This window comes from Anopheles moucheti, chromosome 2 (genome assembly GCF_943734755.1).
Source record: "Anopheles moucheti chromosome 2, idAnoMoucSN_F20_07, whole genome shotgun sequence".
Classification (NCBI taxonomy): domain Eukaryota; kingdom Metazoa; phylum Arthropoda; class Insecta; order Diptera; family Culicidae; genus Anopheles; species Anopheles moucheti.
Genome location: NC_069140.1, coordinates 63,456,422 through 63,528,510, shown reverse-complemented (window position 1 = coordinate 63,528,510; position 72,089 = coordinate 63,456,422). Strand labels below are relative to the sequence as shown.

The following is a 72,089-nucleotide window of genomic DNA, read 5'->3' as shown; positions in this document are numbered from 1 at the left end:
GAAAAGGCCAACGGAGTGAGAAGAAATGATGGCTGCATTGGTGTGTGCGATAACCACGACAGTGTGAGCTCTACTGCTTCCGCAGTGAGTAGTGCAATGGTTCGGTTTTAATCGATAATACCGAAGCGCTGAACTGTACTATACTTTAGGATGAAGCTTATTTTATTCCATTTCCTTGTCTGCCGTTTGTGAGATGCAACATACTCATCGAGCTGCATGTTTTGAAGAAACATACACTTGTTCTGTTTTTTGATTAATTATTGTATGTGTGGTGGTGTAGGTGGGTGTCGGTGTTTTACCCACATGAGCCGACGGACGCAGGAGGATTATTGTAGGATGGATTATGGTTTGTGCGTTTCACGCCGGTAAATATTACTCGTGAGTATCATAATCCCATAAATTGAGTCTCGCGTTTTGCTAAGGCTTCATGGGTACACTTTATCCTCATGGCGTGAACCGGAAGTAGAATACCATTCCTTCCTCTCCTCTATGCTTCGTCCTTGAAGGGAAGCATTTGATTCCCCCATTAGGTCTAACCACTAATTGTAGCTTCATTGAATGAATGGTGTATACTAGGCATCTAGTTTCAGGGGGAGTAAAGTTCACTTCCGACACGCACCGTACCATGTTTGATCACCGTGTGGCTTGGTCTCTTTCTACTGTATGGACAGTGGAACCGTACGCACTTACACAATGATGTCAGTCCAATTGGCGTGACCCAAGCCAATCGATAATACTATGGAAACCATAGCAACGGCGTCAATTGAGGCGAACACTTCTCACCTTTCGGAATGTGAGTGTGGTGCTGCAAGAGGATACACGTGAAGCAACGCTATTGAGAAATGAGATGTATTGCCAGCTAACGGTATGAAAACAAGTTATAGCATTTGTTTCTTGACAGTTTGTTTTGGTGTTGTTAGTATAAGGATGTTTAAGTACTAAATTTCGCCACAATGCGTATTGGATCAGAGTTGGGTTTTCATTGCTTGTTCCATTCCATGTAATGGAGTCGAGTTAATCGCCCACCAATCTGACCACAGATGAATAATGCAACCAAAAATCTTGGGCAGTAAATTAATCGGGACTGCTCCGGCAACCTTTCAAAGATGCCATGGAAATATGGCGTTCTTCCTCGAATCCTTTCCGATCACAACGGAGACAACTGCGACAAGATCAAATGTCACAAATTAGCTTCATTTATGGGTGGGGAATAAAAAATCAAGATCATAAATTATACCATAAGAGTTATGGTGCGCGCATTTGGCTGTTAGTCGGATGGTGTTACGCCACGTACCTGTGGTGGACGCATTGTGAGAGCTTTTGTTTGTTTTCGTATTTTTTTGTTTCATGGAGGGAAAGATGGTAATCGCTGCCACTAGTTCGAGCAGCCCAATTTGCATACTAATCCGTTAGATGATGGTGAAGATTTGAGTCACCGTTTAGGTTTCATATCCGTCAAAGATAGGCGAATGATAAGTGAAAAACAAAAGTTGCTAAAGAATTTATGCAGTATGAATGTTTTAGCAACAGTTTCTCTTTACAAATTATAAAGATAGTTAAATGTATGGAAGAAAACACCATGAATCGCAGTTGTTAATATTATTGATTCTTTCTTTCACAAAGTAAATAAAGCTTCCAGGTTTTATAACCTTCGATAAGTTTCTGCTTTTTAGTTCTATACGTTATGTTTTATTGTTTTTTTTTGACATCTGAATTGCGTTCAAAAGTAGAGTGTGCTTGTACTGCATTTCATTGATTTCAGTCATGTACCGCAAATATTGAGTTGGTGGATGTTTTTGTGCATTTCACCTACCAACTTGCAAGCCTTAGTTATCCTGTGCCATCATTTGCCAGTCGATAAACCATTCAAAGATTCTTCATTGAACCATGTGTTTGTGCACGTTACAGTGCCGTTTCGAATTGACAATTTCCATATGAACCGAATCAGTCCCTGGTGAGAATGCAATAGTAATGTATTGCTATAGTGCGTTGTCGACTATTTGCATCGGGCTTAGTAAAGCATTGCAACTGACAAAAACCCGTCGCTTGTCCGTCGTACATGGGACATGGAACGACCACGGATGAAGTCATGCTTTGGGAGTTAAATTCTCTTCGAGGCAACATCAATTTACCATTATCCTGTGGCAATTGTGCTTGAATTTTGTGGTAACTGTTGCGTGTGCAGCAATGCGCATTCCGTGCACGATTGGAAAATCGAAGCAAAGATGCATTTATTTATCGCAGAACAAATATCTGCTTTGTAACGTTGAAAGATAATATTCTGCACATGCAACATGACCAGAATAGTCGATAAGTTTGAAGTGTAAATCTGCTATACACTAATACACCGTTGGTATTTGCCATCTTGCAATGCGACCAATAACTAAAGTGTTTAATATTATTTAACTAACTCAACCTAGAGAGGCAGGCAGCCGGGTGAACTCAAATATACCACTGTTTTTTATGACCCCAACAATCAAACCGTTCACCGCTTTTAGCGCATTGTCAAAACTATATTTAGACAATGGACACTTCTATCCTGTTTTGTTAGAAAGGAGGAATAAATCTTTCTACAGTCTTATAACAATGAATTGCCTCATTAAAATCAATAATCGAACCCCTTAATCGGAGTAATAATTTTGGTTCGTGGGTTGTTACAAAACGGAACAAAGTCAAATAAAAACCACACATTTAAACGCGGGTTCAGCAGCATGGTTTTTTTTGCCAAGATACACTGAGATAGAGTTTATTTGTCTTCATCCTACACATGGTTGCTGCGAAGATCACAATGAAATCTTTGCTTCAGCTCGAGTGGAGCTCGAGTGATGATGGACAGCTGGTACTGCAAAGACGGGTCATATGGCCTACGGTCGTACGCTGGTACGTGGTAGGTAGAGTTAAAGCTTAACGCGACTACAAAAGGTATTCACGAGAGGCTTAAAATCAGGCTGAACACGAACCATTCCTCGAGGCATGAAGGCGACGAAAGCTCAACGACGTTCCGGGGCAGCGAACGCAGTGAAGAAGAAAATTGGGAAAGATGGGTCCGAAATCTAAACAAGATAATTACATTATTAAAATAATTTCGTATGTTTAGCTAACGCATGTGTCTGGGAGGAAGAGCAGTTTCGGTAGTCAACGGCCAGTCAGCAAACTTGACCAAACAAGAGTGGTGGGTCCGGAAAGAGTGTAATAGGTGTAAATTAGGCATGGAAGGCATAATAGAAATCGAATGCAAGCAGGGACGACCGTACTGCGCCAAAACCGAACGTCCAGGGCTTCTGACAACCAGGCTTCGCATCTTTGGAGGATTCCGTGGGCTATTTCGGGCATTCCGTTTTCGGATTGTTCGGCAACTTTCTTCGCCTTCACAGCGGCTGGAAGGTTTTGACTTGTTGAAGGCTTTGCTTTGAATGAAAAACAAACAAACGAGCATAATCTACAGTTACGGGATTGGAGGAGAAAAAAAAACAAATTTGACTGTTCGTATAGCGCGTTGATGATCGATCAAGCATATGCCTGCAAACTTGCTAAGCAGTCCATCGAGAAGTAACTTCAGGATCGGTGGTTTGGAGACGAGGAGAGGGAAAGTTAAGGAAATTGATAATTATGATGATTAATTTTGAATAAACGTTTCGTAAATACAGCCAATTATGCTTGCCAATTCCAATAATTGCCGGCGTAGTGGACTACGGTACTTGTGCGTGGAGTGCCATCGGACCTGGTTTAAGCTACCGGCTGGTCATTTGGTCGGAATCTAACCAGAGTGTGGCTACTTCTGTTGGGTTGAGGCCATCTGTTTATTGGAGATCGAATATAATTTCAGCTTCACTTGTATTTAGAATACCCCAACTTGGTGCTTTCCATAGTCCCTTTATACAAAGGCAAGATAAGAAAGGGTCCATGATTGTAAATTATTTTTATAAGTTGTTGACAATGATAATACGACCGTTAGTTTGAACAAAAATGTTTTTTATTTGCTGTTTTCTGTTACTGATTGTAGTTAATAAAATTCAAATAAAGACAATCTCATTGAACAAGGGAATAAAGAATTGAGAAGAAAAGAAAATCTAATAAAAGAAAGGCATAATAATGCCACAATAGTCTACCAAAGTTTAAGCTAACTGCAAATACTATTTTATTTGCTTCGATTCTCATGCAGTTGAAATTTGACTCTTAATTGGAATCCTGACGAATGTGGTGGTGTATCGAAGAGGTAAACATATCGGAAATTGAAAAAAAAAACGAAATAAGAAACCTGTCCTACTATGACGCCGAACGATAGAAGCCTAAACGAAGACAATCAAATATTCCAATGGATATTCATAGCGTTAATCTTGAAAATCCTACCCGGTGTAGGTAATTGGTCACAAACACGATGTTCTGTGAGATCTTCGACGCGAGATAACCAAAACCTGGATTTGGTGGGACCGGTTACCAGTTTAGTTTACGAACTGGCCAACCTACCTGGTCACTATATCCGATGTCCTCCATACAAATTATGGATGGCTGGGAAACAAACAAACAAAACATTCAAATGCTTCGGTTGCACGTTTAGGCTGTTTTACATGTTTCGATTAGTTCATCGGAGGAACGTTTTCTTGCATTACGTTTTCGGGGTTAACAGTCTCGACAGATCTGTCGCGATGTTTGACAAGCTGTTTCACACTTCATCTGAGCCACTGTGTGAAGGTGTAAAGTATTGTCAATTGATGAAAGCAGCTATCAAGTGGCAGCACAGCTGCTGTGGAATGAACAGGATAGAATTTGGTTGAGCAGACGGAAGACCGCACGAAATTACATTTGAATTTTCGAACGTTTTTGCTGGCTGTAAACGGTTAATACAGTCTGCTTACCTTCATTTTATTAGAGGTGTTTGTGTTATTGGTTACCATTTGGCTCCAGTTTTGTTGCCTTAATTGCAATGAACAATTATTTCAAATTATCGTTATATCTTGATTAGTCACATCAACTATGCGGTTCTGATTTGAACAACCAGCAGCAATACGCTGAAAAACTTACCCATCAATTCCTGGTGTGTAGAATTGTGGAAGAGTAGGGTAGCACTGTTGTGACAAGCTTTTATAGCATCGTAAACCTCCACAATCTGATGGGATGGACGGGAACAGGCAGTGACCTGCAAATCATAAACGCCACTGATTCATATCAGCCTGTGCACCAGTTGCTTCAACCTTCCCGGGATGTGAAACGTGGAACGTAACGTGCATACTAGCCGTTGCCGATGTCCGAAGAATGGATATGGAAGCTCGGAGCGGTTCTTGACATTGACGCCCTAAACACAGGGGTGGACCACAATCGTAAAATTCAAAACCATAGCGTAAATTTACCACCCGCGATGCGCGTCGCATAATCGCCAAGTGCTCTTGATACAGTCGTCCCCCTGTTCAGTAGAATGTGCCTTTCGGCGCATGTACTCGGTAGACGTATTAATAATGACGATCGAGTTTTCCACCATATTCTTGTGCTGGGTTGGCACGGTGCAATTGTTAGTTTGAAGGGTCATTTGGGAATGATTTTTAACTACTGGTACCCATGGCGTGAACGGTATGCATAGAATGGATTCTGCATTTGGTTTTTCACACGAAGACGCTCTCCGGTAACTTAATCAACTCTCGCATGTAATCTTACGTTACCTATGGCATACGTAGACGTATAGCATTTTGTGTGACATTAATTTACATTGTTACGTTGAGTTTATTTAGTTTTGAGTTTCTTCTAGATTTGTTTTTTATACATTTGCTTATAATCGGAATATATTAAAAGAGTACTATATAAGATATGAATTGGAGGTATTTAAAGGAGTAGAAGAATTGTATTTTTATTCTGTAGTTAAACATGGAAGAGCATGGCAGCAAATTACTGTTTTATTGCACCATGAAATCACTTACCATTTTGCAGGGGTCGCGGGTTGTAAAGGGCGAAAAGTCGTAAAACGATGTTTATAGCCGATTGAACAAAGATTATCTAATAACGAGGGTTGGGTTTTGCCTAGTGTTAACAGGGCATGGCAAATTATTTATTAAGCTAGTAGCAGGCAAAAAATCCAACTGGGTCTATTTATATAGTCTATTTTCTGAATAAAACAGAGCAATGAAACATAACAAAAACAAGCATCAAATTAAGAAGAAAATCAGAGTAGATATCTGCTGTAATAAGTTTGCTAGATGCTTTGAGTAAAAATGTTTGTTAAAGATGCATTTAAATATCATCTCGATGTTCCTCTCAAAGCATCGGTGTCATCAAAATTTATGTTTATACAGAAACTAGCTCAAACGATACTTCATTTATTGAAGAAGTAATCAATGTGGGGAAATGCATGGTATCGGATGTGTTTTGGTACGGTTCAGCTGCTTTGTAATTTATGGCACATTCATTTTGTTTACCGTGTCATGGTTCTTGGTGTGAAAAACTTGGAACAGTGCATGTTTGGCGTTATTTCCAATGAAAGTCGCCCTTAATAACCCTGTGTGAAAACAGATGAAACCTCATCGAGGGATTGGTGAAAGTTCAGGTGGGATTAGGACAGAAAAAATGATGAGTCTCAGAAGCATAGACTTAAGCCAGTAATAGCTACTGGATGTCGCAGGATTTTGTGGTTGGAAATGAATTTCGTGCCATGTCAAAACAAGCACTGTCTATAAATTTTGTGCTCTGGTGTCTATTGTTGAGGTTATGTGGAGAACGTTGATAGCAACGCAAAGCGATTAAAATTAAATCCGACTTTAGCGAGGTATACTGGCATATAACTTTAAATGATTTACAATCGTTGTTTTTTTTAATTCAATTGCCGTATTAAGATAGTGATGGATTTTAATGTTATTTCACGGGTTATGAGCTGTTATAGAAAACATGTGTCACGTGTATTTCTCAATGATGGTCAAGCATGAGCAACCTTTGACTTGACATTTACATTGTCTGCGATGATTTTTACTAAAACGACAGATACATTCCAGGAAAAAAAAACATTTCTCAAATGTTCTTCCGTTTTTTTCTATTCTCAAACCTTCCAACGAACAGTGGCTGCAATCATAGTTTGAATCAAAGAGGAAGAGATAGAAATAAAGAGAAAGGAATATGTGTCGAAGTGTGCATAAACGTTTTTTGTCAGTTTAGTAAGTGGTGTTATAATTGCACATACTGTCAGTCACAAATTCTGAGCATTGGACCGGATTTTGCAATTAAAATCTAATTTGTTAAAGGCTACATAAATTATTCCGTCCTGTGTTCATGAAAAACATATAACTAAAAATATTTGTGGTGGTATTGGAGATCGAAACGAGAAGCATACAATTAAACAAGCAATATGATAGTAATATTATTAAACGACACACAGAGTCAAACTGGCGCAAATCTGTTGTGTAGAAACCAGTTTCTTAAGCACTTCATTAATAATGCGCCCCTCGTGCATAAAAACGTAATGTTACGCACACAGCTTCGGTAGAAAGGTGTTGGAAATGCGAATCAAATGAATTGAATGTTGTTTTAACGCACAGGTATGGAACATGTTTTCGTAATGACTTTGGGGACTCGTACGTAATTACTTCGACAGGTGAGGTTCAAAGTGAGTTTAAAGGTAAAAATAATAATAAAGCATGTTGGATAACAGAATGTTTGAATTTAAACAATCGAAATTTTACTTACTATAGTAGAAAAAGTATCAGGAAAAGTACTATGAAGGCATGAAGATATTACATTCACACTCTTTCAAAATATGTTTATCTCGACGAAAGGATGAAATACATTTTAAAGAAAGATATGTGCTAGGAATGTTACTGTACGAATACCTTTTACGTTATTTGTAATGTTGAAATAGATTCAGTGAAATGTGTAGTGCAGGATTCAGATACAGGTGATAAATGTTTCACACATTGTGCCATCGTTTTCTTCTAACTTTCCGACTACCAGGGATGTGAGAATGTTTTGAACATCTTTAGAAAAACGAATTCTTTCCCGGGAAAATGATTGCATTTCTTTGGAATGTAAAATGGAAGCATCCAGACATATACAAACGGAAGTTTAGAGAAACCTTGTATTTCTTGTTGCAATAGCGAACGTTAAAGAGATACGATTATACGGAGTAGGACATCGAATCCTGCTGTGACGGGCTGCCAATTTCCGTTAATTACACTGTGAATGAAAAATGTATGTTTCGTCTCAGAGGTTAACAACGGCAACAGAACAGAAGATTAACAGCAGGATCCGCTAGGCGTTTTCATGCGTTTTATTATAAACCAATTTATTTTAGATTCATACAATAATTATTGTTCGTGTAATGGATCAGAACTTTAGCAGAAGCAAAAGCATGTGATGGCATATCTGGATGGTGCTAAGCATTTTCCAATGGGTAAAGGGTAATCTTCTCTCCTTACGGCTAACAACAAAACTCACCCTGTAATACAACATATTGTTTAAGTTAGCTACAACTTATACAATGAGTTAAAATTATAACATAGATAGAAGTAGATGTACCGCTGGGAATATTTCCTTTGAAGGCTTTGTGGCACAACTTAACCTTACAATGATTTTGAATTTTTCAATAGTTCAAGATCGAAAGAAAGAAGAAATGTTAAAATACGCACACATTCTTATGGGTAACACACGAAGAAGGACGGACAATGCATGTTTGGGACATTTGACGCCAATGCATTCTCGACAGTTTTTTTCCTATTTTAAATTCACTGCACTTTTGCAATCCTCTTAGGCTATTATTATTTCACTTTCAGTATCCTCAGAAAAGGTGGATCATTGTAGGTACGAAGGATTTCTAAACAAGGATAAGTTCGAATGCTGTAACAGCATGAAAAATAAACAGAACGAATGATGGTGGTCACCCCACGGACCACACGGACATTTAAGCACGTCAAAATATTTATTTTCATTTTGTCCCACCGAGCCTGCAGAGCGAATTGGGAAGAAAGGACGCAATTATTGAAACCCACCGAGCAGAAAGGTGAGAATTAGGAAATAAGGATATTTCAAAAAGGTTTTTCTGTACACTACTGCCAGCTGTACACACGCAGGTAAGTAACGCATTGGACAAATGATCAACTCCTGCTGAATGTTGTTCTGAGAAGTCTATTGTTTGGAAATTGTCTTAGAAAAAAGAAGTTATAACATTTTCACTGAACCAACGTTATCTTTATTGGTTCAAAATCATACATGGGGAATGTTTTCTTTTTGCACCCAACGCAGTGACAACGACCGGATGTATATAAATTAATTTGGAACATTCGTTGTGAGTCATGTATGCGTGTGTATACTTTTTATATGCTGAACAACAGAGCCTGTGTTTATGCCGGCCGTGTTCTTGCGATGCAACGCTCTATTAGAATGGAATTTGGCCGCACACAAAAGGAAACGCAGGATGCTAACCTTACGCCCGTCGCGGCAGGCTACGATGTGTCTAGTCTATTGGTAAACAAGCAATAAATTCGGTAATTAACTGTATAAACATTATTTAGTGATTCTATGTTGTGAATTAATGTAAATATTTACCGTGTGAACGATATCGACGATGCTAAACAGTAATTCCGTAAAGTTGTCGATTGTCGATTGTATCGAGAAAGAATCTATCGTGTCGGAGTACCATAGCTCCGGCTGTATTGATTTCCTGGTTTGAGAGGTATATGTGGATTTTAATTTAAATTGAATGTTGAGAGATATTAATCTTAAATTAAAAAAATATAATTTCCGTTTTTCTGTTATTTATTTCATATAATGTAAAAGTTCTGACCAGTTATTGCACTCCATTCGGCTACTGTGCTGTAATGATGTAGTAAATCAAGACGCTTAATCGCATTAAACATGCATGCACAATTGTCGATCGATTTATGGTTTAAATCGCTGTCAGCACTCAATCATACAGATATTTAAATAAATTTGTTTTTTTTTCTTCCGTTAATTGAAGAGTTGAGGCAACATGCTCTTGTACTTGGTGTGGAGTAGCGTCAAGTTCGATTGTTTGAAATGAGAACAAATAATTTGTATATTTTTTATATAAAATAACAGTAAGATTGTGTTTATAAACACAACATTGTTTGATAACAACACATTACATTTTTCTTAAAATTGGATATCATTTAATCATTCAGCTACTTTGTAGTGTTCGGTCTCGCTTAAAACAGGCGGTTGCGGCTCCATGTAAAGTGAGTGGAACGGTTCATAATTAACTGCAAGTTTACATGGATGTTCTTAGCGGTGAAGTGCTTAGAAGATAAAACGATGTAGCATACACAATGGCGCGTGATTGCGTCGCGCAATGTAACGATGTTTTCACCGCGATTCATTCAGCAGGTATGTGATACAAAACAAATATACATACCCTACGCGAGGTGGCGACGACGGTAGATATATTTGCACAGCACAAAAGCTTTGAAGCGCGGCTTCAAGATCATAGGACATAGCGCAGCGTTGGTGAATCTAGAATTGAGAGTGCATTTGACGAGAATAAAACCATCTGCCTCCTTTGAAGCGTAGGACCGCACAAGATAAAACGAAATTCATCTAGCCGGAAGATATAAAGCAATACAAAGCACTACCGATTGTGTTGGGGATGCTAAAGGGAGCAATACTTCAACACACATTAGCTCTTTTCTACTGGTGCATCACGGCGTTCTGGCGGGGGCTCTGCCATGCGATGTGTTCTTTTTCAAATTAGCCGGTTGAAGTGCTTCCGCGACAGCAGATTGTTTGTATGGTGATAACAGCGTTCAGGCGGTAGTTTTTCCTGAATTGTTTAAGGCTCATTTGGTCGTGTAAATGTATGTAGATATTGTTTGTTAGTCGGTCTTCCATGCACTACATTTGTACAACAAAGAAGTCATTATAGAGTTAACTTTTCATTGGCTTTCTTAATTGTTTTGTATGGAATATGTTATATTTTAAAACGTTTCATTACATTTGAATAGTTTAAACAACCAATTATGGCATAGTGAAACTGTAAAGTAAGTAGTTAAAAACTGTTACATGTTGGCGCAAGAGTGGTGTTAAGTTTTGTCAACTATACCCCAAATGGAACAACGTGTTTGTAGAGAGTGTTTTATTGACAAAACCTCGCTATAGCGCATTGGTGACACGAGAGTGAGTTAGATTTTTTTTGTGTTTAACATACACACAACGCTTTATCTAGCCGGGGAAAGATGCCGCATTGTTTGATGTGTGTTATCGTTTGCCGCTACTCCAAACAGTAGTTGCACAGCCACCCGAATCGAAAACACGGTACAATTGTTTGTCGCCGTTGGAGCCCTTGATCAAATATGTAAATGATCAAAAATTCCGGCATAACTAGCAACAAATCGCGACTTCTAAGCGGGTGGTCTCTTGTAAACGCCCTTTAAAAATGTTGAAATTTGTTGCTAAAGTTCTGCATGTTGCACTATTTACAGAATACATGGACGAAAGTAATAAGATCATGTCCCCTACAGAAATAATATTTTTCTAAACGTGTAATACCGTGTATATTAAGTTGATTGTTGCACAAAGTGTACCTAAGTATATGGAAATACAGGTATTAACAAAAAAATATTAAAAATTATCTACGCTTGAACTTACTGCAATTATTGTTATCATAATATACATTATTATACTTAACTTTGTAAACTAACAAATAACAGTTAGTTTGAAGGGGTGTTATAGAAAAATCAAAGGAAAATTAAAATAACTCTGTTCATTTAAAACGTTTAGAACTGAAATTAAATTAAGGAAAATATGAAAATACATTCTCTCTTCTTGACGTAAAGTCCTACTTTAATCATGCCTTCCATTTCTGGCTTACTAAACTTATTCTACCTGGAAACAGTCCGGATGGGAATTTGGTCCGGTCCATTCGTTTGAAAACTGGCCGTTACCATCATGCCCCATAAAAAAATAAAAATACATTAAAAAATGCATATATAATACATATCGATGTTATACATAACTGTCATTTACTTGTCTTATTACCTTTGTCAAGGTACAATCTAAAACTTTGATCGAATGTGTTCAATGACATAATACATGTACATGAGAAGCAGGCATGCGGAGAAAACAATTTAAAATGCACTGAACAGCAAAACTCTTAATAAGAAATAGAATTGAATGAAAAATAACCTGTAATTTGCTTTGCTGAAACGAGTTTCAGCTTTCTTAAAATGGAATATTAATATAAGCAAATAGAATGGTTTTTTGACCATTATTGATCTTGATCACATGTAGTTCTTGTATATAATATAGGATGTTCAATTCACAAAATCTGCTTTGTTCGGTTACTTCACGATCGATGTGACAAGAAGATGAAAGTAAATGAAATGAGAAATCAGATGATGTATCGAATAATAAATGAAACATACTCGTCGTATACTCAGCAAACCTTCAGTAGAAACTTAAGTATGAATTCAACACTAATATGGGTGAGGCATTCCCATTAACTTTCCAATTCCTTTGGTCAAGAAGATTGAAAACATAATCGAAGAACTCCTGCCGCTTGACGAAATTCTTCATTTTGTTATGAGTTTGAATTTCCCTTGCCTCGATTTCTGTCGCTATGCTGGTTTCGTGCGACAATACGACCGAATGGCATTCATTTATACTCAAAAAGAAATACATTAATACAAACACGCATACTACTGATTCAGCCATACCAGCCTGATCAAGCAGTTATAAGCTGGAGGAAATTATCGAAATCCTCGCATTTGATCAGTTTTCTATAGCCAAACGTCATCCAAGTGTTGAGCTTTGTGTTTAACGGCGGGCTGTGAATCCGCGTGTTTCATGACTAATAAAATGGTTAATGTTACGTGTGAGTCGATGTTTATCTGATTTATGACAGAGGATATCCGATGCCTGACTATCATACGACGCTATAATCTTCCAAACAAGCTACAAGGTTGTTAGGTAGGCAGAATGGCTACAAAGGTGTATTGATTTCACATACTTTTTTTGTAGCCTCTTTCTGCATATGCTTATTCCATCAAACCAGTATCACTTTGTCAGATTCCTTGTTAAGATGACTGAAAACATAGTGTGAAAATGGTATTGGTTCCAACTTGAGGTCAATATTGGTTTGGACGCAGCTATCCCTTATGTTTTTAGGTACTTTTGTTGTTGTACATCGTATAAAAAATCAAAATTCGTAAATTATAAATTACCATGGCCCGTTGGCATGATGGGACCGGTGCCGTAAAAATAAGTCTACCCGGTCTTACCCGGTAGGTCGTTACGCCAAGAAGAGTAAGAAGAAGAAATTAGAAACCTCTTTACATTTAAACAAAAAAGTATGTAAATTATAAGAGTTGAGTCACTTATATGATGCATAAATAACTTAAAGGCTGGCTAGCGATCATGATGGACCCAAAATATAGGAAGTCTGCCGGGTCACATGATAAAGAATCGTCTTGCTGTTTTGGAATACATCGTTAGTAGACATTGAATAACAGGAAAACAAAATCAACGTTGACCCCTGCTGTGTCTAAAGTTATCTGTTTTGTTCGATCATATTTACAATACGACAAATCTCTTCTGAGGGAAGCTGATTGTAGAGACCCAATATTTGTTTCTACTGCTGTCTTATATTTCAAAGAATGCTACTGATCTTGCTACATGATAATCGCAATCGGATCGGTGGTAGGTTTCCATAATTCATACACAGTTATTAATTTATGCATCGGGCATTTACAGGTAGCCTACGAAACGAGTTGTGTATGGGAAAATTGGTAGGAAGTGACGACATGAACTGCGTGTCCAGTATGGAGGGACAAGGTGGAAGAAGCTCATTGAAATTATACAATTTTAGCTAGTTTCTACGTATGTGTAGTGCTTGAAAGAAAATTGGAATAACATACTCACCCATTATGCTTTACTGCTTAGCATGTTAGCTGTAGTTAAATCTTTAGGTTATAATTACATTTTTGAAAGGTGTGATAGGCTCACTACCTGAACTGGGCTTAGTTCATCAAACAGACTTGCTTTTCGCTTTGTCGGTGTTTCTTTTCATTTTGCCGACATAACAAAACAAGGCTTCTAGGTGCGGGCTTATTGGCGCTACTTTTTAATCTAGGACTTTCTTTAATTACCTTGTACCGAGTTACAAAACCTATGCCCCCCCGTATAACGTCCCTTATTGGATTAAATATGTCATCGTGTGTGATTTGTAGTATAGAGCGGTAAAGAAGAATTGTGTTTACTTTATTCAGCCTAATTGATCTCTAATTTTTCGATTGTTTATGAGATATGTGAGCGCAACATAAATTCTGAATGAAAGTTATGATTGTTTATGGAGCTCACGCAATACATATGTATGTTTTTCATTTGTGAGACTCACGTTTGTGCAGCTTGTTAACAATAGCTTACATAACATCATTACATTTATGAATGATTTAAAACGATTAGGGTGAAAAATGTTCAGCTGCAAAAGACACAGGTAAGAGCTAAATGGAATGCCACCATGAGCACGTTTTCGGGAAAATAGAGGACATATTGTTTAAAGTCCGCATCACATCACGACCAGACACATGCCTAGCGCATAATGAATATAGAAAATAGTCACAAGACGACTACAACACTTTGGTTCATCAATATTCATGATTTAATTTTAAGGTGCATGACAATGGGAAAAGTCGACATAAGCGGCCATAGCGGGATAGGCAAACGTAAGCAAATATTTCTGTTTCGTACGTATTGCTTGAATAGTAATGACAGTGGTTGTCGGACAAATAATAAAACGAGCTGCAGTTTGTTGGTCCAGTGGATCCAGTCAACGATCAGGTGCGAAAGATTCAAAGAACTCCGAAAAATAACTTAGCATACAAAGCGTAGGTGCTACTGCAGGGGTCTATTTTCTGGATCTCTTGAGATTATGATTTGTTCATCTCGGAAATGCTTATGTAAACAAACTCGGACCAGTGTCAACAAGTTAGAAATATTGTTGTAGACGGTAGACCAAAACATACGGTGAGTGTGGGTTTCTGTAATATAGAGCAGTAGTATTTTTCATTAGCCGTTTAGCTAGACTAGCTTGTTGTAATTTGTCTGTAATTTGCCACAACTATTGTTAAAGTTGTTTACCTCTGTTTCATATACGATATTATTCAAACGCCAATGACAATACGCATTTTTAGTGTGAAATGATTGATGGCTTCCTTTTCAACGAAATTGATATATTCCACCATATGTGTGTTTCGTGAGGTTTGCTAACGAATGATGAATTCAGATGGAAACCAAGTAAAGAACATCGACCTAGAAAGTTTTGTTAGCTCCTTTAAATGATCATTAATATTAAGTCAATACGAAACAAACTTCTCTCTCTGCAAGATGGTCACTGGTTTTGGAAGCTTTAATTAAAACTGATTGATGGCACTTCAAAAATGAATAGTTTGTTTGATGTTTGATAGTTCATCACATAACTGCTCATGTGTTAAATTATAAAGAGGCAATTAAACCAAACTAAAAGAATTTGTGAATCGATTTTATTAATAAAGGAATAAGAATTTGCAGAAAGTTAGCTGAAGTGGAATATTTTATGCAGTTTTTGTTACTCTACAGTTCTCTTCAGAAAAATAGCAATTAGATACAATGTTTAAAGTTTGGAAAAGTATTAAGTAATATTGTATTGAAAAAAAGAATATCAACTTTTTTAAACTAATTTAGACATAATAGTTTAAAAATTAAAATCCAAAGTTTTAGGTCAACAGAATACATACTTCACGGCCATATATGAAGTTAGTTTAGTTTTCACAACCATATCAAATAGACAAGCCTACTGAAAAGCTTCATTTGGTGACATGCCCAAGGCATTGCATTTCATTATTATTGTGCAAACTGTTTGAAGACTAGCGGTTGTAGAAATAGATGTCCTTTATCGCGCATCGCGTGGAGACGTAACATGAAAAGATGTAAAAATCAGCCATGTTCCGAAGCGTTGAAGTCAAAGAACAAAAGTGTATAATTCACCTCGTGCGTGAGTGTGTGCATGTTGCGCTTGGCATGTTATCGTCAGCACCAAGGGTGAATAAGGTTTTTTGAAGCTGTAAGTCTCGATGGACCATTTATATCTAGGTTGATGGTAGCGGATGCTACACATTGTGCTACATCCTTATGGAGCCTAGTAGCAGCAACCAATGCAGGGAGGAATGGTGGTTGATGAGTTTGAAAGGAGCTCAAAAGACTCTTTGATCTTTTATGCACTTTCCACGGTGAGTGATGGCAAATTTTGTCGTCGGAAAAGGCATGCATTGCGACTGCAGCTTGATCTCGCACATTGCAGTGTCAGACCAGTCAGTCAGCAATAGTTGAAAAGCTATCAAATGCACTCACTGCTCAAGAAAAAGGAACATATTTCCTCCTACTACTACTACAACTACTACTACTTTTGGTAATCATGATTGGAGCACTCATTCCATGAACAATATGATGATAATGGTTTGTAATTTTTGGAATCTTAGCTACATGCAATATAGGGATATTTTTGACTTTATTATCTTAATGTTTCTATACCGTTCTCATTCAACCGATAGGTTCAAGTTCTCGTTAATATTGAAAAGACATTCCGGATTAGAAACTGCGATTGATAACAGTGTTTTAGTAGTAAGTATTCAAAAAGTAAGAACATATCCCTTTTGTAGGAATGAAATTCGGGTTGAGGTTATAGGAAGAATATCGTTCGAGTGACTCACGCGACAAGAGCTGGAATGTTAATCTCATAAGCTAAAAGATTCTATTTCCAAACAGTCATGTTATCGCATAGTTCAAAAATATGTTATATGCTTTAAATTCAATGATTGATTATTTTATTCTCTTGTTATTTGTTATTTTATTTTAGTATCCTGCAGGTTCGATAAAGTTGCATTGCATTCGTTAGCTTGTTTTTCATAATGTTAATGAATTTGTAACCTAGTTCTCCTGAGACCTGATCGATTAACAGAAAACCAAGGATATTTCAGTTCATTTCATTAATTTTCACAATTTCAAATTGTACGATTAACCATACTGAATGTAAACACAAATTCGAAACTTCAATCAAACATTTCTTTAGATACACAACAATGTTCCCGATACACATTCCATCACGTATAAAGCTTCTTCCATTCCTACAATGTTGTAAGTTTTTTTACTTGCATGAATGCCTTAATGCCAGACATATCAAAAGGCTCCAGACAAGTAGAGTTTTTTAGTCTGTGTAAGATTTGTTAACTAATAAAAAAACCTTAAACACCACTCGGTAAATCATAAAACATCATCTCTTGACGACTTGTGAAGTAGAACAAATAAATAAAAAAAAGACAAAAAACTGGAGAAAGCATAGCTTTTAAAAGCTATTGCTATTTCCAGCATTCCATTCCATTAGGTTCCTTTAAAAAAGAAATATATGAAAGACAAAAAATCCTTCTTCGTACAACGGACGAAACAAAGCCAACACACAAAGATGGTTATTGCGGCAAATAAAAGACTTGATAAAAGAAACCATTAATTTTGAAAATTGTTAATCGTAATCTCAATAAATTTGAAGGAGTTGTTTATGTTTATTCAGAGTTAATTGCATTCGAATCACTTACACGCGTTTTGTTAATGTTATTTTCATTTTTAATACGATCGTACTTCGTAATCGTAATAATCGTACGATCGTAATAATCGTACTTTTCTTGCTTCAATTGCAACTTTTCGTATAATTCGCATTCGCAACACATTGCTAATAATATTTGATGTATGATATGATATATTTATGTTACTCCACAAAGATAAATCGTTTATCATAAAAATTGTTACTACGGTCGATTACACCCGGCATGTAATCGTGTAAGGTGTACTTACACTGTTCAGTGAATGAAATGTCTACAAACTAGTGTGAATTAACCCTTCATTTAGGATTCCAAAGTATTGAAGTAATACAGAAGAGCCGTTACAAAAAAGATGTATACTGATATTATTGAAATATAAGTAAATCATTTGAAATTTCAAAATAGGCATTTGTTATACATTTCACTGTACAAAATCTGCAGCTTAGTTCTGTAGATTTTTGGAACTTTTTACAAATAGCATAGCATATAAGTAGCATTTTAAATTAAAATATGCAAAATAGTTTTTATACATAAAACCTGTTATAAAAATAAGAATAAGATTGTTTTATTTTTTTATCGTTTTGATTGTATGATTCATCTATTTTTACATCTTTACCAACGTAATAAGTTTGAAATAAAACTATCATCGATCGTCGGATTGGATTTGGTGTACTGAATCGTTGCCGGCGGGTCTGTGGCAAAATCTATTTTCCCGATTTATCCAATAGAGCGCATCGAGTGGATTAAGTTTATTCGCACCATCGTTGATTTCGTTTGTCCATACCGCTGCGGAAAACGTAAAGATTTTCAGACGTATTTGTTGATAGGGCGAAAACCTTCATGGTGCTGTCACAGAGGGTGTCAATGAATCGAGTAAATAACGGTGGAATTAATCGCCTTCGGCTTTTCGGTGACGAAAGTTGTTTGTTTTATGTGTCGATGTTGGTTCGGAATTAAGTTAGAGAAATGAGATTTTTCTTAAACATAGCTGGAGGTGATAGCACCATTAATCCGCCATTGCCTTGCCACGATGTAAACGATGGAATTGAAGGAAAAGCAGAATACCAGAGAAATATTTTTTAATTAAAAACCAAACCATACAAGGTGTGGTAATGTATAGATAGTTGTAGGATATGAGAAGTATACATAAATAAGTAAATAGATTACTATCTCGAAAAGATAGCATTATTATGAAAGGATTAAGATGGAAGTGTATATTAACATTTGAGAATCGATGAGCGGATTATATTATATTATTCGGTGTGATTAGATTTGTTGTAATGCTATTTTTGTTGTATAACTAAATGATCACTCGTTAAGAGTACACACCCATCTCCCATCCGGACCAATCCCCCGTAGCAAGGACTGACTATCCTGCTAGATGGTAAAATAAATCGATACGGCCAAGCCGTTCTAACGAAACAAAAAAAAAGGAGTACACACTTTATGAAACTCTTCAGTATCTGCGATACATAGCTCGTATTCTATGGATGGCATGGATTGTTATTTATGTGTTATAAAACTACGATATTTATAATGATAATAGGTGTAGGTTTATTCGTCTCATTCAGAAGTCATTAAACTTTCAGAGCAATGATATTCAACAAATAGCTAAATATTATGAAAATACACATGTGCATGACATTTGAGATTCTATACAAAGAGCTACAATTCAATAGCCAAACACATGAAAATGGAAGCGTTATTCTGGCGGGAAATAAACGGGAAACCCCATTTACAACACTTACCACCTCACACCTCATGACCTTTTATTGATGACCGGCATTTTATTATTTTTTCTGTTGCTAGAGATACTTTTGGTTCATTTAAAGTTTGAAATGCATCCTTTCAATGCACAAAAAGATCGGTTAAATTACTGATATCCTTTCTGAGTTCATCTTGGTTCTAGATAGAAAAATCTGGGTGAAGCATCATTTAGTGACGCATTGAAGTATGGGCACAGACTACCAGTACCAAACAACCGACAACTTAACGCAACGGATGTAGAAAATCCCAAACTTTACTTTATTTTTTTTACGTTAGAACGGCCTGGCCGTATCGACTTATTTTTACCACATAGCAGGATAGGCAGTCCTTGCTACATGAAATGGTCTTTATGAAATTTTGTCCGGTCTGTTCGTGTGAAGACCGGCGCCGCTATCATCATGCCACCGAACCGCACCGCAAGCTCTAACTGTCCTCCAGGAAAATGTTGACATTGTCTAGGAATTCAATTACAGGTCTAGGAATTATTCACATATTCGCATAGTTTTCATACAGTTACAATTTGTGGTAAAACTGTAACATTCTTTGCATGTGATGGATAATTTTCGATGAAGAGCCACAATCAGCGGCGGATCAAACGGTAGGCGGAGTAGGCGGTCGCCTAGGGCCTCGCCGTGTTGGGGGCCCCAAACAACTTGTGCCGATTGTGCGATTTTTGGAAATTGAGCAGCAGAGTTAATTTATAGCATAAAATCTAATTAAAAAGGTAGAAAATTGATTATCCTTGGTTAGATAATTTTTTTTTATTTGATTAGCTATATCGGCCCGGTTACACGGCTACGCAAGAGAAGTATGCAGTGTATTCAAACTCCTTCTTCTTTATCGGCACGACATCTTTAGGATGCTTAAGCCTACCATTTCTAGTTTTTTTAAAATTTATTTACCCGTAGGATAGTTAGTGCTGCGTACGGAGGTTTGGTGGTCCAAATGAAATTTTTCCGTGGTCCTATCTTGACAGACCGACTGCGCTACCAATACACCATCTGGCCGCCCCGTGAACCCTTATATGCCCTTTTACTTCAACCTATTCATGTATTCTATTTCTTGAATGGGATTTTTTCATCTGTTCGTAAATGATCCTATCGTTAGATGTTAGTATAGAAACCATGCTTATTTATTTCTTTTATTTATTTATTATTTTCACTTCCGCAATATTTGCAAGCTATTGCCATTGCGATACTCGTGGTGTGGTATTGTTTTCTCTCCCCGATTGAACCGTGAAAATGTCCAGCCTACGTGTTTCGAAACAGTATTGTGGTGGAGTATTGTGTTTAGTATGTCGATTGTCACAATTTCTGCAAGTTTGCAAGCCGGTAATGATGTTATAACCGACACAATCTGTCAGTATACTACGACATAGCTAGCATTGTCATAGAATATGTATAAAATCATATTGCAATCATTAGAACTTTCTTTTCCGTTCGATATTTGATACTTCATGGTTCTTGGAATACCATTCCTGTCTTTTTTGATTATTACTTATTCGAAGCAGGATTGTAGGTTCAGCTTATGTCCACCCATCCCAAACTGTCCAAACACTTCATCATACCCCGTGTAGAATACTGTTCAAACTACATTGTTGTAATCTCGGAAACATTTGCATCGTTGTTAGACTGCAATTGTTTTAAAATTTCCAATTCGAAATCCATACGGTTGAAGATCATCGCCGCGAAATCGTTGATCTAAATTAAAAAAAGAACACGAAAAAAGATACTTGAAGAAATCAAGTATGCATTGATATAAAAACGATGTATTCAGTGAAGAACCTATCATAATAGTCTTGCTAAAACATTGTCGTGCGTGCTGAAAGCGGTCTCGTTTTTTGCATTGAAAACTCAGTTCGTTTGAGAAAAATTAGTAAGTGCTTTGTGGTGTTGTATCCCTATAATTTGCTACTGAGTATCAAATTGTGCCTGAGGAGCACATAGTGTGTTTCATACTGATGTAAATGTGACGAAATGATCGTAAGTGTCTTCACAATGACCGAAGAGATCGGCCCAGAAATCTTTGGATTTCTTGACGCACGGACAACCGACCTAAAATTGGAGCATCAAACTTAATACGCGAAAATCAAGCGAACGATCGACATTAATACACAGGGCCACGAGAGTTGACAAATTTGTCCAATGACCAAATAAACTGGGCAACTGTGAAAGCCACTATAGCGTTGCCGCGCACACAATTGTTTTCAGATTTCCGATACCAGGAGAGCATGTTTTTCCAGAGGTGGCATCTGCAGCTTGGGACAAATTTGCTCATCACAATTGCAATTGCATACTATCAAACACGTGAGAACGATCGCTAATGTAAGGAAGATCAATAAAACGGAAAGCATCCTTCATCTCGCTCAAACTTTCCGTCGGTTGGTACGCAATTCCATTCTAAACCAGCTGTTTTCCGATTTCCGATACCAGGAAAGCATCCACGGAAGAGGTAGCACCTTGTACAGCAATTTTGCTCCAAAACCGCCGAAAAGTATGCAATATTTAAACACTAACTTTTCCGTGGGTCGAGTAAAATTTTGCAGTAATTTTGCTCAAAATCCGCCGAAAGTTATGCAATGTTTAAACACTAACTTTCCCGTTGGTCGTGAAAAATTTCTTCAAAAACTACCAGTTTTTGAATGTATAATACCAGGAGAACATGCACAGAAGAGGTAGCTCCTGGTACTGCGCCGGAAGGTAGGCAATCAACTTGCAATGCAATGCACCGTAAGGTATGCAATGTTTATACACTAACTTTGCAACCAACTTGCAATGCAAAGCGCCGTAAGGTATGCAATTAACTTCATACTTTAACTTTTCATACAAACCAGCTGTTTTCAGATTTCCGATACCAGGAGAGCATGTCTCTCAAGAGGTGACATCTTCCTCCCCCCCCCCCTCCCCCCCTTCCCACACCATCAATCCATGGCTGCCAAGATAACGGCCAAGATGACGGCCAAGATGGCGGCCAAGATGGCGGACAAGATGGCGGACAATATGGCGGACAAGATGGCGGACACAAGATGGCGGACAAGATGGCGGCCAAGATGGCGGACAAGATGGCGGACAAGATGGCGGACAAGATGGCGGACAAGATGGCAGACAAGATGGCGGACAAGATGGCGGACACAAGATGGCGGACAAGATGGCGGCCACGATGGCGGACAAGATGGCGGACAAGATGGCGGATAAGATGGCGGACAAGATGGCGGACAAGATGGCGGACAAGATGGTGGACAAGATGGCGGACAAGAGGGCGGACAATATGGCGGACAATATGGCGGACAAGATGGCGGACAAGATGGCGGCCAAGATGGCAGACAATATGGCGGACAAGATGGCTGCCAAGATAACGGCCAAGATGACGGCCAAGATGGCGGCCAAGATGGCGGACAAGATGGCGGACAATATGGCGGACAAGATGGCGGACACAAGATGGCGGACAAGATGGCGGCCAAGATGGCGGACAAGATGGCGGACAAGATGGCGGACAAGATGGCGGACAAGATGGCAGACAAGATGGCGGACAAGATGGCGGACAAGATGGCGGACACAAGATCGCGGACAAGATGGCGGCCAAGATGGCGGACAAGATGGCGGCCAAGATGGCGGACACAAGATGGCGGACAAGATGGTGGACAAGATGGCGGACAAGATGGCGGACAAGATGGCGGACAAGATGGTGGACAAGATGGCGGACAAGATGGCGGACAAGATGGTGGACAAGATGGCGGACAAGATGGCGGACAAGATGGCGGACAATATGGCGGCCAAGATTGTGGACAAGATGGCGGACCAAGATTGCGGCCAAGATGGTGGACAAGATTGCGGCCAAGATGGTGGACAAGATGGCGGACAAGATGGCGGCCAAGATGGCAAACAATATGGCGGACAAGATGGCGGACACAAGATGGCGGACAAGATGGCGGACACAAGAAGGCGGACAAGATGGCGGACACAAGATGGCGGACAAGATGACGGGTGGTAGGTGGTGACACGTGGGAGGTGGGTGGGGGCCCGTGGGTGGTGGGTAGTGACCTGTGGGAGGTGGGTGGTTGCTTGTTGGAGGTGGGTGGTGACACGTTGGAGGTAGGAGGTGACACGTGGGAGGATGGCGGTGACACGTGGGGGGAGGTGACACGAGGGGGGAGGTGACACGAGGGGGGAGGTGACACTAGGTTGGAGATGACTGCTACTTGACGGCTAATTGACGGCTAATCGACGGCTTTCGGCGGTTTTCGACCAAAATTGCTGTACTAGGTGCTACCTCTTCCGTGGATGCTCTCCTGGTACTATACACTCGGAAACTGGAGTTTTCGAAGAAATTTTTCACGATCAACGGGAAAGTTAGTGTTTAAACATTGTATACCTTTCGGCGGTTTTGAGCAAAATTGCTGTACTAGGTGCTCTTCCGTGGATGCTCTCCTGGTATCGGAAATCTGAAAACAGCATTTTGTCAGCATTTTGGCAACTCTCGTGGCCCTGCACCTAATGGATCAAAGAATGCTATAAAACATGATCAATTGTTAAAAAAGTTCAGTAAGTAGGAGCTCACCACTGAAGTCAACGATTAATTTTTGTTCATCGCCTAAAACATCTACATGAGCGGAACAGGTTGCTAAGAAATTTCGCTGATTGTTACCGAAAAAGTAAACCGATTGGAAACTGTACCTTGGGCGAAAGAATCGTAGAAGGCGTTGGACTAATCAGGAATCATAAATGTACGTAAATCGTAGAAAATGTGATCCAAGTAGTGGCGTTATGGTTCTCCTTAACTCATACAAACGTTCATATATAGACTAGCTTAACCGCCCGGTTTCAGGGCTACGCAATAGAACTCTGAGTTGTACGCAAGGGAACTTTGTTTTCGATACTTTGCTGATGTTTGTTTGATCATGGAGGTAGGCTTTCAACACAAAAACTTGACTTGATTTTAGTTTTCAAATGCTAAAAGCTATTCAAATCTAACCGGCTGTGCATAACACAAATTACTATTATTATTAAAAAAAATTTGCGTTGTTTGCTTAATGGGGTACACAATGTTAAACAATCCACTAAATAACAAATAAATAAAAGAATCGAAATTCACAACTTAGTAACTCTCGCATTCTGTATTGCAAATCGTACTGGACTATATTCCTGTTATCAAGACTCGGATTACAAGTTACGGTGATGAACAGATCTGGTTTGCCCAAAAGCACAAACAATGATCATTGAATTTTGATACTGTGTCCTCATGTATCCGCTGCAACTGAGTGTTGCATGGCGAATATCCCGGAAGCACTGCGAGCGAACCAATTCGGCAAAGTGCTCCTTGAATGCTGTAGTTTCAAATTCCACCACGAGCTGCTTCTCGAAATTGGCGCACGTATGATTGTAGCTCCATTTAGAACAGTACATATACAGTGGTAACTGGTGTTGGTGGTGATATAGCCGGTTCCGTTATTGTATTCGAAGATGGTGATGGCCCTGGCGGACCATTTGAAGAAGATGATTAGGGGTGGCCCAGCGGCGAATAAGACGGTAGGCGGAGTAGGCCCTTTCTTACTGCGCTTTTCGCCTTGTCTCATTCCAAGTCCCCTCAATGTTCCCCTTCCCTCCTGCATCGTTTTTAAAATTAGAGGCCCCAACTATAATTCCGCCCTGGGCTTCCAAGGGGATTGATCCTCCACTGGCCACAATGAAAGTGCCTACGAGAACTAAACCTATTTATATTTAAAAAATAACGCTTAACCTAATCTGTAAGACTAGAGCACTCTAATAAATTCTGTTTTTGAAAGTTGATGTGCCACTGCGATATTGCCATGTTATGTTATGTAATGTAGTGTTAGAGTCATGTTCAGTACAGACCTAAAAGAGCCTAATGTGTTTTCATGTGGAAGGGTTCTTTTGGGACATTAAAGTCAGTTGTCAGGCAGCGTCAGTCTGATTGTTAAAAAGTTTAGGCATAATTGTAGCTTGTGCAACTTGTTGTCCTGTAGGAAGATATGTCCTTGTTCCTGTAGAAAGACAAATTGTTTAGTCGCACCCATGGCTTATTGAAAATTCTAATAAACCTGACATCTTAGCTCTAGTCTTTTGCTCCATGCTACTGTGCAAGGTTGGACGATTCACTTATCGACACATTTAACATTTTCTGGAGGCGTAAATCTTCGAGTTCAGCCCTATTGGAAGACTTGCACAAAGCATGATCGTGGAGCTTATTCCTATGTGAATGTGAATGGTTCATGTGAATTCAATTGCTTTAGGTGAAATTTAACATATAGATTTATCATTCCATTATTGATCCTTAGTAGGGCGAAGGAAACACTTATTAATTTCTCAGTCTCACTTAAGAAATACAACAAAATATAATCCATCGAAATCACCTTCCATACATTCTTTTCAATTATTTATTATATTGTAGAGAAAAGTTGTGCGATATGAAATTTGTAAAAAATATTATTTCGTTGTTTTTTTACATGAACAATCGTTCGTTTATTTCAAGGTGTTCTAATTAGATTTATTTCTATTTATTTATCTATTTCTTTAATTTATTATTTAAAAATATTGACATCTGCCATTAAGGCTAAATACAGGATTCTTTAAACTTAATTTATAGATAACAATTACAAGTAAAGTTTTACTGTGAAAGAAACAAGTTTATTCTGTAGCGACAGCCAGGCCGTATTGCTATCTAATAGAAATTTAAAGCAATTACAAAAAAAATCGCCACACTTGCAAAATGTGAATTTGTATCAACAATGCAAATTACAAGAATTGTTCATTGTTTGTTTCTGAAATATTTCATTTTCACGAAACTGAACCATTTCTCTCAGCATGCGCAAAAGCATCGCGCAATATGAAATCTTTCAACTTAAAAAAGGGCTAATTTGGTAAGTGCATATCGGACATGTTGGATGGTAATTTTACCTCGCACATTGCTGATTGCCATACAAATAATAACTGTTTCCAAATGTTTGGATAGTAAAATGTCTTCATTAATCAAGTTTCATTGTACTCATGCTTACAAAATTAATCCGGTTTACATACCATCAAAGTGTGCTTTCGATGTTTTTTGATTGTCTTGACGCCTGAATGTGCGCAACGTGCACTACAAATCGTGGCACAACGTCGCTCTGCATGGTCATGATGTTGCTGCACTCGAACGAATAATTTGGTGTTCTAAAACAGCGCTGTTTGAATGAAAGCGTTTTTTCGTTAGAACTGGCACACGGTATCGACTCGTTTTACCACGTAGCCGGATAGTCCTTGTTAAGGGTGAACGATCAGATAGGGATTTCGTCTCGGTGTTATTGTGTGGGACCGGCTTCGCTACCAAGTACACCACTAAGTCTGGTCCGTTTTTGATACTTGTAACTAAACGAAATATATTCAAAAAATCATAATTTATGATAGAGGTTTAGCGATACGATTCATGGCAGTCAGTTTTTATATCCTAGGGGAGCATCAATTTGCGTATGAAGCTAGCTTACGATACTGAAACTTTAAACGAAAAAAAAACGAAAAAAAAAGAAATTATATCCCAACGTGGTGCTACTTTGTCTACTCTGTCATGCACATGTCGTTGGATAGAGAACGTTCGAACCGTGCTCTTAATGGAAAATGAATTTACCGACAAATAATTCAATTATTTTGAATGAATCTCCAATACATGATACTAAACGGTAATTGAATGCTATGCGATTTTGATGGTCATGTATATGCAGTTTGCAGATTTGCTGGTACACATAACTTGTAACTGGTAATGGATAAACGCATAAATGCATCTCGCCAGAGAAACCCTGATTCCATCCAAACATGCTTTAAAATTAATCGATTATAACAAAATAGTGTTGAGCAGCGTGTTCGTTTTCCTACAATGGGTAATTAAAAATTGAATCAAGTGTCAATTTAAAAATGCAGATGGTACAACAAAATTTTGCTGTAAAATGTATCCAATTATACAGTTGTCTAACGTTCAACTGTCGCGTAGGATGTTGAAAAATTATGAAATTACTTTGATATTACTAGCGTTAAATCGATATACCGCTTGTACGTGTCACATAGCTCGCATGCCTCGCACTGGAAACAGCATTTGGCACATACTTGGCATTGATCTAATTAAAGATCCTTTTATAGTGTGCACCTTAGGTATGCGAGCGCCATGCATTCCATTTCGATGGAGTTATGTGTGGCATGGTAATTATGAATGTGTACATGATGGTTCTTCTCACGACATGAAGTCTCACGCCCACTAGTGAAAGTCTGCGGCTACAATAAACGGCGTACCAGTGTAAATTGTGTTTAAAAATATACACTCAGAGTCAACTCAAATTTAACAATCAAATTAAAAAATATAAAAGAACATGTTAGAGCTTTGTATGTTTTACACATCACATTCATAGAGTTTCATGTTTATACAGTCGTTGTCCGCTAGGAAAACGATTGCATTATTTACAACTCTTGGTTTGCTGCTGAAGCTATCAGGGTGGTAACCGATAATAACTAAATTAAAAACAGGTTTTTCTCTCCCACTTTCTTAACCTCTATCCAAACCGGAGCTTCCGTTCGCTTCTTTCATATTTCTTGCCATGATTGCGAGTAGTTGTTTTTGATATAAAATTACTATTAAAAAATTTATTAATTCGACGTGTTACAGCACGAAACGCAATGAAATAAAAACAAGTTTGCAACTTTTGCTATTGCTATTGAGCGAAGATAACAAAAGAATTCGTTTAAGAAAAGACAGCATTCCATCATGTTAAAGCCGGAGAAAAACAAAAAGGAGCCATTGCTTACGGCGTATATCGAACATGATTTTTTGGCGTGAGAAAACCGGTATTGAATTGTGACGAAAACATGCACAGGAATGATTCGTATCGGTCAGGCATTTTCAAGCTTTACCCATACCGGCTGCACCATTCGTTCCGTGGGTACTGTTTACATCGTAATAACCGATTCACATTTACTTTCGTACGCATGTTTGGGTGTGTCCGTTATGTTGTTGTTTTGGAATTCCATCTGTTGCAATCGTATCAGAACAGTGGCATTAAGATGTTTTATTGATTTGTTACGCGTAGTATGTACAACTTACAATGGATGTATAGTAAGTCTTGTTTCAACGTTGTACAACTTTAACAATAAATAAAGCGTTAGGTAGACTTTAAGAATGAATGTATTATTTGTGAATAAGGTTTTTTTCATTTCTTCAAGCGAAAAAAATAGATAAAAATGTGAATCTCAAACAGTTGATTAGCTTTAAACTGCGTAACCTCTCACAATCAATGAGCAACCAAACATGCCAGTGAGTACCGGATGCCGGATGATCGAAGGTGATTCCAGTTTGCGCTAGCAATCCAGTGGGTAAACATCGAATGTGTACGTAGGCCGCAGTGTTGCAACCACTGGAATCTGTGTCTCGTTGCAGGCGCTTTCAGCATTGTATTCCAGCACAGTGTAACCTTGCGCGGGAATTGACCCACAACATATCGAAGTCCCTTGAAGTTGGTTCGCGATATGAAAGGTTCGCTTGCAATCGCCTTTCCTGTCACGTTCTAGCAGTACGAGGAACATATAGAAAAACAATCTACTATCTTACACGGTGTCATCTGCATCATCATCAGCCTTGACTCAGTGTTGTAAGACAAACCAACGGTATCGCGTTGCACAAATACGCGATGGAAATGTTTCTCTGATAGTCGGACAGGGATCGTATAATTTGTTTGATACCGGTGGAAGGAAAGTGAAATTTGCCATTACCTCATTCGTACGTTTCCGCAACGAATTAGTGATTGTATAATCGCCATGGTATAGCATATTCGACAGTGCGTATTTTTTATTACTATCGTAATGCATACGATAAAGGAAGCTATGTGGTCATTTGAAGGCAGATGTTGAAATATGCTTCTGCTTCAACCTGCTCTATTTGTGATCATCTCAAGCTTCGAAATGTGTGTGTGTTTTGCTATTAAGTCTGTTGATCTATATCGCTATGTTTTATTTCATTTTCTCATTTTCATTTTTTCATTTCATTTTCATGCATGTTTTAGAACAAAACATTGGTGTTGAGTAAAGGACAAAAAATATGTTTTTGTTTTTATTTTTACAAAACAAACTACGAGTCGTTCTCTTGCATGATAATCAATTAATATCTCCTAATATTGCATTTAGCATCGTTTAGTATTTGTTTACAGCTTTAATCATGCCCATTAACAGCAGCTGCATGATAAAGAAACAGAAACATTGCCCGTATTCACTTCCTGTACATTATACTGGGTACGTGTTTCGCCGACTATTGTGGCAGGAATTTGTCAGTGGAATTTGAATATTTTTCGTATCGATTTAAACAACCGATAGGCAAATTATCATCCTCAATGTCAGCGAGTCTGCGCGCGCTATGGGCAATAAAGTGACTCTCCCTCCATTAGACGGTTCCGTCAGCGTCAATAAACAAACCCCAGCGAAACGGCCCGTCCTGGGAGTATTTAATAGTGTCGTTTTCAGTTTGGTTGCGGGTGTTGCGTGGGGCACAGACAGCCATGTGCATGTGTGAGTGTACCGTCCGTTTGTGAAGTGCGTTAGCGCGAACGATCGATCGATCAAGGGTCGCGTTGTCTTTTCGCTGATCCATGATCACATCTGGTGGCGCGTATCTTAGCGTAAACCATACGTAGGAAGGAGATCGCTATAGCGCTGCGCCGTCTATGCGAAAGAGAGGGCCGCGTGTGTAACGAAAGACTTGGCCGGCGGGCAAAGCTACGAACCTGCTCGTATCGATGGTGCGGGAATTTGACGATGCTGAAAAGTGCCGACTGGCATACGGCGTACGATTGACGGTTGGGCAGCTTACGGGTACGCTCTGTGGCGGATAGCGCGTGCACGGTGGACGTTAACCGGACGGGACCACTCCGAGGCCCACAGTCGCACGTCGTGAGTGCCATCGGTAGCATCTCGCGTGAAGTGAAACGCAACTCATCTCAGTCGGTCTGGAGACATTTTTGTGGTCGGATCCGTGTACGCGTGACTATTGCGTCGTTCAAAAGCTTGTGCGAAGACTGTGCATGCGGGTTCAATTTGGTTTAGTGACACGAATCAGTGAATATCAACATGCGCGATAAGCTGCTGCTAGTGCTCAGTGCGTGCTGTGCGCTGGCCTATCTTCAAGTGGCCACAACGGAGCTGAGTGATTATGAAATCGATTACGATGAGGAGGGCTTTTGGATTGGCCACGGGCTGGGCAACCGCAAAGAAGGTGCGTGCATGTGTTGCCATTTCCGTACGCGATGTATGCCGTAGTGTCCGGGGCGTGACATAACGGCCAATCGGGCGAGGAAGGAAATGTGCTTGCAGCGTTCAGTTTTTAATTTGTTTCTTTCGTTTATCAAACTAATCGAACACACAATCCAATTTTTCTGTACTTCTATGAATGCATTCGTTGGGATCGCATTTTCCGTCCGGATGCAGGCGACGAAATCCTGAAGGTGCTGCATAAATCCGTTGGCCCGTTCGTGGAGCCGCAAAACGTTACCGTCGTGGAGAAGTTCACTGCAGCGGACGGTGAAAGTATTACGTTTACACAATTCAACTCATCTAAGGTAAATGCGTCTTGCAACACGTAATGATGGTGATAAAAAAGTGAAATTAATGGCCTTCTCGCGATGTGCCGGAGATGCCCTACTGCTCCGGTGGCTGCCGACGACGAAACGCTCGGTAGCCGGCAACAAAACGGCGTGGAGTGGTATCTCAGTGCTGCCTCTGGAGATAGAGAGATTTCATTGTGGTTCGCATTCCACGAATATTTGCACTCCGTACCGGTCTGTGGACAGATTTGCTCACGCAAGACCCACTAGCCCGTTTGGGACCTCGCCGTTCCGTTTGTGCAGTGTGATGGATGTGGACGAACGAAGTGTAGCCACTTTAGGCGTAGTAGCCAATCGGTGTTGGGAACGGTTCCCCGGTACGGTTTGTTGCCAAAGAGATCTCCACCTTCTTCTGAAGCATGTCATGTAATCACTCAGCGACGCTCCCAAAAATAGTGTGACCGTGTGACGGCGTCGGTACCCTATACCGGCTACACGTCCACTTTGGTATGCCGCAGTGGTGCGAATAGCATATGGTGCGTCATTTCTATTTCAAACACTGTCAAACAGCTAGCCAAGCGAAAGTGAAAACAAGCAACCACACAACAATAACAGCATAGAGTCACAGCATATCGGAGCGTCCATTTTGGAAGCGGCTATTACAACGGTATGAAATTGTTTTGCTGCGCTACCGATACAACGCGCTGTGCTGGCTTTACCGATTGGACCGAGAGGTTGTTGTGACGGTTGCACATTGACCTTAGCCCCGGGGTCAGCAATAGAAAGAGTGCACGTGGTAGGATGCTGGAAGGAATAGTAGGAACGGAACGAGACAGTCTGAGCGTCGGGCACCAAGGCGATCGAGTTGTTTGGTTCGTGATTTTAATTGGACCATTTGGACGTAGGATTCTGTCGTTCGAATTGTCCCACAGCTGGAGTAAGCTGTAACAACTAATTAGATCAAATTTACGAGCGGGCGTAGAGAATGCTGTCATGAATGTGAATGATATGAAAATATTTTCGATCGGTCGCTCTACCAAACAATGCACAGTTTTCGTGAGCAAAACCTTGAAGTCTCATGCGAAAGGGAATTTGTCGCGTGTTGGATATTCCGTTGTGTAAAATATGTTGCTTAACCATCTTCATTGTATTGCGCAGCCGTCGCAGCTAACGATCGCGTCATGCTATCACTAATCAAATATATCGTATATCTTCTTTAGGTGCTGACATACTTTCATGAGGTGGTCCTGGATTTTAATCCCAAAAACTTCTACATCCGGCTGAAGCTGTTCAACATTACCAGCTTACGGCTGCAGCGAACAGTGTACGGGTTTCGATCGAACGCAATCAAACCGGATGTGAGCTAGAAATGCTTTCCCTGTCCGCCATAATGCGCTGCTAACCAGTAGGATTTAGTCGCTGTTTTCTGTAATAAGTTAACTGTTGGTATTGTAATGATTAAGTTAGTGCATAAGGAATAAAACCAAAAATCTCTTACATCACTCATTATGTATTCATGGAAGTTGTGTAAATTTTTTCAAAGAGACAATGACAGCAAAAAGATGAAAGTCATAGCAGTGTGATGTCATAATGATGAACAACCCCTAGTTATGTTCGACACCTGTTTGTGGACAATGTCATGATGGTGGGTATGCAGAAATATTCGAAAGCTAATAAAGGAAGGATTATTTTACACCTATTCGCCGATAATCATGAAAACTGCGACTTATTTTTTTAATGTAAGGAAAATTTTAAAAACAAAAAAATGGTAAAACGGTTAAGTAACGGTTGTTGCGCGTAAAACCAAAATTTGATACTGCTTTGAATAACTACACAACATAAACATAAGTGTTTGTCGTTAGAAGATGATGGAAGCGAATAAAAGACAAACAACCACTCTATCGATCTTCCAAACCACTGGCAAAAATGTCCCCGAAACTCAATTATCGTATCTACTTGTGCACCGTTCCCACCGTTCTGTCGTTCTCTCTGCCCTTCAATTCGTCCATATGTAAACCATCCATTTTGTTTGGGCTGCTCGTTAAAGTAAAGTGAAATTGACTGTTATGAGAGGATGTTTATGTTGTATTTTCTCCAGAAGCTTCCCATTTTCATTTACTGTATCCGAGCACTAGGGAAGCTACTCGCTTTCGATAACGCGTAAGAAAACAAACCGAATGCTGATACTCGCACGTCATCAATGGCAGGCTGACGAAGGCGAAGGTGAAATGAGTAAGGTATTTTTTCTATTTTGAGTCAGCTTGCCTGCTCCGTGGAATCTGTTTTGCATACAATTTATTTCTTGTTTTATTATTAAATCTTACACCATTGACACCAACGCATTAGTGTCAATGCATTACGTTGTCCCGGCGGGCATTGACTGCTGTTACGACGATGGGGACGCAAAACGAAGCGGAAGAGATTACAAATTTAAATGGAGTTTTACTTTTAGCGGAAAAAATCATCAACCACTCTAACTAGCGCTAGATGGGACGTAGCACGTAGACAGCTAAACATCAACGTCCAAGTTTCCACTTTGTCCTTCGGTTAACAAACACATCAACCCCTCGTGAAGACAGATCCCTATCCGGCAGACTACTAGTGTGGAAGGGAGTCCTGAAATACGACGCTGAGGGATTGTGTCGATAGGGTTTACCATGCAGTGATTTCATCTTCGTCAAATGGAGAGGATTCGAATAGCAATCTGGCAAACAGAAAGGCGTGATAAGTGCTGTGAAAATAGCAGTTGAAAAATAAATCATCCCTCGTTGAAGTGTTTGCGTTGGACAAACAGAAGATAACCACGTGCTTTTCCCTTCGTGGATCATTCATTCACGAAGACTGATAGGGTTTTATCAGTTTTGTATAGTAAAGTTAGGTAAGTTGATGGCTGTTTCAAATAATATTGAGTGTTTCTTTTTGTCACACTGTATCACACATACATCATCTAAATGTGCAGAAAAAGTTACTTCCTCATAGGATTGGTTTGAGATATAAAACAATTAAGGTAAAAATATTCATCACGTACAGAAAAATATTGTTACTTTCTACCGGATGAAAATACTGCTACGCTTATATATTATTGTACCTGCCCCGATAACTAATATCGGCAATGTCCTGAAATGACAGGAACAGGAAGCATAATTAATCTTCACTAACATGAAGAGCCATTGTGAAATCGAAATTAATTTAATCTTCCCCTTCTTTTTTTATACGAAGATGATTTCAATAACCTTCGATAGAGGTTTCGATTGTGAAGACTTTGGGGTAACTTAATTTCATGCTAGCACACGAATGCAGGAAAACAGTCACAAAATCGTATAGCTCCTGTTGAACCTTTTCTGTTGCTCGTCAAGGAGTGGGTTTTGACCAAATCAAATGCACGAAGTTGTTGTACCAGCGCTAGAAGTAACGTCGATATGTTTTGTTGATTCATAGAATTGATACCAATCAATGTAAAGGTGTTTCCGTAAAGCCAGACGCAAAGGCCGAGAAAACTTTTCAGCACTGTGAAAACATTTCCCTCGAACACACTCGAAACGGAAATGATATTTTCATATTAACAATACTAACCGGGCTCGAGTAGGAAAATGGTTTCTTTTTCGTTCAAGTGAGGTATGATTGGATCTATATAACAACGGAAGGATAGCAAATTCACATTAGATAGAAGGAGAGATAATCATTTGAAGGGGTGATCATGAAGGAGTGATAAGTTTAGTAAGCGTTGGATAACATAATCATTTCAACCCATGCATTAAACAAGTTTCTTAATTACATTACATGAAATCGATTGTGTTGAATTGAGTATAGTTTACATTATTTAAGATGATCTTTGAAGCACTCTGCACATACTGTCATCATATCTCTCTTCTTTTAAAGTTTTAGATTTTTTAAATTTTTGTAGCTTGCAGCGGATGAAATATACGATTCGATCAACCCATCCACAACAAGATAACAGACTTTGGCTCTGAATCCTTTCCTTCCAATAAGAATTAAATAACAATCCATATGAAACTATCTATCTATCTATATGGAGTTTAATTAGAATGATTTTGTAAACAATAATCGGAATACAAACACATGCAGACATGCAAAAGCGAATATTCTTTCAAGAGGACTAAGAGAGGGATTTCAAAGAGAAATGGCTTCCAGGCCATTCCAAAATTATTATTATTATTAAACGTATTAAATGCTAGCTGAAAATACGGCATTGCCGTCATAACATAAATTAATTAAAAATAAATATTAAATGCTAGCTTAAATGCAAAACTTTTGTATAATCTTTGCTAAAGCGATTCTGAAAGAACGGTATTTTCCCGAATTACGCTAACAATGCGTACCAGAGAAATTTGCGTAACTCGAATTCCCTTTATAGTTTTCAGAGATTGATTTCTTCTATTCACGTTATGAAGCACAATAGTAATTGATATTTTTACATTTATTTCTACAATTTAATCAAATTTTTACCAAAATAAATGGGTATTTTTGGGAAAATTTAAAATTCGACTAATACAAAATTCAATTCTACGTAAAAAATTAACGAATTGTCGCGTTACTCAGGAAATGACTGTATTTGTATGTACTACTACAGGAGCACGGTAGCTTGGCATAATGAAGAGGACTGAAAATTTTTGTAAAAGATACGCGACACAAGTTTAACCGTCAACGACCGCCTACCCGTTTAAGTTTGGTATTTTTATACTGAAATATTTTTCGTTTCGGAAGACGTACGAACTTGACATTCAATAAATGCCTAATAACATTTGTTTAACCATTTTGTAAGGAAAAAAAATGTATAGCAAGTTTAATATTTTTTATTAATTGTTTTCGACTTGAACCCCTTACATGAACGACCACCTACCTGGGTAGTCTAAAATATTTGTATGGGAATTTGCATTTCCTGTATTACAAAAGTTGTAATTTTTTTCCAATAGTCGAATTCATCTAAAATTTCCAGTAAAAACATATGTCTTTGTTATCTCGCAAATTGAATGTTATCTCACTAATTGTATGTAGTCTAGAATTTAAAAAATATGGTTTCTATTTGTTTTGCCCTATCAATCCCTTGCAAATGCCATATGTTTTACTCCTCACGTAAGCGGTTTACACGAGTGGGCCATACATTTTGTATAGATCTTTTCGTTTTTGGTATGGAAAGTGTAAATAATTTTGTATCAGTTGTTTCTGTTTTGTATTGAGATAAATATAGCAATAAAATTGTATCGTTTAACTATATTACATAACAGTTGCCCAGCCAATATTTTTTCATTTTTCATGTTCAAAATGTCGCTTATGTTAACTTTGAACCTACAATGTTATTATTTTTTGTTCTCCTATTCATTACGTTCAACGACTCAATCTCTCTCTCTCTCTCTCTCTCTCTCTCTCTCTCTCTCTCTAACTCTCGCTCTCTATCTCACTCTCTCTCTCGCTCTCTCCCTCTCTCTTCCCCTCTCTCTCTCTCTCCCTTTTTCTCTTTCTCTCTCTCTCTCTCTCTCTCTCTCTCTCTCTCTCTCGCTCTGGTGTAATGATCTAATAGGTCATGCTTGCATTTATGACTTACTAGACTTTTTTTAACCATATAGTCGGATGGTCATTCCTTGGTACGGACGACGCCCACACAACCAATATACCACCGGATCGCCTAGTCATTACTATCTTATGGAAATTAGAACAAAATTTGAAGGTTATTACCTTAATCGTTTCCTGTTAAATTTTCCTTATCAGTCGTTAGCCTAACATGAAAATTAAATATAGAAGTTTTATAATTTCAATAAAACCATCAGCGTAACAAAAAAAATAATTAGAGTAACTTTTTATCTGTTTCAACGCCGAACATATAAAAGGCACCATATCTCACACAAACTGTTGTATTTGTGATATATAATATTATATTATATTATTATATTATTGATGAAATATATGTATTATTGATGATGCCTTGTATAATATTATAAGATAGATTATTTTTAAAACTAAACAAATTAAAGGATACGTGTTTACTGCAATTACATGAGATAATGTTTATGAGTGATATGTGACAAATAAATAGACTAATAAACTTAGAAGCATGAAAAGATCGATAGATGATTTGGGAAACCAAATCAAATGTAAGGTAATATATATAGGTATGCAAATGGATATAAATACTAGAACAAAACCTAAACATCTGTTTTATAGCCTGACAATCTGGGTTAATTTTCAGTTTATAAACAACAATAAGGGATCTTCATATACATATTTTATAAATCCTTTTGATTCCAGTCTTTGTTGAATGGCTCAGACAGTATTGCTACTGAAATGAATTTCTTTCGTGTCCATATTGAGCTACGGATTGCCCTATAGTGCATGCTAAGCCAAAACATAAAATAAGAAAGATAAACGCACAGGTATAGAGAACCTGTTGAGAACGGGACGGACAAAACATGAAAGAACCATCTTGTGCCAAGAAAAAGAAGCTATTCATTTTACCGGCTACAACCCCATAGTGCCAGATTCGGATACGCATCAACATTGGAGGTGTGCATCGTGTGCTGTGCAGACCGTTTAAGACCTACAGTGTAAACATATTTATTGTTTCACAATAAGTGCGACATCTGCATCTATAGTATCTATATCTAACCTAATCGGCAATAGAATTGGAAGAAAAGGATCGTGCTGAGCGTGAGGTGCAATTGTTGGTTTGAGGAGCAATTATACTTAGTTGCGATCGTTTCCAAAGGTGATTAAGTTGGTGTTGGAGAAACGGATCGCGGTACCACCAATACAACTACCTCCTAGAAGCTTAGATTGTTGCAAAGACGTGTGTGCGTGAAGACGCTTTAGCGTAGAAGAGTTGTTTGTTTACATTTTGCATTCAGTATCAGAAGAAACATTCCGGACACAGTTTAATCTAGCTTAAGTTTAGTTTGCTCGCGTATAGTTTGATAATATCGTACTGCGCTTCTATTATCGAGCATCATTTGTTACTCCTAGATCGGCGGAATTAGACGTCGTTTAAAGCATTTTGAATGAAATACGAAATCAGTTATCATAGTGATTCCGAGACGATGGGAAGTCGAGCACAGTCCGTTATCTGCGACAAGGTATTGGCTGGCTTGCCCCAACTTCTTGATGATCTTCAAAAGCTATCGGAAGATCAAGACACGTCAGACATAGTATTTGTGCTTGGTTCCGGCGAAGAACGCGTTTATGCACATCGAATCATCCTGATGGCACGGTAAGAATTCGGAATGAACACAAGGAAACGATACTCCGAAAGAGATGAAAAATCTATTTATTTCCTTTATAGATGTAAGTCATTTCAAAATACAAAGCGTGGCGAGATTTGTCGCATTCCTGGTTGCAATGTGTCCACGTCTGCTCCCGGTACTCCAACGCCGATTCGTTTACCACACATCGAGCCAGACATCTTCCGTCAGTTTATTCTCTATGTTTATACCGCGAAGGTAAGGAGGAACAGTAAACAGTGCAATGCGAAAGATATGTATTTTCTATTTACATTGAATTTCGTTTCCGACATTTAGATAATGCTACAGGATTCAAAGGTGTTTGAAATGATGACGTTGGCACAGGACATGGGAGTCGAAGAGCTGAAGATCGCCTGTGAAGATCACGTCAGTAAAACGATGTCAGTTGCGAATGCGTGTACATTTTTAACGGCAGTAATGGAAATTAAGGAAAAGGCCTGTGGTAAGTTTTAGAACTGTTGTTACATATGATATGATATATGATACGATTTTGAGATGACATCTTCAAATGCTGAATGATGAAAACGTGGACATGCATGCATGAGTGTACATGATGTACATGCATAGGGATAATTGTGTCAAATATTGCCTGATTTGTAGATTTTACAATGTGTTATCCATGACCTTTCTGATTATTTGGGCAGTCAAATATTATATTGAGTATGGCACATCTCAACAACTTGCCTTGTGTAGATTGAATTGTCATTGTAATCCTACATCCCATTTGTAGGAATGCCTGTATTCAGTAAAGGCAGCCACATTTGATTCAAAATATAATTTCGCTAAATTATATAACTAACAACATGCAAAACGCATGTCGTGATGGACGAAGCTGAGACTGTACAAAACATTTATAGTTCCAGTACTCAAATGTGTTACGGACAAAGTTCAAGTTGTCTAAAGCGGACGCAAATCTCTTTTTCAAGGGGAAAAACGGCCACAGAAAAATGTTCATGCAAGGACACACTAAAGCAGAACGGTTCAGAATGTTCCTGCCGGAGGCCAGAACCTTAAACAAGTACTGTTGTACTGTTTGGTTTTGGAGTTTGTGAAAAATTGTGCAATTAATGATTTTAAAATAATGCAAAAGTTGAACAAACATGTTTTTTGCACGCTAGGGGGAGCAATTCAATTGGTGAGACGAAATTGCACGTATGACAAAATAGTGAGAAGGCTGCTCATGAAAGTGAGAATTGTAGAACACCAGGCTAGACAAAGAAATGGGACCGCCATCTTGAACGAAAATTGACGTTAGTGACGTCAGTTGTCAAATGATGTTGGATGGTGTAGCCTTGTCAAGTAGGATTTCGCATATTGGCGTCCAAGACGAAGCAAACAAACTTGTGTATTTTGTAAGCTTTGTAAAATAGCTAAAAATGTCGTTTAAAGGCTCCAAAGTGCAAAAGGTGATGGTTCAACCCATCAACCTTATCTTCCGTTACCTACAGAATCGATCCCGTGTGCAAGTGTGGCTGTACGAAAACACGCATCTCCGAATAGAAGGACACATTGGTAAGCGCGAAAGCCGGGATGGCGGTCTTGGCACATAACCTTGTTTGAGTTTGTCAACATCAGGCACACGATAATGAACATTTTTTTCAATCATTTCTTTTAGTCGGTTTCGATGAATACATGAATCTGGTGTTGGACGAGGCAGAAGAATTTAATATAAAGAAACAGACCCGGCGTCAACTTGGGCGTATCATGCTGAAAGGAGACAACATAACACTCATCCAGAACGTGCAGAATTAGCCGGTGTTATGTAGCAATGAGATGTGTTTGGAAGTAAATAACCTCTAATTTAAGCTGTCTGATGCTCCACGTTCACCGAATCGAGCATTTGATAAAACGTCAGAATACAACTGGATTGAAGACGAATAAAACGCTTGTAGAAGCGAATTTGCATCTACGAAACGAACCCCCTCGCCGTGTGTTGTGTTGTGTTGTGTAGTGTAGTGTGTTAAAAAATAATAGCCTGTGCGATGGTAATGATCATGTGGTGGGCATGTGTCCTTATAATATTCTTTCCAGGTGCCAAGTGTGCTGCATCCTTTCTGGAGAAATGTATCACATATATAGCAGAAAACGCATCAGAGTGTGTGAAAACTAATGCATTTCTAAACCTAACGAAGGAAGGTCTTATACAAGTAATTTCGTATGATAACGTAAGTCAGAATCTGGTGTACTAGTGGTTCACCTTATTAACAAAGATTTATTTTGCAGTTGGGACTAGAAGAGGAAGACGTTTGGCGTTGCGTGTTGGCTTGGGCAAAGAATCAAGCGGGAGTTACTCAACCAACCGCCCATTGGACAGAAGAAGAAAGGCAGCGTGTTTGTCAATACCTTGCCCCGGTAATCTCTCACGTGCGGTTATTTCTCATCGACAGCCAAGTGTTTGCTGAAGAAGTTGAACCAACCGGAGCCGTGCCAATAGAGCTTTCACTCGAAAGATATCGCAGAGCTGCTCTTCATTCCAATAAACTACCCACAGTCGCTGCCTCAGCAGCGCCGGTACCGACAGGACCACTGACCGAAAATGACAAACGATTGCAGCCCCGTTTGATGTTAAATCTATTTCACGGTTCTGCCATACTGAAAAATGATAAAATCCATTTTCAAGGAACTCTAAACGGTTGGTTCGGAGCAGCAAAGCAAACTTGGCGAATGGTTTATCGAGCTTCGACTAACGGGTTTGCTGCATCTGCCTTCCATCGGCATTGTGATGGTATTGCACCATTATTCATTATTGCTTTGGTAGGTGCTGTACATTTGTTTTACACCCATGGTCCGCAAGAAATCATATAGTATTTTTTATCTAGAGCTCTAACGGCGCCATCAGCGGTGGATTCACGGATGTAGCGTTTGCAAAAACGAATCGAAAAGGTGGATATTTGCATTCAGAAAAGGCATTCCTGTTCGCACTAAATTACAACAATGAACAACCGACTAAGTTCGATATAGTGAAGAAACCGTACGCAATTTGCTACCATCCGGAGTAAGTTCTAAATCATTCCAACTAGACTAGGTTCAGGTGTAGTATGTAATTTAAATTGTGCTTATAATTTTAGTTGTGGGCCAATTTTCGGAGCCGGAGCTGATCTGTTGATATCAAACAATTGTAATGCAAACATGGAATCGTATTCCAACTTTCCACATTCATATGATGGGCCTAATGCAACGTTTGGACATTTGTTTGGAGATTACAACTTTTCCATAATCGATTACGAGGTGTTCACACTTGCCCCGGCAGCCGCTCCAGCAGGTAATAAGCTAAAACATGACCGGTATCCTTGAAATGATGGTTAGTTAAAAAATAACGAAAGAAGCATTAGAGTGAGGCAAACATAACTATTTCGTCGAATGCATTGTAAGTATTGCATGAAACATATTTAAAGGGTTGTGGTATTACAATTTAATTTCCCTCTTAGCGTTAAAATATGAATGTCAGATGAATTGAAATTTAAGATTATTAGGTCACTAGAAGTACTTCATTGTTTCCAGGCTCACTCGTTTTCTTTGTTGATAATGACGGAATATTGAGATGACCATGATTTATGAGATACATCATGTTTATATTTTCATAATGCTGCTTTACAATAAATAAGTCTTTATGTTACACATTTAAACAGTCCGTGTAATGTAACCTGTAACTGTAGGCCGTCTTAAAAGCAATAATAATTATTGAGCAGATGTAACATTCATGCAACTTTAGGGCGTTAGGCAGCTCTGGTTTATCTACGTGATCATGTCCAAGTATTTCTGCTTGGTTCTTTGAATTGCAAAGTAAGTAGCGATATAAATAACGAAATATAGTTTGGTGACATTCTACCACTCGGCCACTTGGGTTAAGTTCACCAAGCGAAAGTATATTCACTTCACTCTACGCTCCGGGATCACCACCTCGATTATCGTCCCAAATTTCTATTGCTAGGATTTCGGTCTCTCGAAAATATACTGATAAACGGTCACATTGAATCTCCTGCGCTTCTATCGGCCATCACCATTTTTGTACATGTTCGCGCCTTACGAGCGCTGTCCTTACTCGCGGTAGATAAGCAGTGCACAGCGTTTTTAGCTTCTGACCGTTTCCTGCGACGTGTTTGAGCATGGATAAACGAACACTGTATTTATCAACAACTGTATTTATCATTATCCTGCGTGTGTTGTTCCAAGAGCTGTAAAGTACTTCGTGTCGAACGAGCTATCGGGTGGACTGTGCGGTTGATTAATAAACTATTTTCAAATTACAAAAATTGCCGAATTGATTGCACTATCGAAATGTGTTTTAAGTATTATTAATAACAAGCGCAAGAAGTGAATGCATCTTTGCCTTTCATTTGCGTTTAAAACCCTACTTCTGTTCGTTATAATTTATTGTTAGCTTCTTAAGAACGTTCATAACTTATTTTATTTCGCATCTTCACTTCACAGAAAGAGCTTTACTTGTGCTGTAATCAAGCTAACTTGTCTTCAAACTATATTCCATTCTGTTTAAACTCATTATCAATTTAGGGGAACTTTGAATGTTCTTTAAAAAAAAAATATTGCGAACTTTTTACTTATTTCGTACATAATGTATATATGATCTCATATGAAAGTAATAGTTTTTCATGGTGGTGATAGAAAATTAGGCGTTTAAACTAAATGCGCGTTTTTCTGTGCTGATAACCGATTTCAAGTGGTGATAAATGATTCCAACAGAAAAGCTTCGGTTTCATGTACTCCAAGAAACGGTGGACTAAGAGGGCGGCCGAAAGGTTTTCTCGCACCAGTTCCGTTTAGCAGTAGTAATTTAGAATCATTTGCGTTTGGAGTCTCCTAAATCGATTTCAAATTAAGTTATAACAGCTGGCATTATAATGACTTTATACTTTACTATTTAATTTATTGTTCAACGGGTTTGTATTCCTAATATGCGTTGTACATAATAATGGCATGGTCTCTATAACAAGCCCAGTAAACTGCACGGCAACAGTTTCATACTAAAAAGGTTCCTGCTTTTTTTAATATTCTTACCAGCGGGTCATGCAGGTCAACTTTTGAGCTTGCATTGGTTGATACTACTGTAGCTGAGTGTAAGTGACACACAGTAGCTTCATATTTTTCCGCAAGTTATGTTTATTTGATCTTATTAGCAATAAAAATGATGAATAATTAAAGTGTTTGAATTTATTACAACTTCATGCGAATTAGGCAATAACATTATCAATAGCTTACGGTCTAGACAATAATTCAAACCATTTTGAGGATGCCATTCTGTTACTGAATTGTGTTCGGTAATACCCTCTTAAATTTTAGGGTCACAAAATACATGCATGCATACAGAAAAAAACTTGTAATAGTGATCACTTTGTCAATCAAAAGTATTAGGTCATATTAACTTGATTTTGTTACTACTAGCTAATCAGCCCGGTTACAGGGCTATGCAACAGAATTCCGTTGTGTACGCAAACTCAAAGATGTTTAAAAAGAGGGTTTCTTCCCAATTGGTGGACGTTGTTAAATTTATTTCATTAAGTTTAAAAATTCGTCAAATTTCACATCTCCCAAGATGCCTTGGCTTGGATGTAACCTTGGCTCTCATAAAAAAAACTATTCGGCAAAGCATATTCCAAGTCACATAGAGCAATTCTTGTTATTTTAGGTTTTCACAGACATTGAGCCTTAGCGGCTTCGTCTCTTAGTCTGAGATAGCCATTTGTCTGATCTGGACATCTTGCATCGTGTTTTAGATATTTGATCATTGTAGTTGAATAATCCCGAACTTTGGTCAGTTATCACGAATGAAATGTTTCCAAACAATATACGACATGTCCTGCTTGCGTTTAGTTCCCACCTGGACTGTGATGCACATATGCGCCGACATATCATTTTAACATGAGTACTCCAAATTACACTGAGGCAGTTCTTAAGAATCTTGCGTCAGATTATACTCCTATCTCTTATCCTGATTTTCGTACGCACTGCACATTATTTCATCGAAAGTCGACGACTTTTACAATTGGAAAACTACAACTGATTGCATATGTCTAAGGTCAAGTAGGTATTCCCATTCAGGTAGCATTGGTTACACATGAGTTTTTCTGACTTCTACCGATTCAGTATATATGAGTCATACCTTTCCATTAACATGCATGTTTAGAATTCATACGGTGCCATTTTATCAGATGTGCCTGGTAATATATTTGGTAGCGGCACTAGTCTTCATTCGACAGGACCGGTACAAATATACATTCCTCGTTCCCAGATACAATTATCCAGGTTACGGGTAAATAAAGTTAAAAAAGCTCAGATTTAGCATGCCAAGATTTCTTGATTTTCCGCTCGGTATGTGTAATGGATTATTAAAGCACAGGCGATCTGCAAAAAAAAAAATTTACCCTACAAAAATCCTCTCGTCTCGTAAAAACTCCATACATTGAAGGCAACAATTCTGCAATTACAAACCCGAAATATGAAGCCGGTGAAGTACAATGATCAAGAAGATGATGGCAGCCAGTTCTCTTGGCTGATGTGATTTGAACTGACGATTGTTGACTATGATTTTACCAAACTTTTCATTCAAAAGATTTGCATTTCATTGCGTTTTAGCCATTGGGACTTGACTGGGACTGGTTTAATAAACAACATAGCACAACAACAACAGCAACTCCTTCTGAAACACTCTCTCAATTGTGTTAGTAAAAAACATGAAAAATTGCAGCGAATCAAGCAGTTATTTAAAACCTTATTTAAAAGCTTATTTAAAACCTTTATAAGTTGTTGTAAAACATGGTATTATTTTCTATGGTGCTATCTTCGTGGATTCAATGACCATTTCTGGTCTTCCTTGATATATATTAATCAGGATAGCGAGTCCTACGCTCACTTTGCATTTGAAAGCGTTGGAGCGGCCCAGTGTCTTGATGAAAGCGACGCGAAACCGTTCACACTGTATCACCGACCAAAATTAAAATATTTTTGAAAATCTTATAAAGAATCCTTCTGAAAATGCTAGAACACACGCGAATTCCCAAGGGCAACACTTAAAAAAATTCTCAAATTGCGCGTTCATTTGGTTTGGTCCATTTGGTAAAACCAAAGTATTCATGGAAAAATAAATTATTGGCTCATAAGGGGGAATCATAGCAGGCGTTGAAAGAAATGAGATTAAAGAAGAGATGTGAAATCAAAAATGTTCCACACAAAAAAATTATCCATGGATGTGGGAAATAATGTTACCATGGAAACGTTATGCGTCGCCTCCCACTAAAATTTGTATAGCGATTTTACTAACTAATTTGTATAGTTTACTAACTATTTTTTTCATGGAAAACTCACCACAATGGTAAAGCACCAATTCAATCCATGAAGAATTTTAATTGGTGTATTTTATAGTAGAGTCTGCCCTACACGACAGGACCGATACTAAATCTAATCCGGGGCGTAGTTAAGTGAAACGTACCGTAACGTAGTGATAAAGTCTGACTTATCCGGCTACGAGGTAAAATTAAGTCTATACGGCGTTTTGGTATAATCTCACAAAACATAAAAATGTTTAGTAGAAATACATATTGTTAGCGAATATTGTTTTATGAACAGAAAAATTTTAACATTGACAATCACATAAAATTGAAGTTTATGTATACAGCTAATTAATTAATTAACTAATAGGTTAATTGTTATACACCCCATGCTTTTCTCAGGCTAGGTTGTGATGTCGAAATGGATCTTATGTTCAAGGGATTACCAGCACAAAAAAATGGTTTGCGTCTGTAGTGCTAATGTGGTAAAGGCGGAAATGTGCATGCTCTGTCGACTTTGACAACTTTGTGCACTGATCAACGTAACGGGGAACCAGTGGTTGTAGAGGTATTTGAAAACGTTGAACCCGTCCTAGAGAAATGATCTGTGAAATGATGAATGAAATGATGAGAAATGGTATTAGGGAGCAAATCTCTGTCATTGGTGCTTATAAACATAAAAACAAAGTATGAAAAGCTGATAGATTAAATAAGGCAAGTTTCAAAACAAGATAAACTTTAATCATAGCACGATTGAAATGGTCTGACTGGCATAGGACATAGGACATAGTCTGAAAAGTTGAAATGTGTCGGGTCTTTCGTGTGTGATCGCGGCACAGCTACCGAATGCTCCATCGAGCTGCGGCAAGATTTGAGTTATATTTTTAATTTTGTTTGTAATAACCGTACAATATCCGAAAATAATCATAAGAAAAAAAGGTGTCCCAAAATGATAGCTTCACTTAAGTTCATGCTAAACATAGCACGAAGCAATCAAAACAGGATGATTTAGTATATTCCTTCATTACAATTTATCACTTGAAAATTGGTTTAGAGGCATTTTTTTATATTGAGAACTGACAGGAACTGCACGTCTGGTTTGATGGAAAGTTTAAGTTCCTGTATACACTCTTACTGTTGACCAAATTTAAACGCTTACAAAATTAGTATGGTGGTGGTGTATTGATAGCAGCGCTTCACACGACCAGCCAAACGACTGTTCCAAAATTCCATACGGACCAATCCTGACTGTGGACTAACTATCCAGCTACGGGTTAAATAAAGTCAAAGAAAGCCAGAATTGGCAGACCTAGATCTCTTGAGGTTGTTTTGCTGATAAAGGAAGAATTCGTATTTTACAAACACTATTTAAGACATTCAAGTCTGATGAAACGGTTAACCAGGTAAATTTGATGATTTCTGAGGGTTGTAATTAGGCTCTTATTGACGATGCTTTAACTTGGTCCCAGATTGACCCCAGTTTCATAAATACGAATTGAGGCAATATAGAAGCTTTGAGTGCATAACAGTTCTTCATAACTGATTGATACGCTATACGTTATTGATATTTTGCATTGTTTTCCAGTTCCGTTTTACTCGTACCCAGCACACCGCGAAAGACAACAATTAAAATCTAAACGTGAAGTGACACTGCCACAAAAAGCATTTTTAAACTAAAGCTCACGTTTTGTTGATAAAAAGCGATGGAATACGTTGGGTTGTAATGGGTTCATTACAAAAATATTCGTTTGTTCCGTTGCTCGTAAGATGTCTGATAATCGTTTTTGGGTATGGTCATAGTCTTATCAATATCATCGTCATGTAGTTTCTATCCAGTGTCGTTAAGAAATAAATCTTTCTTGAAATCATAAATAGATGCTTTGCTATGTGCGGAAAACTACGATTCAAGTGATTTTCACATAATCGTGTCTGATCGTAATATTTGAACAATTTGGTGATATTCATACCTCAATCATCTAACACATGAACAAAAAAATAACACCACACTGCAAAGGGGACTTTCTAAACGGTAATGTGCTTACGTTGTATTAACAAAATGTGCGCTTACTTCTGTGTACAGCTCGAGATGAACCCATTAAAGTGCATTAAAATCAGAAATTGATCGATATGCCAATCATTCACTTTTTGCCGACACTCTTCTGCTCCGGGCATGACGATTTGCGCTCAGCGCCTCACCACGGCAGAGTCTGTGCCTGCCGGAGAGTGAATAAAGAAGAAGATCGAAGAAAAAAGATGCTCGGTGAAAAGGTAAAGCAAGTAAGAAAGAAGCCGTCCGGAGAAAGAAACTGTACCGAAGTGCACTAATAATGCAATCATCCTGCTGGTTCGCAAGAATTCACAAGCGCAGCCGGGCTGGTTAGCTGGCATGCTGTGCCAGTATCGGCCCCCATGAAATATTTGCTCCATGGGATATTTGCGGATTGGCTGAGCTACCGATCGGTAAGATAGATCGACATTCTGAAACCAGCAGTTCCACTCGGGCCCTGTCTCTTGGTCCGCTTCTGTTAAACTGCAGTTACCACGGTTGGGCGCTTTGTAGTTCATCCATCCATACATCCATCCATCCAATCGACCGTTTAGCCATCTTTCTATCCGCCCGATATGTCGCTCTCCGGCGCACGGTCCGCGTGTGTTGTTTCTGCAGTGTGATGGGCGAGATCGGTAAAAATGACACGAGTCGTGCACTATGATCCGCAGAATTAAGCCTATTAATTATGTCCCTTTGCACGTCCTGCGCTAATCTCTCCCTGGCAGTGGAGATTAATATCATAACGAAAGTTATCCATCAAAAGGAATGCCCTTCATAAGTTGCAGAGTACGCGTACCTTACGTCCGTTGTGGACCATGCACTCAATATGTACTCGATGTACATACTCATCAAACCAGCAGGGTTGGATCCAGTGCAGTGTTTGGAAAATCGCGCAAATGCTCGCGAAACCTCGCAGGTCGAAAGATACGATTGTGGACAGAAATATTTCAGGCACGCTGGTGTGTTCCACGTTCGCCGAGCACAATCCGACAGTAGCCCAGCCGGTCCGATTCTTCTGCATCGACCTGCGGAGCCAATAAATCATTCATCAGTTTTGGAATGCTTTCCCGGGTGTTGTGGATAGCCGTTGGTGGTAGCCTGGCAGCTATACATGCCCGGCCAGCGAGAATTAGGCCGGGAGCGGCATAAAGGGGAACAACGAGCCGCGCGTGTGTGTGTACCGCAGATAACCTGCATTCAAAACAATTCCAACGCGCAAATGCGAACCACCGAATCGCGACGCAAAACCATAGCGTGGCCTGGCTGCAACCAGATGCGCATTGCATTGCCCGCCAGCAGTGGATGATCGATGCTAATAAAATTAAGTCCTTGTCATTATATGGGTATTAGCTTTTGTTGGAGCATACGGAGCGGCTGCGTAAGTTCAGCGGCTACGACGGCTGACCGGTGGATGCGCTGCCAATGATGGTGCAACGCATGATGGCGGTAACGGTGGCATTGCTGGCTGAAGAATTTTAACCGGGAACCGCATTCTTATGCAGCTCCTGACAAGAGATGACTAGATCGTAGGTTGACCTTCTGAACCAGTGTGCAACGCTGCGCTTGTATGCGAGAAATAAAGGAACGGGCCAACGGTACAGTAGCATTGCATTATGCAGTTGAAAGCGATTTCCGCGCATCTATTGATCCTTTCTCCCCTGGTGGGTTGTCGGTACAAACATCTATCAGTCTGAAGAGAGGAGGCTATTTTCTGCATTATCGGTTTTATAATGAAAATTGAATTTTTGTTAAATTGTGTAGGACCAATTGAATTGAGGGATGTTTATGTTTCTTTAACTTAAAACTAATGATTTATCGTAAGATAGTATGGCAAGAAGTAATATATATATATTAATAATGAAGTGCTTTGAAAAATGTCCATATGGAATTTTGTTAACAATCTTATCTACATTTGTGAATGGGTTTTCCAAAAGTTTTGTTCACATTGAAGAAAAATGCATTGTATTAATTTTTATATTTTATTGCAAGTATTCCTTCAAAGTTTTTCTTCTTCTTTACCGGCACAACAACCTCAGCAGGTTCAGGTCTGGCCTGTGATTTCGGTCTGTGACTATTATTCATACTATTATTATTCAGATAGCCTGGACGCTAATACCAAATGAACCACCGAATTGCTCAAAATATTGAAAATAATAAAACCCTTAGAAAAGCCAGATAAGTAATTTAGATGCAGAAATAGAAATGACAAAATCGATCAAACTTCTAAAATTTGTTAAACAAAAGTTTTAGATGTTTTGTGACCGGTGGAGCTATTTGGCAGCGGCAACAAACATCTACGTCATATTTACTTTTTGCATGTGTGAAAACAACTATTAAACAGTTATAAACGACTTTTCCAATCAATTTCCTCCCTACCTTTGAGCTTAGGGAGGATAAGGTGATAGCGGGCGCAGGAGTAGAAGCAATAGTAGATTCCAATAGGTTCTGGAAGGCACTCCCTACAATGATCGGTGTGGCTTATCGAACGCAAGATATCAATGCAGCAATGGGTACGGAATTAGCGAGTGACCGTACCATCTTCGGGCAATTACGAATGCAGGTGTTAAAGGGTAGTCAATATTATCGCGCTGCAATACATCCCATACTGCCACAGCTACGCACTTTCCCCATGATTTCCTTAGGATACGGTTCTTTGTAGCAGAAGAAGTAAAAAAAAGAAAACAACAACATTGCATTGCAATGATACATGCAACCGTGGGTGTTCGAAGGCGTGTGATGCTGCGACGGAACAGCGGCATTCGCTGACTGCAATTGGCATTATTCACGAGGGTCCGGTCAGGCTTTTACGGCCTTAGGCATGCTCTCAGGAGAGAAAAACGACTGACACTCACATGCAGCAAAGGTCACTATTAAAATGACCTCGAACTTGTTTGCCCATATTTATAAACACCCTTTTCCGAGACGCTTTTCTTTCGAGCGCACGGGAAGCGGCTGCACTCGGAGTACCTGCCATCCGTCTTTTGACTTTTACCCTGCTACGGATATAGGCGCATCGCCAAACTCTTGCGCGAAGCAAAGTAGTAATGTGCGCTTCATAAATATTTATTCACATGCTCTAGTCGATGCATTGGTGATTGCAGTCCACTGTATTGGTTTGAACAAAATATGTGCAAACATTTGGTTTAACTGTACCATGTCTGTGCATACCGGCTTGTTGGTAATGAAAGTCCTAATTGTGAAGGAATTGAGAGGGATTGTATATTTGATGTACCCAGTGTTTGTAAATTAATAACTAGTTTGACAATCACTAGTTTGATAAGATATATAGGCGCTTAAATATTGGTGCTGAATTATGGGCGACTCGGTGGATAAACTTTTCTTTCACACGACATGATCTACTAGGGTTTTATGCCAGGAAGAAAAAGATGGCGACAACATGTTTGAAGAAGAAAAAAATTTGATAGTAGTATTGTGCTTAATGTGTAAAAACACAACACACAATAAATGTAAATGTTGAGTTTTCCAATTCGGACCGTTCCCTCGTAGCAAGGATTGACAATCCGGCTACGTGGTAGAATAAGTCGTTACGGTCTGGCCGTTGTAACGAAAATAAATAATAAACAAACTAAATGATCAATACATCAATAAATAAATCTTTAGTGAAGAGTCTTGCAACTCTTGAATAAAATCGCATCGTACATGAATCCACACAGATTCATGAAACTCCGTGATTAATGAATTCCGACCGTGGGCGGATCGATGGTGTATTGGTAGCGGCACCGAATTTCACACGATAGGACCGGTTCAAAATCCAATCCGGAGCAATCTCCCAAGGATTGGGATATCGCCAAGGACTGACTTTCCGGCTACGTGGTAAAATTAAGTTAAGTATTCCAGAAATGGCAGGCATTTGGCACGAACTAGTAGGTCGTTACGATAAGAAAAAGAGAGATTGAGAGATGGGGAGAGAGAGAAAGAGAGAAAGAAAGAGAGAGGGAGAGAGAGAGAGAGAGAGAGAGAGAGAGAGAGAGAGAGAGAAAGAATTTGAAGTATCGCCAATAAATAATAATTTGCCGCATTTTCATACATTTTACCAAACTTTCCATTCATACATTTCACCAAGCACCAATTATGATTTCATTCATAATTCCTAGACATGGCTCGTTGGTATGGGATTTGAGGCACTGGTCTTTTAAATGGCGAATAATATCTCACGATCCAATGCATTATAAACTAGAATAGTTGCTAACTATTTATTGTACGCAATGGAATGTGAACAACACTTGTGTTTTTATAATAGTATAGACATTGATTGATATGTTGATTTTGTCGTGTAGATGTAGAAGTTGATTTAAACGACAAAAATAAAATTTATTTTTACATAATTTCTTAGCAACTCACGATTCTTTGAGGAGTTGTGAATTTTCAGAACAAAGATTTTGAGCCATTCATTCAATTAATCCAAAGACTCATTCAGAGGCACCCACCCTCACGTCCGACAAGGCTGATAACTAATTTGAAAAATGAATGGTATAAGGATGAATAGGATAAGAATTGAATTAATTTAATATTTATGAATATGACAGCATTCACCACATAGTAATATAAATCGAATTATTTGAACATGCAAGTGAAAAATCCTATGACTATTATTTACCATTAATATAATGAGACGGGAGTTGTTTATCGGGTAACAAATGATTGTTCAATTATTTGGTCGCAAACCTAGGCCTAATTAAACAATCACTGCGTAACGGAGTTCGTAGGTGATATATTGTTCGAAAAGTTGGCAATAGTAAATATAGAGGCGACATTTGGTAGAAGTGCCTGTGACAGGGATGTAATAAATTACTCCGCTGAATTTGAACCCATGGGTGCTAAACAAATCATCGTTGCAACGGTACGGAGGATTATCGTTGACATAATCGACGTCTATTGATTATTTTCCCATGATCCTGTTTTCATTCGTTCCCTTGCCCAGTCAAGTACGGCTCGTTCTCGTAATCGAGCAAGATCGATTGGCGGCTGTTGCGGCGGTTACCTATCGAACTCTGCGATCCAGCGCCTGCTAGCAGAGTAAATAGCACATAAATTATAGATCATCAGTTTAGAGCCCAATTGTCTAATGTAACGTACAGCCGGTGCAGCGAGCCATCGGCAACACGTTCGCACTGAAACAATGGATCACAATTGAAGCTTTCGCTCTGTATTTTACTCCAGCCAGCTGGGAAGGAAGCCATTCGGGAAGAGATTCGTTCGCGAATCAAAAAAGATTGTGGCAGCGCGGTGGGCACTTGAGATCCCAAAATACTCCGTGCAACGAGAAAATAAGACGCAAACAAACGGAATACGCTGTTCGAATTACTTCGGCGTGGGTCTGTAAGCTATTGGGATGTAATCGCGACAAAATCACGGTATCGTACGGATATACGAAAGCGGTAAGACTGCAAAAAGGTTAGATGGTCCATTCATTTATTATTAGGTTTATCGGTACTTGGCATGCACACGAAGATAAGTATCACGGAAATTGACCAGTATTTTGGAGATTTCTTTCGGTTATGTTTTGCTCACCAAGCGCAAGCGTTGTTGCAACAAGGGTCTGCAAATAGCTAGCAGCGTAGAAAGGAGCGTTTGATAATGATAATGATTGCACTAGAAAATTGGTCCGCTTAGCAGATGAACGGGTGATCTTTATGTAAAACGGAAGCACGCGGAGAATGTCAAAGGTATGATCGGTGAGTTTTCAATTGACTTGCGTTCGGTCCGGCTAAAATCTTTGTGCTTGCTGATTTAATTATTGGCAGGGGCTAATTTTTAGTACAATGCCATGTTGTTCAACCAAACATGTTAAAAAATTAGCAAACACTCATGAGTTAAAAAATGTCGGAAAGGATTTGATCGTGCGAGATCCCTTGGTCACATTCCGCAATCGATTATGGTGTGGTTCCGTATACTGACCAACGATATGATCAGGTGTTTACGCGGTACATTCGCTGACTTATCTTCTGCTTTCGCCGTGTGAATTGTGATTGCGACCGTGTGATTGCAATGTGGGAAAGGTAAATCTTGGGAATGTGCATTGTGTTGCCGAGGAAGGACCGAAGGACTGGCGTTGTGGATGCTGCTGACCGGCCGGTCTCAATTTGTACCGCTAGCCCATTCTGTGCCTAATCTATCCTCAATATCAAACATAACTCAATTACCATAAAGCGAGTGCAGCCTTCGACTGCACCGTGGCGAGAGCGGTTTGGGCATACGAGTGCGAGTTTGAGGATGCAGTTTGCAAGATCTATCCGATCGAAGGCGTTGCTGGGCGACGGGCAACGGTATTTGCCTCGGTTCGAAAACAATGGCACGGTAAAGATGCACCTTTCGCGAGTTCTGCGATTTTGCTTTCGTGTCGGTTGCAAGTGAAACGGCTAGTTTTATTAGATTTTGCAGTTTCACGAAGTTGCCGAAGTCAAGGTGCATCGTGTGCACATGCTGCATCGAGAAGAGATTCAGTAGTTGATCAGTAGAATAAAAAAACTTGATATTTTTTTACATTTCACAATAGCATCAACACCTACGATTGTTACGGTAAATTACAATCGAATATTTGTCAAAATAACTAATGTGTAATAGTTTTGCATGATATGCAATTGGGTATTTTAGAATCAGGACAATTATACTGTTTTTAAATTCGTGCAATTGCGCATAATCGAAATGCTAAGCATCGATAATGGAAATGAATTATTGTCACGTGTTGATCAATACTGTATGCGACATGATTGGAAGTATGCGATATGGATGTGATTTAATTTTATGTTAAAGGTAATCATAATATCTCTCTTGATGAGATCATTAGATGATTAGATGATACGATGTCTGTTCGTTTTTTTCTACTTGCAATCGTTTTGTGTAAAAAATTCGGAATTACTGTAGCGCCATTATAGACGTGTGTGACCTGACGGTTTATTGATGAATAACAACACCTCTTCTGTTGCTCAATGGTGGCTGATTCTGTTCTTTCGATATCTAACTGGTCTATCTGGTCTAACTTACTAACTAATATAACTCGCAAAAAATATATTTTTTTTACTCTCATCACATGCACAGTAGAGTTTTGCATGAGTTCTTGGATGATGTATTCGAATATTAGTATTTTCTATAAATTCTGTGTGACTTCATCAAAAATTGTCGAAACCCTGAAAAATGTACTATGGCGAGGATGCTTTTTGAAAATAAAAATCCAATATTCCAAAATAATTAGATCAATTCTAAACAACAGTGTAATGCTTAAAACTTGAATTCTTAAACGTTAAACATTTGTTTAGTGACCAATGTTAGATATACGAAAAGCAGAAACGTTAACATGCCTGCATCCAACCAACAAACTTCAGCATTGCATTGTAAATATTTAACGGCGCATAGAGCCTACTTTGAATGAGCTGTTAATAAATCACTGTTTAGTGGTGATTTTATTTTCACGACCAATATGATCAGCAGTGATGAGTTTCGTTAGGATAGTTTGCTGTTTCATGTTGATCACTATATTCTTCGGGGCCCGATAATGATCGGGCATGAAAGTTTGTCCTGGTGCTCATAACTGTGCGCCGGTGAGCGATTTGGTTAGGATCGAAAGATTTCGTCATCAAAATGTAGAAGATTTATGGGTTTTTGTTCGAATCGGTGCCCAAAATCGAAATATCCGAAGAGCCGGAGGACAACGTTTGGACAGCCGTTAAAATCGTTTTTAATTTGAATCTATCTGGAGTGATTGGACGATTTGGACGATAGTTCGGTATGGTGAGTTTTGAGTGGTGACTTAGAAAAGAGGAGAAAATATTATGCACACCAATCAACCGGGCATCGCGACACTGGCGGTAAAAGGTATTTAGCCGGAAGGTTTCAAAGCAGGTGAGATAACCGCATCGTTAAAATGATGATTTATACAAGCAGGAAACCCATCGTACGATCGACTTAAATGATCATCAGAGTTCGATCACAGATCAAGAACCAGTTTGAAATGACCAGCACCGAGATGAAAAGATCAAATGAGAGCTCTCGGCTGGTAGCTTTAACGCGATTTTTATGTTCGTTTCATTTTTTCGACTCAAGCAAACGATTCGATGAGTCTGGCATATCAGCACGGGCCCATGACACCATGGATAGAAGAACTGTTTTGGGTTTAAAGACGAATTATGACGGCTTAAGAACATTTTTAATGCTATGCCGTTGTTTTGAGATGTCATTCTTGCTGTGATCGGTTTTAAACGTTCATGCTAATTTAAATCGATTTCAAAAACTACCCCGTTCTGAGGCCGATAAGGTGTGACCGTTTAATGTTTCATCCGTTTCATCAGCATGTGTGTGCATTGATTTGTTTCGTTACGTTGAGTGTAAAGTATGATTTGAACTATCGCATTGAACCAGCTAATGAAAGATACCATTTATTGTAGGCTTGTTTTTACTTTTGTATATCTTGACCAGGCAGTGAAGTGCAATATAAGAAGCGTAGAATACGTACATATGTACACTCAGTTTGTTGTGAATCGTCTTGTCGATGCATCGTGCAGTGCAAGGTGGCTGTATTTTCTTTCCATTTCTGTGACCCATAAGCCGCGAATTCCATTCATGGGACGACCAACGAAGCAGAGTAGAGTAATGAGACGGACGTTATTTTCGCAAGCCCGAGATTAGTGGTAGTGCCCCCATCGAACTGAAAGGAAGAAGCTACTTTCAAGCGCCGAGAAATGAATTGGATAATAAAACAGAAAACATCAGATAATGATATTAGGATAGTCTGTCGGCTCATCGGCTAGAAAGCAAGTACGGGACTCAGTCTGACCGGCGAAAGCAAACCGACCTGTGGCCTGCAGCCGGAGGAATTCCTGAACTGGTCGGCAAGCCACAGGGCAACATGCTATCAGGTGGTGCAGTGCAAGAATACGAGTTAATTTGTGGAATGAAACCAGCGGTAATAACAATGATGCTAAACATTGCCGCATTACCGGCGAGGGGTTGACTCGGTTAGGGCAGAACGCGAGACGCTTTAGGTCACCATCGTTTACAATGTCTTGCAATATGGGGGCTTGCCTTGGGATCTCGACCTACGATGCACTGTGCACCGGGGGTTCCTCTGGGAACCATACGTGGATGACTCCCATTGCAGGATTGGGCTGGGCTGGAGGCCATCTATTGCCGGAGTTGTCGTCATCCGTTGTGGTTGTGGCAGTTTTTATCTTGGCGATCGATGAAGATGAAACCTGTGTGAATTGTGCTATACCTGAAGGGATGTATAATTTTCCTATCGATGGCAATTTATAAATTGTGTTTCAACGGGTACATTTCAGATTCCACGTTGAGTTGCTGTCAATGAAACTCACACGGAGGAAGATACGGGCAGGTTGGCGGAGGAGAAATACTTCTCGTTCGTGGAGGCATAGATAATTTAGCATTTCGATCAATTTTGAAAGTTGATATCGAATAAATAGCTAGGGTAATCTTATTTTATTTCATCTGCGTATTGTATCTGCGAGCATCAATGGTAGCGATGTGATGTGTGTGCTCATGTTTGATGACAATGGTTGTGAATAAAATGTTGAAACCGTTCGTTGCTTTATTGCTATCAAAATAAGTTCACAAATGAGTAGTGCGAGCGCATTCTTAGAGACACCGAAAGCTCCAGCTTGTTTGCATACGGTGGATATTCACAACTGGTGGTTGTTTTTGTTCAACTGGCAATATTTGGTATCTGATTCCAGCATACTGGATCATAGTATAGGCTTGGCTGCTGAGATCCAACGCTCAAAAATGAAACGAAGTTTCCGTGTTTGTTTAAGAGCACCTAAATGAGACCATTTGCTGTCCGAAGGAATTGTGTTTTAAAATTCCACTGCAGGTTTTACGATTCATTTTCATTATTAAATTGCTGCTATTTAGGATTAAATTACCGATTCCACGGGTTACACCGTGTCAGCGGTGAGCGCACACTTCGCCTTCGTCTTCGTGTCGCCTTTTGTCCAACCCAAACAACCATCCATGCGATTGGAGGTTGATTTCCTCCAATTCCGTCCGGGATGACGCGCGTGATGGAAATTTATGGAAATACGAATGATAATCAATTTTTGTCGAGCGATACGAGATCGAACGACTTGAAAGGTGACCACCGATCGATTTCATCTCACACGTTTCGGATGTGTCCGGGTACGGGCGATGCGAGCGAACGCGCGATGTAGTCAAAAGAAACGTGACTGAAAGCGTCAACAAGAGGGCAGGTTGATATTTATGAATAAATTTACCTTCATTACTCCAATAGTTTACCAAATTTTATTATACCCACGGTCATACATCGAAATAGGTGAACGTCCAGCAGCATGGGCCGATTTTCATTTCCAAAAAGGCATATGTGTGTCGCAGACCGGGAAGGTGTTATAAGTGCAATTTTGATGATGGCACATCGGAAATGGAAGCATACAGAGTAAATGTTGGTGTTTTATTATCGTTTTGATCATTTCATGCGTCGAGAGATTTATTTGATATTTAGTTAAAGATAAACGATAGGGAATCAACGGCGAAATTGTAGAGTAACAGTAGTACAGAGATCAAGAGATGAAAACTGTATATCCAATATATGAAAACAGGAAATGGATACTTAATTATAACAACAAACAATTATTTGACCAAAGGCTCATGCACACTCTACATTGTAGTAAACCATATCGCTAATTTACGGTTTACTACATTCATTCACGATAAATATGTTAGTACCATCATACACAAATTAGGATTGCTACTGGTATGTTTATGTGGGACAGATTATTTCAAGAATTGTTCACACGTTTCAGTCCAGTTACCACTACGTGCCCACTTATTGGAATTAATCCGACGATATTCGATGTTTCTGGTTTTCTTCCCCACGGGCTTGAATGCATTGTGGCTGCAAACAGCAATCGGGTCTATGCAGTACGCAAGTATATTATCGAATTATGGGAAAAATATGAACATACAGCATTATTCCCATTACCATTATCGTAAAACATCGTATCTATCAATTGTATATAGGATGTTATTGCGAAATGTTGTTGATACAAATATCGAGGACGGTTGTTAGGAAATGAAAACCTTCAACTCGCTACCGCATTGACCGGCTCGTTACTAGTTTGGTCTTTAAACAGAGCTTGTCATCTTGGTACCGTTTTGAAGGTGCATTAGCAGACGGTAAAAGCATATCATTTATGTTGGTTTGCTCCATTTATAATGAAGATCTGACAGTTGATATGGCATAATTATTGCAATAGAAGAAGTGGTAGCACTACCGTACTACACATAAAGAATGTATATAGTGCATAGCAAATGTCAAGGATGTTACTTTACGGCATTTGCTTCTTTCAGATTAAGCGGGTGAATTAATACGTGCGATACACGAATGGTGTACGCTGAGTACTAGTTAGACGATAAAATTTGCTGAGCAGCTCATAATATAATATGTTGGAGGCACTGTGGGAAACTTACAACAGGCACGAAAGTTATGACAGTTATCACTTAAGACGAAATTTTCCTGGAGCTTTGAAAATTATGAACAGAATTAAGTATGCGCATAAGTACTAGCTGTATCGGAAGTGGTTACAACTAACCACCTATCAATAAGTGACAATGTTATTAATACGCAATCCAACATGCAATTGATAGATGGGATGAATGTGTGTATTCAACCGGGTACTACATCGAACCAAAAAAATAGAAGTTATCCTGAAACTCATTAGATAGTAATTATGACGAATTTAAATTTTATTCAATGTTTGATTTCAATTTCGACAATGATTGAATATTTGTAGCAGTTGTTTTAAATATAAAAATAAATGTAGAATAATTTATTTATTTATTTGTATTGATAGTATAACATATACATATAATATAAAATGTCATATATAACATCTAATGTCATATAGAATACCATAAATCATTTATATCTTTGGGATACATTATAGATTTTTTTTTGCCTAGATAACATATAAGCACACGATCCTTTGTGTACAAGCTAGATAGTTGGAGTAATAGCCTACATGATCATTACTAACGTACATTATCTTATTGTAAGAAATGCTAACGCCATAAAAATGATCTATTACTCTGAGGGATAATGGCTTTCAAGAAAAACTTTAAGTTACGTACATAGAGACAAGAAATTACGAACATGAGGAAAATAATGAAAATGTAGCTTTGTGTGAATTTGTCTAATTTAAGTTCATTATGAAAATAGCATCTTAGTATGGGAATTGTTTAAATAAATAATGCCTTCCTTTAGAGCATTCTCTGCCATAAAGTCCGGAATATGACATTACAAACATTAACGAATTATATTTGATATAATTTTGTGACCAAATATCGTCACAGGATGGATGAAACCGACGGTTTAATGATATCATTGAATTGAAACCGAAAACATCAAGCAGCACCCAGTAGGAGGTTGCTGGATAAGATCAGCAGTTCGTAAAACATATATTAAATGGACATTCTATTCAGGTCACGCTTATGATTAGAGTTGCTTCCTTTTTTGGCTGCAGCTTTCTGTAGCCTAGCTCATACCGATCCGATCGTTGACAAACCCGTGAATGACAAGCAAACCGCGACGAGCTGAACGTCGCAGTTCGGACTGCGTGGCTGTGGGATCCGATATAACTTAATTGGCAGTGGTCAAGATGGTATCTGCTGGTTCGTGTGGGGACATTTGGTGCCATTCAGCTAGTACGGCATCGTTCATCTGTGCGGTATCGTAGATTACCATTAGATTGTCAGCAGGTCGCTCTAAACAATCATCTTCCATCGCTGTTTGCTACATGGGTACGATGCTTTCTGATGAGCGGCGACCTCGTAATAAAATTTTAGTAGAGCGATAATTTACATCCTTAGTCGTGATTATTACTGCACGGTTTTATGTTGATTAGACAAAATCGCTGACGGGAACGATCGGATTTGACTGCGGTTATGGAGCATAGGACAGAGATTTTCAAGACCATTTCGATACAGTTCAGCTGTTCCTGTTTCATTGATCTATTGCGCTATTTCGGATCATGATTCGAATGAAAGCACATATGTAGAGCAGTTCGTGCTAATTGGACTCAATATAACGCGAATACTTGCGCATGGATCAACCATCCCCTTCCCCTCACATTAACCATCCCGATAAATCGTCTCTGCGTGTTGCCGGTGCTGTTTACAAACAAACAGTTCGCACCTTAGCGCTCTGCTTAATTTTGCACAGGTGAATGATAATTGGATTGTCTCGTGTCGATAGCGCAAAGGTACGAATTTTGAGCACGAGCAGGAGCACGTACGTTCCGCGCAAAGTGCGCCACCTACTGCTGGGCAAAAGATCAACTTAGCAAGAATGGCGCAACTGGTCGGGTCCATCCGGTCGGATGCTAAGTGACCGATTAGTGCTAAAATAAAACGGCACTCACGCTGGCAATCACACGCAGCGACCAACCTGGACTGGCGCAGAGTGCTGGAAGCAAGCAATGTTATTTATGAGTTTTACGATCGGGAAGCTTTAGTCGGTTCAGTGGAACAGCACAGAACTTCGCTGCACCTATTGAGACTTTGCTGCACAGCTATCGGTAAATTGCACACAATAGGAAAAGATAATCGATTGCTGGGCACACCAGTTCTGAATGGTTGTCCGTTGGGCAGTTGGGCGTTCGTTAGCATCCTGGACAAATGTGTGTTTCCGCCTGCAGTGCAGTGCTTTTATGGCGAAATAAATTCGGTGACGACATTGTAATAAGCAATTTGTGCACTCCCCATGTGTGCACAATGCACATATATTGTACTGGTAAGAGTAGTACATACGAAACTAGATTATCTTAAGTTGCACTTGAATGTGGTTTGTGTTGAGAGGAGGCCTATGCGCATGATGGTGCCACAATTATCGATTTTACTCTCCGAGGACCAGTTTGTAGGGGATTGTGTATCTTGTTTGCGCCACATTAAATGACGGAGCGTAGATGTAAACATTGTGTAAATGAAACAAGAGAGCCTAGAACGTAATAAATAGTCTCAAATAAATCTTAAAGGAAGATAAGATTGTAATTCTCAATCTGTGCTTTGGACGGCTACACGTTTAACGTTCTTCTTCCGTTTAGCTGGAATTGTTGTGTGAATGCTTCGATGAACCGATTTTTTTAGACATATATTTTTCGTACGAGCTCTAAAGCTCATTTTCCTCAAAATTATCATTAACTTTTTTAAAGCTTTTATGCATTCGAGAGCGGTATTTTAGTGATCATTAATGGGATGAGGATGGATAAAAATAGGGATTGCCATTTGAGATTCATAGAATTATTTGAATGGGACAAACCAAATATTATCATGTCAACCAAATAATCTCATTTCATGTCAAATTCGTATTATACTGCTTGATACCGTTTTAGTGACAATGGATTTAATTTTGATTTCCGAACTTATCTATTCGAATAAATCGCGAGTTTTGACAAAACTATGACTAGCAATTGTAGTTTATGAGTGTAGCAAACTATTTAAGCTTGAATAGTTTTTTTTTCATACATACAAATGAAGTATTGAAGCAACGATCTTCGGAGTCTGTCGGATTTATTTGTATTTTCTTGGTTTTGATACAAACAAATTTCGTTATTTGTCAGGTTATTATGACTTTGTACTAGTTTGAATTATTTCTAAGATTGCATGCATTTTGTACCTTGAGTAGACAAGGCACGAGGGTCAAACGAAGAGTAGGCAAGTGTAAGGCATGTAAGGCAAGCGATCTTAACATGGAAGGATCAAAATCCTTCCATATTCTCTCGCGCAGGCGTATTCTTGTACGTTGGATGGAATAAGCTTCGCCTAAATTTAGTCTGAAGAAGCCATACATCAAACGTACAAGGCCTCTTGCCGTTAAAGTGCTAGAAAAGCATTTCACATAGCATGTAAATAGTAGCACGTAGCAGGCACAAGGTGTAATACTGACACTAGTAATCATTATTAAAATTTTTAGCTTAGAAAAAAAAAATTAAAATTAAATTAAAATTTTTAGTTTGGTTTGATCCGAAGACATATTTACTTCATTTATCGAATTAAATATGCTTTTTTCATGAAAAATACAGTAAATGTAACTAACAATCATCGTCTGGCTGTGAAAATCCATGCTAGCACAAGGTTATACTCCTCGGATCGTACTTTATTTTTACCGTCGTACTGATATTGTGGTAAGCTGCACTGCCATTGTGATATCATGTGCTTGCGTTGAAGTATGCTTGCTGTGATTGTGGTGTCTAATAAGGCCCTTGAAATGTCATGTGTTGCGCTTGTGGTGATAGATGCTTGCGTTATTATATCATGTCAAACCCCCTGTAAGTACATTGATGGAAAGTACATGTAAGATAGTGTACCGGAAGTCGAATGGTTGAGTATTTAGTCGAATGTTTGGTGTTGATTGTTGAAACAGTTTGTACAAATTGATAAGAACATTGGTTTAACATTGCCAGGATGCCAGGACATTCTGCGTTAGAAATTTTAATATAAAGGCAATGGAACACCACCTCAAAATTTGCTTGCATTTTATGTTGTTTAATTAAAAAATGTATGAAGTAATTTATCTGCTATACAAAAATAACCCATATATATGCATTGGTTCCTTTTTTTTGATTGTTCAGATATGTGGAGAAGTAATATAAGTAATTTAATGAGCATTGCGTTTTATCGAGTATGCTGCTAACATTTATAGACATCATGTTAGTTATACAGTTCTGTAAGTTTCTACGGCCTTCAATGACTTTGTTTTTCTATATCTTCAAAAGACAGGGTGCTGGTCAGTAGGTGAATCTTGTTTGCAATTGAAAATGCAATAACCCTATAAAATAAGTTCATTTCCATTTTCAGTTAGCCTCCTAGCGTCTAGTGAAAGGTGCAAAAAATCCTAGAAAAAAATCTGCAATTGTGTTAAATGGGGATTAAGTTACTATAAATAAATCGAGTACAATTATATAAAATTTGAGAAAAAATAATGTTTATATTTCGCGATATAGGTATGATAAGATTCGTCAAAAATGTGATATATTTTAGCTCTGAATTTCAAACAAAATCCCATACTGATTGATTAATAACGTATCTTTGGAAGCAAAAACAAGGACATTTGGGGTGAGACCATAGAAAGTTGGAGTTATACTTTATAACGTATTCTGATATAGTTTGAAATCATCGCCTGAAACCATTTATTCACAAATCACTGATGTTTACACTTTCTTTGCAAATTGAGAACGATCAGTATAAATATAACACAGTGACCAATCATAACTTTGATGATCGATTGTCTTCTACAGAAATTGTATCTATCATGTAAGGAGAGCAACTTAAATACCCAAAGTCCAAAATGGTTAACGTTTGAAGATGGCATCACGGACTGTAAAGAGGTGAAAAATGTAGCGCAAAGATGTCGGCGAAACGCTCGTCGATGGTGATACACCGTTTATCCATTCGTTTGAATTAATCGACACTCTCTGCGTGTCGTGACTTGATTGGAATTCATTTATTGTTGCTTCCCATCCTTATCGTTGCCACATTTATTTTCCTACCCTGTCGTTAGTTGGCGTTGTCGTTGGCAGCGCTTATCTACCAGAAGCATTTAATATATGTCACCGGGGAGACAAATCCAACCGCATCGCGCCCGTTTCGATTCTGACGAGGTCCATCGCCGCTGCTGTAGCTATGGATCCCGCTCGGTTCGCTCGTCTATTTGTCAGGCGCATGGGTAAGCGGATCCTCGGCAAACTTACCGGTGGTTTGTAGCTGGCGACACGGTCAGCTGGTATCGGTTGACAGGGTACAAGAGTATGCCCAACAGCTTAAGATTAATTTCAGCGCTTTATAGTGACGACGCCCGGTTTCGTTGCTTCTTCGTGCGGTTGAAAAGAAAGGGAACTAGGAAAAAAAACCTGCGATCGTGTGCTATACGGTTTCACCACTCAGCGCATCATTGGGCGGCGGCGGGGAGAAGCAGTAGACGTTCTTGTTGTGGCAGTTGTAGCAGTACAAGCTTAACCACATTCCAACAGATCCGCACGCACTACGCGCTCACAGGAAGAAGAAGAACAATATTTCCCCCGCCGCGAAATGATGACGACTTCGCACCTTACCGAAAAATATATTTCACTATACAGGTGAGTTGGAATGATTGGAGGATCGTGGTCGGTGGATAATTATTGATGCTGCTCTCAATTTCGTATTTAAATAAGATTAATGATAATCGCTCTACTCCATGGTAGCAGCGCGGCAAAAGGCGAGGAATACTCCAATTTTTGGATCGGTTGGTTAAATCTTTGAGAAATAGTTTGACAGTGTTGAGTTTTTTGTCGATTTCGTCGTTTTGCTTTCGAGTGGTTCTCGCTGTGTTAACGCGAGAAGGATGTCAGATATCGAAGCACTGGCTCAATACTTTGTCGATGGTTTTAGGAAAAGTTTATGGTTGATGTTTTGGTTGGTGGTATTTGTTGTTGAATCGTAAATATTATAAATGGTTCCATGTGCTTATCAAGACACTAAATATCAGCCTGATTGAAAATTGAATCGCTACAGAATATTTGCAAAACGTTAGGTTATTAATTTATACTTTCATAAACTCGATTCCACATTGTAAAATACAGTTTTCAGTTGTTAATCCTTTGTCTTATAGGCTTTGTCTATTTGTTTTCCCGTATGCAGTCCAGTGGAATAATTATCGTTAAAAATAATATGTAATAACACCAAACGACGAAATATCATGGTTGCAAAGATTACCTCATCGCGGGAGAATAGATGAGCTGACCTCCGCAAATGTACGGTTTGATTAATATTGCAGATTTGCCGTGATTTTTCATCGTCGATTGAGACGGGCTGTAAAAATGCGACTACAAATGTGCTCACAAACTCAGTTCTCTCTTTGGAAACTTTGTAAACAATTTGTTGGTGCTGGAATATTAATCTTATTGGTATTCAGTTTACCCAGTTCAAGAGGTTTTAGCGAGCTTGCATCTGAGCACCAATTGAGATTTTGAAGCCGGCCGATTGACGATCCAGGGGTCCATTTCGTTGTGCCAGTGTGTCAGCTTGGTGTGTACAGTGTCACGCTCAGAAGGCGAAGATGTGTATCGATGTTCCCAAACGGGTCACAAGACCCGTAAAGAAGGTACAGAGAGCGCGGATTAGCCATAGTGCACGCGTTTTATAGCCTAAATAAAAATCATTACCGAGCCAATCCTTAGCGTACATGAGGGCTTAGCACAGGCCGATGTGCACTAGTGCGGTCACCATTGACTTGCATTCCAATTTTAAGAAAGCGGATGGTAAGGCAATGGATGGTTAGCCTTTCATTATCTGAAGGTGTATGGTAAAGCCTTACGCAAAATAGTTAGCTGTAAGGTGTCATGTAAAGATCGTAAAACTCGAATTGAATTAAATCTACTGGAATGTGTTTGAAATCGTTCGCTGACACACTGTGCTTCAATGTCGTTTCTTGGAAAATACTTAAATTGACATTTTATTGATTGCAAAACGTAAATAGCTTAAGATTTGAGAGCTTTGCATGTTCAGTTCACGATCAGCCTGGAACTTTGTAAGTCGGTTTCATCATGCAGTGGTTAAATAAAATCATTATGGTGTTGTATGAAATAGACCGAGTTAGCAGGGGGTCAAAGAGTAACCAGAAAAGGATGCGCAATGTTTTTTTGTTGTTTCGTTGATGGCTTTTCTAAAATGCTTTATCTTTTCATTATGATGAGGACCTCATACGACAATGCTGCCCGTGCACGTTTTTGCTAGACATGTGTGCCATATCTGGTACTGCAGTAACAGACAAGTTCAATTTAAACAATTTGCGTTGTGTTAAGCGTACTGTTTTGCTTGGCAAAGTCAGACGGCTTCAAAGGTTGTTAAATTGCGTCATGTATCTTATTACTATTTACAACCAATATACAAACTATGATACGGTACGGTACCATGGGTGGCCCAGTGGCATGATTGTAGAGGCGCCGGTCTCCTCACGAACGGACCGCACCACAATCCCTCGTAGCAAGGACTGACTATTCGGCTACGTGGTAAAATAAGTCTAGTAAGCCAGAAATGACAGACATGACATAGTAGGTCGTTACGGTAAGAAGAGAGAAAGATACGGTACGGTAATAGCTTCGGTCTCAAGGGCTTGTCATGCAGTGTTTGATCAAACGCATCGAAGGTCGTGTGTCATCTTGACATGACCGTGGATCAAACCTTAGAAAGAAATGCATGTAATCCATGTCTTAGTGTTTGATTAAGCCAAGAAAATGATGAAATGGTATTAATTGTTGAGGATTGTGTATACAATTTAAGAAAAGGCATGTTGGAACATCTTTGAATGGGGAAGGTCAATAATTACCAAACAGAAATGTCTCTGTTACGGTAATCAGCATTCCTTTGGTGGTTATTGGTATCATAATCGTTTGTCGTTGGGTTGTCCTTTCGCTTTCACCTGAAAAGCAAACAAAAGAAATGATACATTCAAATATGGTTAAGCGAAACACGATGCAACGCAGAGCAAACCGTCCGGATGATAGAAGTATTTCTGCATATCGCACTTAATGGAACCGTTCAAAAGGAGAGTGGAAAGGCCAGGATCGTAAAATTATTCTCAAGTTTAATTTGTCGAGTGTCCCAGGAGCAATTAACGCGTGATATAAGGTGCAGTCAGTGTGTCAGAGCTCGTGAAGGCACCGTGAGGAGAAACGAAAACAACATGATCTTCATAAGGCTTGGTGTTTGACGGGCTCCATGGACAATCGATATGTACTGTCCTCGATAAGCAACGTTCGCAGATCAGTGTGAGCAGTGCAGGTAGATGTACTGGAATGGTGCCTTAATTTATTACCAATAAATTATTTTTTAATTTGCATGGCGCAAAAAAGTTTGACATGATGACGAGACGATGATTACATTAATGTGTGCCATCAAATCTCGGTTCTTGCCGGATGGTTTGTTGGGCACGATCTGGACTGGAAGAAGAGCGTACCAATTGGCAAGGGTCATTTAGCGCGTTGTACAAGTTCAATACCGAACCGTCACACTAAAGAAAAGGAAGAGCTGCGCCGGGTTTGGGCAAAGATATTCCACTTGTGTGGTTGCTCTTTATCTGACATCTTTCTCTTTTTGAGCAGCGAGGATAAATCTCCTTATTTTCGTGATTTTTATAGCCATCATTAAGTGCGCACAGTTTGGTCAGCCCGAGACGATCTTTGAAATTGTTCGGATCTCGATGTTTTCGTGGTGGGCCATTATACAGGCGAGCACTCTATTCGAACCATTAACGTGTAACATATCGTAAAGAGTGAATGAAATGGAACGACAGGAAGAGATTAACCGAACGAATGCGTCGCAAAGTTCGTTGTACGATCCGGATCTAAATGGTTTGATGAAAATAATACTGTCGTGGAAGAACCCACCGAGGATGGAAGAGAGTTGTTGTGTTCGAAGTAGCACTTGCTGTCCTTTTATTGTTACAGCATTTGCCTAAAAAAAAGTAAATCAAATATTGCAATACAAACAAAACAGGTGATAGGTGTATTCAAGTATATTGTGATATGTTATGTTTTGTTACTTACACGATTTGTCGTTATATAGAAATTTTGTAGACCAACATAAGGAAAAATATCAGTTCTTAAGTTTTCAAGCTAAGACTGTAAATAGGGGTTTTCAGTATCAATCTGGTGTAATACATTATCTTGAAGTAGACATACGCATGTGCTGTGATTAATTACACTAATTACAATGTGCAAACGTGTTTACAATTAAAATTAAAGACATTCGCTTTCAGAAAATTTGACCAGACCAGTGTTTGAGCAAGATTCGACAAAACTTTCCGTTTTGATACTGTTGGAATAAAAAAAAGCTTACAAACGTAACAAACGACGACAATAGTCTGCTGTTAACCACACTAACTGCAAGCTGTCCGATAATGTCATGTTAAAATAATAAATTCCTATTTTCTTCGTAATACCTCACCAAGTTTTCGACGGTCCCAGTGCACTTTAGTGTCACTGGCAATTGTGCGACTGCATTTGAAAGCTGTAGGTCGTGTGGGCAAAATTTAATGCATCCACACGACCCGTCGCACGACAAAACGAAATCATGATTCATTTCTTTCCCTGGTTTTAGTTCGCTTTGGCCAAACGGGTGCATCTTGAAGCCGGTGCATTAGGGCTGGAAGTCAGGAAATAATTCCTGCACACTGCCACTTCATGTATGGCTACACGACTGTACGGATCAAGCAGCCACACTCGCGTTTCTCACATAGCACTATTCACACTAATCTCATTCATATTCATCACTTCGTACTGCAAGTATTATCTAGCAGTCCAGGAAGAACAGCATTGTCTGAAAGTGTACTAGTGCTTCACGACCCATCTAGGTCGCTAAATCGAAGTATGCTCGAGGCTAAGCTTCACGATCGTGCTCCAGCTGCAGACATGTATTGCTGCATGGCTCGCTCAAAGGCTACCTAGACGTATTATCAACGTATTCCTGGAGCATGGGAAGATTTGACTAGTTTAATACTCTTACTCTCTACACCCTCGCCAATCGCATATCATGCAATGCGGTGTATACGAATGAGGTATAGTTCACTCCGTTTGAAGCGAAAAGCAACACTTCCGTTTACAGAATGGAAACTATATTCATTGAATGCTGGATAAAGTCTGAAATCAGCACTTGCCTGTGACAATATTTCATCCGTTTGAAATCATTTTTCTTAAATGCAACATTCCCTACACTCTCATCGCGATTACAACTACGAACGTTGCTGCATTATTGCAAACGAATTTGGGCTTACCTCTGAATAGCAAATTGTAATACAGTTTATCAGTTATGAGATGCTATGTTAGTGTCGTTATTTCAAAGACTTACAATTAACGAAGGAAATGCAAATAATAAACACAACTTTAAAGTGCCGTTGATGAATGTTATGTAACCGGGGAGTATAGCAGTTTTCGTAATTTTTCATTATTTTATTATTTTCCACAAAAGCAAATTGAAAATGTGAATGATTTTTATTACAATTTCTAAATAATTAGACTGATTTTCATAACAAGGAAACACGAAATGTTTGACCAAATTAGCATACAGTTAAAATTGAACGATTAGCTCGATAGTTTGAAATAAAATGGTAAGAATTTGTTATTTATCACATAATTATTTTGGAACTGAAGCAAACTTAATCATGTAATGTAATACGAAAATTAAAAATTTATGGTACAATGTTTTATGAAGCAACCGGGTACGATAATAGATCATAAGTTACTTCTAATATTTGCTATTAGCCGCAAACAGGATTCGAACAGGTTTACGCCTAACGCAAAAGAAATGGCGGAATGAATCGTAAGCAAGCGGTTTAAAGTAAACCAAACATAAATGATTCCGCGAAAACAAATATACGATCACTTATATTAATAACTTGTGCGCTTATCAAAGGTTTCAATCTAAATTTTTCAATTTCTCTGCCCGTCAGTAACTACCACGGCCAGGTTCCTGAATTGTGCACCGTAAAGGTTGGATGTGCGTCGAGCCTGCAAGGGGATGAACCGTTTTGTATGTGTTTCTGTGCAAGTGTCTGTGCTACATTTAGTGTGTAAAGTTCGAGGCGAAATGGAAACAGAGCAGAATCTCGGTCCTTGCAGCCAGCCTATATTTCATATTCGCGACGACGGTGTGTTCGCGTTTCTGCGCGAGAACACATTTCTCATATTTCACGGATGGAAGGCGCGCGCGATCGCGGGCTGCTAAAGGCGATTCCGTTTAGGCGAGGAAATCGAAGAGATCCCGTAGAAGACTTTCCCGTACCGTCTAACATGCGTATATCGTAAACCAGCTTAAGCACTGTTCTGAACGCCTTCCGTCGAACCAGTGGCAACACGGTGGTTGGCAGAATAAAGTTCTCCGTACCAGGGAGATGGAGCGTTCGCTGCGAAGATTTGCAACATCACGGAAGAAGGGGTGACCGAGCAGCCGCATAACAATAATATAAATAACAGTGTAAATATTTACCCCCTGCAATTTTTAATAAACTGATTTCAAAATATCAAACTGGTGCTTGAAATTTATGCTGAACATACGAGTACATATGCCTAAGGTGTTCAAGGGACCTCCATAGGCATTGGGTATGCCCTCTGGAGTGTGCTGAAGCAGTGGTTTGGGAAGAGACACTGGAAAGGAAAACAAATTGATGACAACCATAAAACGAGCGACCTGCAGCGGTTCGCATTTAAAAGTGTGGTGCATCGGCATTGATGCACGGTTGCTGATGCTTTTGGTTGTGTCTTGAAGCGTAAGGCGTAAGATTTACATGTAGTTTAATTGGTGCATTCGGGTTCCTAATTTGTGAAACCATGGATCAACTGGCGAACGTTGGAACCAATCATTTTCCTCGGTTTGCGAGTAAATCAAGCAGGAAACATGAACCTTAAAAAATCTGCTGCAGTCATCAAGTTATTTTAGAGCGAGCGCCATGGTTGGTAGCTCTTGTGGCTTATTGGTATTTGGTGAAACACGATGCGCTCCCAGCTTTGGCTAAATGTTTGGCTGCATGCAAAAAAAGGAACAAAGAAACAAAACTAAAAGAAATGCATCATTGAAAGCTTTTTTGGATACGACAGACCGGGCTGGGGCGATGGGAAAATCGAAAGGTAGAGTCCGTGCACTGGCACACCACCAGCAAGAAATCGATCGCCTGTGATGATAAGCAGTGCTATAAATTTAATTAGAAGCGCAGATGAAAGACTCCCAGCTCAGGTGGCTCGGATCAGCGTGGTTTTGCTGGGCGTAAAAGATCCGCAAACCCCACGGGGGCGCCCGAGTGACTCCCTGAAAAGCGATCGCACTACCGTAGGGCAGTAAATGGAAAGGGTACTAGACGGAGAGTGCTGTATGGGAGCGTGTGTAGAAGAAATTAACGGAAATTATCCGTAAGTAGCAATTAAAAAATTTGCTTGCCCTGAAAGCAATCACGGGTCTGGGAAAACCGTGAGAAACCTCACCTCTAGCCTGGACTTGTTAACAGACCCCATATGAGTTATGCACTTTGAAAGGGAATCGAGCGGGATATAAGGGTAGTGTAGTACCGGTAATGAACCTTTGACGCATCGTGGGCGATTTAGAATTAAAAAAAGGAACATCAGGTTCGATGATGCTTATTACATGGGCAATAGAACGTCATGAATATTGCGAGAAATGTAAGGATAAGCGAGCAATGTAAAGGGAATATATAGCAACTGCAGAACAATTGAATGCAAGCAATTGATACCGTTTAGTGAGAATTGCGTGAGCAGTATATTAGGGCTACATTATGGTGATGCATAATTCTTTAAGAAAACAAATGGAAAGCAACAAAATAGATTTATTTATTATTATTTCTATTATGACGGCCGAGGGCCGTATGATAACTAAATAGATTAAATGATATATTTAAATACTCATTACCAACACTGTATTCAGTCGTTTTTTTGTCTAAACGTGCGTATTGTGTTGTATTTTTCCAATTTGTTGACATTTAAAATTAATCCTGCGTGACAGCAATATATCATGTTTATCAGACGAAGTGATTTATTCATCAAAAGCAGTTAAGCAGTTAAATTTTAGTATTAAGCTTTAACCTGACTACTGTAATGAAAGTAA

At 39.0% G+C, this 72,089-nt stretch overlaps 3 protein-coding genes across 3 annotated transcripts; all 3 read left to right on the top strand.

The window, feature by feature from the left end:
• Nucleotides 1-30,301: 30,301 nt before the first annotated feature.
• On the top strand, nt 30,302-32,375 carry LOC128298360 (uncharacterized). The gene is made up of 3 exons (XM_053034110.1): nt 30,302-30,551; nt 30,764-30,894; nt 32,100-32,375. Exons 1-3 carry the CDS (start codon nt 30,407-30,409, stop codon nt 32,244-32,246), a joined length of 423 nt encoding a protein of 140 aa, XP_052890070.1. The 5' UTR covers nt 30,302-30,406; the 3' UTR covers nt 32,247-32,375.
• Nucleotides 32,376-37,889: 5,514 nt separating this feature from the next.
• On the top strand, nt 37,890-41,674 carry LOC128310888 (uncharacterized). Its single transcript, XM_053047633.1, has 7 exons — nt 37,890-38,098; nt 38,171-38,327; nt 38,406-38,571; nt 40,161-40,294; nt 40,353-40,883; nt 40,949-41,124; nt 41,198-41,674. The coding sequence occupies exons 1-7, from the start codon at nt 37,890-37,892 to the stop codon at nt 41,421-41,423; spliced, it is 1,599 nt and encodes a 532-aa protein (XP_052903593.1). The 3' UTR covers nt 41,424-41,674.
• Nucleotides 39,439-40,058, top strand: LOC128310889 (probable small nuclear ribonucleoprotein E). Its single transcript, XM_053047634.1, has 2 exons — nt 39,439-39,641; nt 39,745-40,058. Exons 1-2 carry the CDS (start codon nt 39,506-39,508, stop codon nt 39,879-39,881), a joined length of 273 nt encoding a protein of 90 aa, XP_052903594.1. The 5' UTR covers nt 39,439-39,505; the 3' UTR covers nt 39,882-40,058.
• Nucleotides 41,675-72,089: the final 30,415 nt, after the last annotated feature.

Coding starts and splice junctions, on each gene's coding strand:
- LOC128298360 (XM_053034110.1), top strand. CDS start 30,407: ATGCGCGATAAGCTGCTGCTAGTGCTCAGTGCGTGCTGTGCGCTGGCC. Junction 30,552..30,763: donor GCTGGGCAACCGCAAAGAAG/GTGCGTGCATGT, acceptor GTCCGGATGCAG/GCGACGAAATCCTGAAGGTG. Junction 30,895..32,099: donor CACAATTCAACTCATCTAAG/GTAAATGCGTCT, acceptor TATCTTCTTTAG/GTGCTGACATACTTTCATGA.
- LOC128310888 (XM_053047633.1), top strand. CDS start 37,890: ATGAAATACGAAATCAGTTATCATAGTGATTCCGAGACGATGGGAAGT. Junction 40,295..40,352: donor AAGTAATTTCGTATGATAAC/GTAAGTCAGAAT, acceptor TTTATTTTGCAG/TTGGGACTAGAAGAGGAAGA. Junction 40,884..40,948: donor CATTATTCATTATTGCTTTG/GTAGGTGCTGTA, acceptor TTTTTTATCTAG/AGCTCTAACGGCGCCATCAG.
- LOC128310889 (XM_053047634.1), top strand. CDS start 39,506: ATGTCGTTTAAAGGCTCCAAAGTGCAAAAGGTGATGGTTCAACCCATC. Junction 39,642..39,744: donor CCGAATAGAAGGACACATTG/GTAAGCGCGAAA, acceptor CATTTCTTTTAG/TCGGTTTCGATGAATACATG.